General features: G+C 54.8%; 3 protein-coding genes across 3 annotated transcripts; all 3 read right to left on the bottom strand.

Annotated features, from left to right (window-relative positions):
- Positions 1–9,659: 9,659 nt before the first annotated feature.
- LOC125158674 (keratin, type I cytoskeletal 13) lies at positions 9,660–13,987 on the bottom strand. The gene is made up of 8 exons (XM_047845998.1): positions 13,505–13,987; positions 11,963–12,045; positions 11,635–11,791; positions 11,296–11,457; positions 11,082–11,207; positions 10,765–10,985; positions 10,085–10,110; positions 9,660–9,730 (listed from the first exon to the last, which is right to left on the bottom strand). The coding sequence occupies exons 1-8, from the start codon at positions 13,985–13,987 to the stop codon at positions 9,660–9,662; spliced, it is 1,329 nt and encodes a 442-aa protein (XP_047701954.1).
- Positions 13,988–21,999: 8,012 nt separating this feature from the next.
- LOC125158673 (keratin, type I cytoskeletal 15) lies at positions 22,000–30,638 on the bottom strand. The gene is made up of 9 exons (XM_047845997.1): positions 29,797–30,638; positions 25,727–26,936; positions 24,763–24,845; positions 24,466–24,622; positions 23,820–23,981; positions 23,608–23,733; positions 23,192–23,412; positions 22,857–22,882; positions 22,000–22,315 (listed from the first exon to the last, which is right to left on the bottom strand). The coding sequence occupies exons 2-9, from the start codon at positions 26,264–26,266 to the stop codon at positions 22,224–22,226; spliced, it is 1,407 nt and encodes a 468-aa protein (XP_047701953.1). The 5' UTR covers positions 26,267–26,936; positions 29,797–30,638; the 3' UTR covers positions 22,000–22,223.
- Positions 30,639–31,321: 683 nt separating this feature from the next.
- Positions 31,322–35,184, bottom strand: KRT19 (keratin 19). Its single transcript, XM_047846009.1, has 6 exons — positions 34,694–35,184; positions 32,908–32,990; positions 32,542–32,698; positions 32,076–32,237; positions 31,836–31,961; positions 31,322–31,705 (listed from the first exon to the last, which is right to left on the bottom strand). Exons 1-6 carry the CDS (start codon positions 35,108–35,110, stop codon positions 31,451–31,453), a joined length of 1,200 nt encoding a protein of 399 aa, XP_047701965.1. The 5' UTR covers positions 35,111–35,184; the 3' UTR covers positions 31,322–31,450.
- Positions 35,185–62,725: the final 27,541 nt, after the last annotated feature.

Here is a 62,725-nt window from a genome sequence, read left to right as displayed (position 1 = left end):
TGCTCTCTCTGCGTGCCTTCCCCGGAGCAGCCCAGTCTGTCCGCTTGTCACCCCCTGTCCACTTCCCCGGCCTCACAGGTGCTCCCCTGCGCCTGGGCCCCTGGGACGGCTAAAAGGGAAGGACAATTCCCGGAGCTGCTGTGTTCAGGACCCGTAGTCACTTCATTTACACCACACAACAATCCTGGGAGGCAGCCGGTCCTGTCTCCATGGCACCGATGGTGACATGGCAGCGAGTGACAGAGCTTGGAACGGAGACCAGGTCTCCCAGACCCCAAATCCTGTACTCCTGTGTTCCCGCCGCTTCTCTCACACAACCAAGGTCAAGTGCAGGCACCCAGAATCCGGGACCCAGAGACCTAGGTCCAAATGATGGCTCTGCGGATAATCGGTCCTGCGATGTGAGCACATGACTGTGGTGTACTTCAGTGTCCTCATCAGGACAGTGCAGGTCATCAGCCTGCCCTGCCTGCTTCCCACAGATATGAGAAGAGTCGAGAACAGAGGTAAGGGTATTTTGAAAACCCCTGTGCGCTCTAGAAACACTGCTTACACAGGACAGTCTTTGATGATGGTTTGTGGCTGTGGCCGGCAAAGGATCGCGCGTGTGAGCCCTCCAAGGGGCTGCCCTGGAGGGCAGTGTCCTTTGTGACCCGCAGGTCTCTGAACCTGGGAGAGTAGAATCAGGACCCTGGGCAGCCTCCACCGTCCCCCTAGGCCCTGAGAGACGGCTCAGTGCAGATGACAGGAGATGGTCAATGCAGACGCGTTGGACAGGGAAGGAAAAAATGAGAATAAACAAAGCACCGCCAGATAATTAAGCAAGCTGGGAGGAGCACCTGAGAATTTAACCACCAAAAGTAAACTCCGTCTGCCGCCTCACAAAGTGGGATTTCCCAAGGCTCAGGCGACCCGCTCACTCTTCTCCCACACAGACTTGGTTTGCAAGGCTGGCGTTTATGGAAGCATTTATGTGATACTGAAGTTGTAATTTAGCAACCTCTTAAAACGCTTTATAAGCTTCTCTCCGAAATTACTCAGGAGGGTTGGCTGTGATGCCCATGCCTCACCCACTTTGGCAGACACCTCGACAGGGTGCCTGACAGTGCCCCCCCCCCACCGGGAGCGGAAAGGGGGACATTAGGCCCCCAGAGCTCTGGATTCCACGGAACCAGGTCCTCACAGCAGCCCCGTCTTCCAGCAGAGGCTAGGATGGGGCTGTCCCTGGGGTTTCTCAACCTCAGCACTGACATCGTAGACTACATAATTCCTTATGGGCGGGGAGGCTTCCGGTACATCGTAAAATGTCAGCAGCGTCCCTGGATTCTATCACCAGATGCCAGTAGCAACCCCCTCCCCCAGTTGTGGCAATCTGAGATATCCCCAGACACTGCCAAATATCCCCTGGGAGGCCAAACCCCCTCCCCAGTTGACAACCACTGACCATCAGGACAGGGGCTCTGAACAGACCTCCCATAAATGCCCCCCTCTGATTTCTAGGACAACTCACGCAGTCTGGCTGTCACTGTGGGGCCCACTCAGGCAAGTCCCTAAAGCACCCATGCTTCAACTTACCTTATGTGGGACACAGCGTGCTCTTCCAAGGGCAGCCCTTCCAAGGCCTGGCACGGCTCTTCTCCGGGGCCTCTGGCTGCCAAGCATCTGAAGTTTCTGGGTTTTTTCACCCCTCCGCTGAACGATCCATATCTGAAGATGATTCCAGGTTTCCTTCAGGGCAACCGAGTGGGCAGGTGTCTGATGCTCTGTTCCCATCGCTCCCAGCCTGTGCATCAGGGTGGCCACCAAGGGCCAGAGTCCAGGCAGGTGTCTCCCAGGCTATGAGGAGAGGCACGTACCTCTCCTGAAGCGGGTGACAAGCGGGTCAGAGAAGGGCTTTTGGTCGCGCTTGGTCCTCTGTCTTTCTCCATGTTGCAAACTGCAAGGCCACCCCTCGGAGGGAAGTGTGGAGGGGGCTTCACGGGAGGAATTGCTCTGCTCTCTTCCACCTAGAAGCCGGGCCATGACAGGATGGAAGTGAGGCCCATGCGGAACAGATGCACTGCCTGCATCAGGGAAGAGAACCCAGGACTCACAGAGCCACTCGTCTCCCAACACAGCCCCAGGGATCTGCCCACCCCACTCCCCGTGGCGCCCCAGCCTTAGAGAAAATCCCCCCTGTTCGGCATCAAGTAAACCAGGAGTGCCCATTCATCAGGTTTTATTTCAAAATAGAGTCCATTTCAAGACCATTCTTTCTAACATTAATCTAAAGGAGCGCCTGGGTGGCTCAGTCGGTTAAGCGTCTGACTCTTGGTTTCAGCTCAGGTCATGATCTCGTGGTTCATGAGCTCAAGCCCTATATTGGGCTCTGCATTGATGGTGTGGAGCCTGCTTGGTATTCTCTCTCTCCTTCTCTCTGCCCTTCCCCTGCTCCTGCTCTCTTGCTTTCTCTCTCTCTCCTCAAAATAAATAAATAAACTTTACAAAAATAAATAAATACAATACAATACAATACAATACAATACAATACACTGGGCTAAGTAAGGGTCAGGGGCCTGGACTCCAAGCCAAGCTCTGCCCCAAACTTCCCAAGTGACCCCCGTCCATTCCGGGCCCCAGAGCCCCAACCTGAACAGGAAGTGCCCAGACAAGGCAAGCTTGAGGCCCTCTTCCATCTCAGACATTATAGGATTTGAGGCCTAGGCATTTCCTGTGGAGGGGGCCAGGAGTCACCTGCACGTGTCCGTGACTCATTCACCACCGCCCACAGCCACCATCCTGCTTCTTTGCCACTAGCCTGGAGGATAAAAGAATGGAGAGGAGTTACAGAGATTCCAGCTTATGACATGATTGAGTTTTCTTGTTGTTTTTTTGTTTTTGTTTTTGCAAACCCTCTTGGACCTCAGGCCACCCTTTGCTTCCACGCCTCCACCAGAGCAAAGGCATGGGCTTCCTCGGGGCCTGCCCTGGTAGGCAGAGGCCACACGAACCCACCTCCTGGGGCTGTTCCCCAGAAGCCCCCATTTGGAGGTACAGAGTCACCAGGATGTTGAGCCGGCACCCCAGCACGTCCAGGCTGAAATGACATCTCTGGCCAACTGAGCCAGGGACACGGCTTTGCCAAAGAAGGGGCTCAGAGGGTCTCAGGCTGGCCCACAGGGGCCTGGGGTCTGAACTCAGGCAGACCTGGGTAGTTGAAGCTACTCAGCCACTCTGAGCCTCAGTTTTTCCAGGAGGAACCACAGTCACAGGATTGTGAGAAGTAAACATGCTTGATGAACAGGAACTGGTGTCACAGATTTGAGAGATCAAAACTGTTCTTAGAACCCATATAGCCTAAGCTCCAACCAAATGCTGTATCCAGGGGCTCAAATCACTCACCCTGGTTTCATGGGATGCAGCCCAGCTGTGCAAGAAAGACAGCTGATCAAAGAGCAGCAGGAGCCCCCTAGACCAGGACCCTCTGGCCTCTGACGAGAAGCTAGCACCTTCCAAAAGCTACCCCACTTCCTGCCAGCACCGGTGCTGGCTTTAGGGCTACAGAGCTGACAGGATGCTCTCTGCCCACCATGGCCCCAGCTTCAGGGTCAAGGGGAGGAGGGGAGGTGCTGCTGTAGGAACATAAAATGTCCTGGCTTTTCCCAAGCCCACCTTGGAAGGCCACCAAGTTCAAAATCAACCACTGGGTTTGTGGATCCTTTTTTGGTTGAAGAAGAAGAAGAAGGAGGGGTATCTATTCTCAAATGAGCTTCCATCTGAAAGCCAAGGTTCTCCGTGGGCGAAGACCCAAGAAATCAAGCATGAGTCTGCTGCCCAGCTGATCATTCCCTTCAACATAGAAGGGACTGGGAACGGCCTGTCACAGTGGGCCCGAGGAGGAAAGCAGGGTCCCTCTTTTCCTGTTTCTCGGTGCTGGTGCTATAGTTAGAAGCCAGCCTCCGCCATCACATGGAGCCCCAAAGTCATTGGAGGAAGCAGACCATGGACCATGGGGAAGCCAGGTCTCCACAAAAGGGCACAAAAGGAAAAAGGTCACTCAAGAAATACAATCTCTCTCTGTCTCTGTCTCTGTCTCTGTCTCTCTCTCTCTCTCTCGGCTTAAGCTTGAGCTTCCTGGTTTTCCTGGTACCTGTTTGATCTTTGACACCCATACACACGGGTCCTGCAGAATTTCTCACTCTAAGAGGCACCTAGGACATGCTGATCCAAAGTCTTCACCTTTTAGGCCCCACCCACCCACCCAGAAACGGGGACACCCACACTGACCTCCATTTCTTCCCCCCACACAACTGCTTTTTCAATTTACTCCAGCGGCAAAGCACCCGGGATTCCCGGCCCCTCCCAGAAATTTCTGTGCCAAATAACCACATCAAAACCCCAGGCCAACTCTGCTGCCAGCTGTGAGATTCTAGTACAGACGTGCAGTAACAGGTACACGAAGTTGACGGAAGCGTTATGGGAGGGGGGGAATCTTTCAATTAAGACATTTTGAGCCACCAATTCGATTTATCCAAAGAATCAGAGAAACGTTGCGCCTTTTTTAGTCTTGACTGGAAGAGACTCAGAGCTGTTCCCAGACCGGCTAAGGGCAGGGCTGCCAGATTTTATTAGCAAACAAAACTGCATACGATATTGGGACATACTTGTATTTGAAATCATTCACTGTCTGTCTGTGGTTCCACATTAACTGGGCAAGGCTGCCATCCGGCCCTAGCCAGGCTCAGGACAGTCTGGACACACACTGATTGAACAAGGGGGGGGTTGTCTCTCCCCACTCCCCGGCTGCCCCTCCATAGGACCAGGAGCCCATGCCCTGGGACCTCAGGAGAGCTAACGAGTAGGCCACGGCTCCGGGAAGTGGCTCCTCCTGAGGACCCAGGCCTCTACCGGGCTCCCGGGGACATGGCTTCCCAGCATGCTGCTCCTTGTATGGCCCCGAATCCCCACTGGGCCTGGGCCCCACCCAGATCAGGACTTGCAACCCCCACCTCACCAGCTCCAGAACTCCCTCAGAACTCTCATTCCCCCCAAAACACAAAGGTACTTCCTCTCCCCCTCGGGTGTCATTTGGCAATCGCCCGGGGCTTCTGGATTCTGCTCCAAACTACCCTTGCTTTGGGGGAGGCCCAGAGAGCCACCCCGACCCCAGTCCGCGGCCATACCTCTCCACAGTTCTCTGTCACCAGGCTCTGTTCCTGCATCCCAGGACCCACTTCCCTCACCTACAGCCAGCTCTTCCTGCACAGCTGCGTCGGCTGACAGCTCCCATCTGGAAGAGTCCAGGGCCTCCTGCTCGGATCCACTCAGCCCCTAACTCCCCCCACCCAGCTTTTATGGAAAATTCCAGAGCTGTCACTGCTTTCCCTCAAGTGCCTGGAGAACCTGTGGTTTGTGGGAGACGCGGAGCCAGGCCCAGTGGGAGAAAGAAGCGGTACCTCAGCCTCCCGCGTCCACTGGATTCAGGTACCACTTAACTGAACTACAAAGCAAATTTCCCAAACGCCCTGTTTAATTGAGTTCCATCGTCCACATTTACAGGGCCTGGTGTGCACTCGGTCTCAGTACTTCCTACTGACAACAGCGTGTCTGCAAAGCACTGTGGGCTCCAGATTGTAATTAACTCGGCTTTATACTGTGGATTCCGCTTGCAAACTAGGCTGAGATCCTTGGTTGAAAGAAGCCACAGAGTCATCACGGCCGTTCATAAAAATGGGCCAGAAGAGTGAATACCAGCTCTTGGCCAACTCCCCCGCCCCCCTCCCCACCCGCAACAGGAGCCTGTGTGGGTCTGAGGACCCACCCAGCAACCTGATCCTTCCCAAACTCTGCAGAATGGAGTCTGATGTGTGCTCGGCTCGTGCTGGACCCCCCAGAGGAGCTGCTCAAAGGCGTGCCACTCGCATACCCTGCCCCACTCCAGCCACTTAGCCCCAGGAACACCATCCAATAGGAGGCAGGTCCCCAGGCAGCCCCGAGATGCACGCTGACCCAGGCAGCGAGAGAGGAAGGGCCCCAGCGGCTGACTCGGGAAAGCCGGAACAGCGCATCATCACACGCCATTGACCACAGCCTTCGCGTGACATCCCTCCCTTCTCTTCCCTCAAGCTCCCCTTAGGAGGGACCGTGAGCCTCCCCTTCCCAGAAAGCCCCAGGCACCTTCATCTCACACTCTGAGTCTTTTGTGGACCCTCAAAGGTTACCACCCAAAACAGAAAGACAACAGGCACCCGAGGAGTCTCGGGGCTCAGCCGTGCCCCGTTCACCAGGGCGCCCAGCTGCCCAACACGAGGCCGGGGACTGGCCAAGACCTGGTGTGGACACCGGACCCAGGTAGGATCAGGTCTAGGGCTCTGTCCCTCCGCCCTGGGTCCCAGCAGGTGGCCGAGAGGAACTGATTTGCTTTCTGGGGTGAGCCTGCCCCCTGCAGGGCCCAGACAGGACATGCACCCCCATCAGGGAGGGCAGAAGTTGACTGCCCCGTCCATGGGGCGGAGCCTGAAAGAGAGGGAGGCACCTTTGCCGAGGGTGAGGAGGAAGAGGGCACAGAGGCAGCACAGAAATTAGCCAACTTTGTGCAGCACCTACCGTATGGAGGTGCTGGCCTCGGGAGCCTGACTAGCTCTGAGGCACGGGACGCCACAGGAGCATCGCATGGTTGACGCCTCTATCCCCTAAGCATTGGGGCTTAGAAGAGAGCCTCGTTTCTTTCCCTAGAGGCCCGGAGCCGAACGCTTGACTTTGACAAAAGGCCAACCACAGTCTCGGAAAGCACATTGGAACATGGATGCCAGCTCTGTCGATAGGCAGGTCACTTCAGCAGCCTGGGCCTCAGTCTTTAGACGTGTAAAATGGGCACGCATGGGATTGTGACACGACGCATGGGATTGTGACAAAAATGAAATAATGCAAAGGAGCTCTGTAAAGAGTCAGGCACTAGACACACTGTCGCTTTCCCCTTTGTTTTTACCCCGTCTGATTTGGCACCTCTGGCATTCACATGTGATTAGCCACACGCTCGTGACCGCAGCCCTGGGAAGCAGGGGTGTGGGCCTGGGGTGGGCGTGGGCACCTAGCGAACTGGGGGAGGGAAATACCAACCCTGCAGGCCTCCCTCAAAGCTGCCCTCCCTCAAATGGCCGCCCCCTACAGATGACAGGGGGAAAAAACTGAGTCCTGGATGGAAAGGGCGGATTCCCAGCCCGCACACCACACTACCGAGGTGACCACCTTCTCCCGGTTCAGGAAGGCTCCTGGGTTGGCTTTGACGGCCCCTCCTGGGCTTCCCTCTCTGGCTTCCCTGGGACTCCCGACAGGGCCACAGAGGCCCTTGTGTGAGTCCGGCTTCGATGGCCTCCCTGACGCCTGGGTGAAAGGGTCCCCGACCGGAGCCCCCACCAGGCCCAGGGTCCAGCTCATTTCGTGGCTCCACGTGGACCACACGGACCTGGGCATGTGAGCTAGAATTAAGTCCAGCCCGTTCTGCAGTGGTGGGGGGAGAGGGGAGGAATCTGGAATGCTCTGGCTTAGTCAGCTGGGTGGGCCGCATGTGAGTGATGTTTGTAGGACTAAGCCAGCCACCTGAGCCCACAGCAGTGCCCCAGCGGTAGGTAGGCTGGTCCAGGGAGAGAAAGGCAGCCCCACCCTCCCAAGCACGTGGTCAACACCGGGCTAGGCAGGCGCAGACACACACACACCTAAATGCACCCCACACTGTCCGGGTGCCACAGGGGAGGGGGTGTGCATCTCAGTCTGAATGGTGAATAAAAACCCGGTAGTCTCAGGACACGCGGGTGGCTCAGTTTAGTTAAGTGTCTGACTTCGGCTCAGGTCACGATCTCGCGGTTTGCGGGGTCGAGCCCCACAGAGGGCTCTCTGCTGTCGGCGTGGAGCCTGCTTCGGATCGTCTGCCCCCCCTTCCCCTCTTTCTCTGCCCCTCCCCCGCTGCAAAAATAAATAAACGCAGAAAAGAAACACCTGGTAGCTTCCAATAACACAAATGTGGGGACGCAGAGGGAAAGCGAGGAGGAAGGTCACCACAGACTGAGGTCATTCATTGAACAAGGGCCCAAGGCTCCCAGTCACATGACTGGGTCACCAAGACCAGTTTGCAATAACAGGACCTCAAGGTGTGAGAGGGGGCGATTGTAGAATTCAGGGCCAGAGACAGGCAGGAAGAGGCCAGACAGTAGCAGCCTCTGCCAGGGAGGAGTCCAGGTTTTCTTCAGTGGCCAGGGGAGCCACGGAAGCATCACTAGGCCAGGAGGAAGACTTCCCATTCCCAGGAATCATCCCCAATTGAGTGTGGAGCAAGGATGCAGGGCAAGCTCAAACTGGAGGCAGGGAGGCCAGGGAGGCCGGCTGTGAGGACATCACAAGCTACCAGCATCCACAGGATGGACTTGGGAGGGCAGTCAGGGAGAGAGCAGGCCAAGGTGACTCCTGGGCTCCTGACTTGGGCCTCCGGAGCCTCTGGGATGGGGGACCAGGATGGCACAGATCTGGGAGCATGAAGGGTGCTCCTTCGGACAGTGGTTTAGAGGACGCAGCGGGCATGAGGGTCTGGACTAGAGGAGAGGGGCTTCACTGGAGTGCCATCAGAACGTATTGGCAATCGTGACCGTGGACATGTCCCAGATGAGCCAAGGGGAGGGTTGGAAGAATAAAGAGAAGCATGCTCATGCCAGAATCCAAAGGACCAGACTCCACGTAAGGAGCGCGCCCAGCAAGAGGAGGCTGCAAATCAGAGCTGTGACATGGAGAGAGGTGGGGACACAGGAGTGCAGAGGGGAACTGGGGAGGAAAGTCAGCTCAGATTGAGGTCACCCATTGAGTCATGCGGCCAATTCATTGAGCGGGTTGGCATGGCAGGACCTTGGAGTGGGTAGAGGGGAACTGCAGGTCCGGATGTCCATCATCTTAAAAGGAAACGCCTTGCAGAAAGGGGGGAGGCAGCAGGTTGGGCTTGGGGTAACTGTCCTGGGTCTCCTCCCCAAACCAGCCCCAGTGTCTCCTGCCCCTTCTGTTTCTCTGCAAGGGAACACTGGCCCTCGAAGCCCTCCCCAGAGCCCTCTGGACCTCTTTCCCGAATCTCCCCATCCCCTGACTCTATTAGTGTCCGGTTGCCACCTTCTAGCCTATAGGGTGTTGAACTGGCTCACGTGGCCTCGCGTGTCTCCAGTTTGTTGCATTTGTCCGTGTTTGCTGAGCACCGTGGCCCATGAGCCACCCATTTCCCCCGTGTCTGTGCCCTGATGGTTGGCCCAGGTGCCTCGTGTCCTGCCCAGCTGGGAGCTGCCTGGGCCAGGCCTTGTTGGGGTAAGCCACTTGGCCCAACGGTACCCGCCCACCTGTCACCCCAAATCAGGGCCTCGGCAGGTCCTGCCCTCAGAAATCAGGCCAGAGTCAAAAATACATATGCAGAAAGGCAGGAAACTTTATTGAATCGTCTTTTCTTTTTAGCAGAGAAGCTGAGAAATCAGAGTAACCAGATAAGGGAGAAGGGGAGGTGCCCAGGGAGAGAAGCGCAGAGCGCCCGCCCTCGGGAGAGCCCCGGGGGGCCGGTGTCCTGAGCGTCCTGCAGTCCCTCCCTCTCTCCTGCAGGGACCTGTCATCTCTCTCCTCTGGGTGCTGAAGACAGAGGGAGAGGAGGCCAGGTGGATTTAAGGCTTACGGGTGTCGGAAATGCGGCGACTGGGAGGGGAGACAGTGGTGCCAGTGACGCTGGTGCTTCCTGAGAAACAGAGGGGGCAAGAGACACTCAGGCTGGAGAAGACCCACCTCAGCAGGTCAGGGCCCCCCAGGAGGGCCCCAAGCCCCCTCACTGGTCAGGCTGGGCGTTAGCTGATAGGGACTCTTATGTTATTGTCCCCCAAGGTGGGGAAGCCTCCAAAGCCTCCCAGTGGCTCCATGGGGCAGAGCCAGCTATTCTGAAAAGAAACAGACGAGCAAATGACCACGTCCACCATAACCCCCTCCCTCCGTCCACTGGGGAGTCTGGCACTGCCTCCACCCGCCCCCCCCCCCCCCCCAGCCCAGGGCAGCGAGCAGGAGCCGACTCGCTTCTCCCACCGGGTTGTTTCCTTACCTCCTGAGGAGGGTAAGCCAGCCATCCTGGGAGAGAGAAGAGGAGCAGCGTGAGCACAAATCACCCAAGGACAGCTGCTCGCTCATCTGCCCTTGGATCGAGCGACTCAGATCACTGAGAGGCCCCCAAGCTGGGCTTCCTTACCAACTGTGCCCCAGCCCAAGGGCTGCCACAGGTAACTGGCAAGCCTATGCGACCTCAGGAGGACATAGTACCGGCCCCAAATCCAGGACATCTGCCAGATCTTTTGTCCTCCCTCTGGTTCCTTCGAAACCTACACCCTACTCCCGCTGAGCCCACAAGGACAGCCTGGTCCCTGCAAATGGTCTGAAGGCAGTGAAATCGCCATTTTTATCGCTTTGTTTAGCCGACCTGAACCCCAGGCAATATTCTTCTGATATGAGCCATTCTGTCCATGGCCCCTATTCCTGCCAGTCTAATCCAAAGGCCCAAATTGGAAAGCTTAAAGGTATTGACCCTGCAGGCCACTGAGGAAATCCCCCCGCAGTCTGATTCAAGAAAACAGGAAGCCCTGGTCCTGGATCTCCATCCAGTCAGTTTAAGCTCAGAAGGTCCCCTTCCATATGGAACATGAGGACCTGATCCTTAAAGCCTTGCCTGTTCCAATGTCCAAGGGTCCTGTGGTCGCTTGCCCAAGAGAGAGGCTTGAGAGGGCCTACCTGGCGTCCTGGCCCTCCAGCAGGCTGCGGTAGGTGGCGATCTCCTGCTCCAGCCGCGTCTTGATGTCCAGCAGCATCCTGTACTCCTGGTTCTGGCACTCCATCTCGCTGCGGAGCTCGCTCAGCTGGGCCTCGATGCCGCCGATGAGCCCCTGGATCTGCTGCAGCTGCATGGCATAGCGGCACTCCATCTCCGCCAGCGAGCTCTCCAGCCCGGCTTTCTGGGGGGGGAGGGGGTAACAGAGAAGTGAGAAGGGGAGCCAGGCCAGGCAGAGGCCTAGAGGTGCTGGCTGCTGGGCAGGAGGCAGCAGGTGTACCATGCTGAGCTGGGACTGCAGCTCAATCTCCAGGCCCTGGAGGGTGCGTCTGAGCTCTGTGATCTCTGTCTTGCTGGTCTGGATCATGGCGGTGCTAGAAGACACCTCCTTGTTCAGCTCTGCACTCTGAAATCCGAGCAGGAAGAAGGTTACGGAGGAGCCCAGTGGAAGGCCCTGGAATCCCTGGGCGCCACGGGGTGAGAGGGCCGGGTACCTTGCTGTGGAACCATTCCTCGGCGTCCCGGCGGTTCTTCTCGGCCATGGCCTCGTACTGTTCCCTCATCTCGGCCAGCACGCGGGTCAGGTCCACGCCCGGGGCCGCGTCCATCTCCACGTTGACCTGGCCAGCCAGCTGGCTGCTGAACTCCTTCATCTCCTGTAGGGATGGAAAAGGAAGGTGTGTGAAGCTCCTGACCTCCCTCTCCTTGGCTCTGAGTGCTACCAACGTGTTCTAGGAAGCACCTCCAGGTCCCCACCACGGAGGGCTAAGTCTGGCTGCTCCCCTTTCTCAGTGGAGGCCATTGAGCCATGGCAGGCCCCTGCCGGCCCTCACCTCCTCGTGGTTCTTCTTCAGGAAGGCCAGCTCCTCATTCAGGCTCTCGATCTGCATCTCCAGGTCGGTCTTGGTCAGGGTCAGCTCGTCCAGCACCCTGCGCAGGCCGTTGATGTCGGCCTCCACGCTCTGGCGCAGAGCCAGCTCGTTCTCATACCTAAACGATTTTTTTTTAATATAAAAAGCAACACAGAAGTTAGACACTCCCCTAATTCTGTCCTGGACTCTGCTACTTCTCCAAGACCTTCACCCCTGGGATGCTCCGATCTCACTGTTCAGATGAGCATTTGTGTCAAATAAAAGACAGTTTGGAAAGGCCAGGACTCACTTGAGCCTAAAGTCGTCCGCAGCCAGCCTGGCATTGTCAATCTCCAGAACGACCCGGTTGTTGTCGATGGTGGCCGCCAGGATCTGCAAAATACAGGAGGCAATCACCGGAGGGTCCACGAGTTTGGGGAGGAGGAAGAGACAGCGTGGGCAGGACGGTTGTCATCATCTGACTGCCTCTGTACTGTCCCTGCGAGCCAGAATAAGGCACTTCTCTCCTCTTCTTGTAAAGGGAGGGGTGGGGCAAGTCCTTCCATTTGCCCAGTCACTCTGGCATTCTACGCCTGGTCATGGTGGGGAAGATAGGGATGCACATTTCAGGGGAATGACCCTGCCGAGAACATCTTTGGTTCATCATGTCTCAATGGCCCCAGACTAGCAAACCCACCATTGTGCGAGCAGGTGACCTTAAGGTCAGGAGGGGATCAGCCTGGCTCCAGACAGCTCATAGTAACTTCGTTGGAGCTGGCCTCCGGGCTGAGCAGAGAAAAGATCTAACAAATACTCCCAACCGTTTGAATTTCTTGTCTAAACTTCCATATTCTGAAGCAGGCCGCTAGAGGAGAGGGTGGGGGTGGGTTAAATGGGGGACAGGCATTAAGGAGGGCACTTTTCCAGGTGAGCACTGGGTGTCATATGTAAGAGATGAATCACTGGGTTCTACTCCTGAAGCCAAGACTACACTGTATGTTAACTAACTTGAATTTAAATTAAAAAAGCAAATTCCACCGCACATAGCTGGGACATAGCCCAGGCAGGTGGATTTCTGTTCTAGCAAGCTGGGTCCCAGCGTGATGGACAGTCCTCGATGAAGGAATCTCAGTTTAATGCTGGCTGAGCCTCTTCTCCATCTTTCCCACCTGGCCGTAGCTAATTGAGTGTAACAGTTTAAATGGGGCCCTTACAACATCAACCAGTATTCCAAGACCAGTGAATGGACACGTATCCCTCTCACTGAGGATTGGAGTCATTCTTAGCGGCTTTTAAAACTGTCATGGTTGGGGCGCCTGGGGGGCTCAGTCTGTTGAGCGTCCGGCTTCGGCTCAGGTCATGAGCTCACGGTTTGTGAGTTCAAGCCCCGCGTCAGGCTCTGTGCTGACAACTCAGAGCCTGGAGCCTGTTTCAGATTCTGTGTCTCCCTCTCTCTCTGCTCCTCCCCCGCTCTTGCTCTGTCTCTCTCTCTCTCTCCCTCGAAAATAAATAAACATTAAAAAAAAATTTTTTTTAAACTGTCATGGTTTCCAAACAACTCAGTGGGTTAGAATTATAGGGATCCAGTCACTAATAACAAAGCAGTAAATGTTGACAGTAAAAAGTGGTAAAAATGTTGACATGAGTGGTAATAACAGTAAAAATGGATAGTAGGAGAAAACGCGTTTGGGGAGCAGTGGCCTAAGGAAGGTTATCAGGAATAGAGACACTTGCTGGTGAAAGACTAGAATTTTCCCCTGCAGGGGGGGTGAGGGTTCTACCATACTGCATTTCCTGGCCTTTGCGGCTCTGGCCTGCACAGAAGAACCCTTGCCAACATCCAAGGACTCACCTTGTCCCGCAGGTCCTCGATGGTCTTGTAGTAGTGGCTATAGTCCCGCTCCGGGCTGCTGGGGCTCTGCTTCTGGTACCAGTCCCGGATCTTCACCTCCAGGTCGGCGTTGGCCTCCTCCAGGGCGCGCACCTTGTCCAGGTAGGAGGCCAGCCGGTCGTTGAGGTTCTGCATGGTGAGCTTCTCGTTGCCGGAGAGGAGGCCGCCATCGCCGCCACCAAAGTCACCAAAGCCAGCGCCAAAACCCCCACCAAAGCCACCTCCAAGGCCACCTCCAAAGCCCCCTCCGAAGCCTCCGCCAAAACCACTACCAGCCCCTGCACCGAAGCCGCAGCTCATGCCGCCCCCGTAGCCCCCAGCTGATCCCCCAGAGACAAAGCGTGATGAGCAGGTAGAGATACTGCGGCCTCCTCCCAGCTGGCAAGAGCCACCCCCGAATCCACCTCCATAGCTGGCGGAGGAGCTCTGTATGCGGCAGCTCATGGTGAGAGCAAGATGGGGAGTAGGTGAGGACAGCAGCTGGGCTTGGCCTGGGCCGAAGACGGTGGCTCTTCCCTGGAGTGGGGGCCTTTTATACCGCCTTCTACGAGGTTGGACAATTGCCCCATCTTCTCTCCTCCCTTCCCCACCCTCTGACTGATGCCAACTGTACTGTTTCCCACAAGCCAGTTACCTCTGCTCTCCAAGGTGGGTTGTGCCTTTGGGGGTGGCTTTAAGCCTTAACAAAAGGGATGATTCAGAGGGAACGGTGTTCTGCCCGAGACTACCTTTTTGACAGCTGAATTCAACTTCACCTCTGTACTGTGGGAGCTCCCTCCACGGGCTCTCAGCTCCACCCAGTACTAGAATGGGGACAGAGCTGCAAGGTGGCCCTGTGCTTCACGAGGTCACAGCAGCCCTCCACTCCCTTCTTTCTGTCTCCAAAACTTCAGACTGGAATGTTCTGCCCCCTGTTTAGCATTTCATCGACTCCAGGGCTCCCAGAGACTCTGATGACAAACTGCTCGGTCTTGTAGAATCGACTACCTTGAAAGTGTTTAAACTGGGGGGAAAAAAATAGTTCCCAAGACCATCAAAACCCAGGGAGACTGAGGTACAGAATGAGGAAGGAAGCAACCCTGAACATCATAACAGCTAACACACTCAGACCCCTCACCATGGGTGGGCACGGGACTAAGTACACTCACTTGTCATTCGATCTTTGCAACAGCCCGATGACGTGGGTCCTACTCGTAACCCCATTTTACACATGGGGAAACCGAGGCTTGAGGGTAGTCAGGCCTGGGACCCAAGTCTGGTTCAGTCTGACACTAAAACTCCCTTTTTAGGTATATTATTCATACGGTAAATTGTACAAATCATTTGTGTCCAACTTAATGCATTTTTTAAATGTGTATTTATTTTGGGGAGAGAGCACAAGTCAGGGAGAGGCAGAGAGAAAGGGGGACAGAGAATGCAGAGAATGCAAAGCTGGCCCAATATAGGGCTTGAACTCACGAGCTGTGAGATCACGACCTGAGCCGAAGTCAGATGCTCAACTGACTGAGCCACCCAGGTGCCCCCAGCTTAATGCATTTTTACCTATGTATGAAGTTTACCCATCACCTAGAACATTTCTGGACTCCATAAAGCTCCCCATAACTTTTCCCAGTCAGCTACCGGTGCCCTATATCCCTAAGAAGACCACAATTCCCTCTACTGTCACCCTAGATGAATCCGCAGATCTCAGCCAGGGACTCTTTTGCTCCCTAGAGAACATTTGACAATGTCTGGAGACATTGGTTGTCACAACAGGGGGTTGCTGCTGCTGTCTAGAGGACAGAGACCAGGGATGCTGCTAAATATCCTACCACGCACAGGACAGCCCACAATAAAGAATTCTCCAGCCCAGAAGGTCGATAGTGTCGAGGCTGAGGAGCCCTGGATCAGCCTGACCCATGTGTTCAATCATGCCATCATCCCAGCTGCCTTAGAGGCACAGTCAAGTCCAGAAAGGGAGTCTTATAATGCCTGACAGGGCTCTCTCCAGCCCTCCGGTCACATGACACCTGTCTCAGCTTGTGAGCATTTGACCAAGAGGCCCCATAAGAGGATGTAACCCAGGGTCTGGGGCCAGGGTCTCCTCCAAGGAGCCTAGGACGCAGCTAAAATTCGGAGACTGCTTAGTAACCCTGCCCGAGGAGCCCTCAGGCTGGAATAAAAGGGCTTAGCAGTGGTCTCTCGGAGCCCAAGGTAGGAGAAGTTTCTAGGGCTAAAATGGAGGACTGTGGGCTCAGGCTCCAACTCCCACTCACCAAGGAGGCCAGGATTGTCATGAATGGCCTCTCAGGGGGAGCCTGCTGGCCCACAGCAGCCAGGAGGTCTGGGCTAGACCAAGGGCTCGGGTGGGGTGACACAGGTTTGTGGTTCTCCCCAAAACCCCTTCGCTGATTCAGCAACCCGGACCAGGAAAGAGGACTGTGAGTCAGCGCTTTCCTGCCCTTTGTTTTCTGTGAGTAGGGAAGCTGGGCCTGTGTTTCACCCAGCGAGTGTCAGCACCAGGGAGAGAGCCAGGGCAGGCTTGGGGTCTCCCAGGGGAGACAAAGGCTGGGGCAGGGGTAGTTCAGGCTGACCTCTGACCCTGTCCAGCCCTCCTGCCCAAAACTGATAGCTCAGCACTCTTGCCCTCTCTCTCTCTCTCTCTGAAAAGCTGTGATTCAGCCCAAAGTAGGACCTCTCAAGGCTGTCTCTCTCTTCTCTCTCTCGGGGAGAGGATCAAAACTGACAAAAAGGTGATTAATGAAACCTGCCAGGCCTGGAGTGACGATCCTCCCCCCGGGGCTGACAGCAGATTCAGGCCAACGCCTCTTAGAGGAACAATACCACAGATCCTCCAAAGTCCCAGTAGTACAAACATAGGGTGGCCATGACATGCCTCCCCTCGCAGGGTCAGGGCACAGCCCCTCCCCACCACTCCCCTCCTGAGCAGTACTTATGGTGCCTGACGCAGGAATGCCTTCCTCTGACCCATGGTGAACCCCAGGGCCCTCCTGGAAGAAGCTGGGCAGAGACCCATCCTGGGGCCCCAGTTTCGCTTCTACTGGCCCTGGTCCAAATGAGGAAGGACAGAGTGTGGGAGCTGAGGCACTGCTCACACATCTTGAGCTTCCCTCTTTGCTTTCTGACAAAATCACACCAAATTCAGCAAGGGCGGGGGGCGGGGGGAACGCTGCATTTACAAGCACCCCCTGCAATCAAGGCTTTGCTTCACACATTGTCACTGAGTCCGCACAACAACGGGGGAGGGTTTTTACTGGCCCCATTTTACAGATGAGGCAAGTGAGGTGAAGGGAGGCCAAGCTACTTGCGCGAGGTCGCTATGAAGTCAAGATTTAAACCTCGTCTCTGGCTCGCTCTCTCTACCCCAAATGATGGTGCCGCTGAGCCTTGCTGTGAACTCAGTGTGTGATCTCTGAGTGTTCCATTCCATACTTACCAAAGATAATAAAATAACACTAGCTAACATTTCGTAAACACTCTCCGTGCATAACTCGCAAACAACTCTACTGTTTTTTTCACACCCTTTTTCTCAGATGAGGAAACTGAGGTCCAGAAAGCTTAAATTCATTGTGAACCTCTGTCTCCAGGGTCTGCACCCTTCACTACTGCCTGCTCAATCCCTTTCAGGCCAGTGTCAATGCCACCCCACCCAAGCACGGGCGTCCTCTGTCGCTCTCTGCATTCCCAGGCTCCCTGTCACCGCAGGCCCAGCTGGCGGATGGTCCTCTTTTCCCACAGTGGCTGGACCTCTGCAGCTGATGGCCTGATGGGTCGGCCTGTCTACTGTCTGTCCTAGCGTGAGCTCTGAAGCTTGGGGGCTTGCGAGGATAGTCAGTGCAGAATGTCAAAGCCGGAATTGTCATGGGAACTTTCCCGCCCAATGCCCTCATTTCTCACATGTGAGGAAACCAAGACCCAGAATGCCAAGGCCCAAGGCGGTGGGAAGCAAGGAGAAATGCCTGGGTTTCCAGCTCCAGCACCAACTCACTGTGGACTTTGCACTGAATTGCGTTGCCTTCAGCAACGGCTTTCTGAGTCTCTGGTTCTCAAAGATCTGTCCAGAGGTGCCAGATGGTTCGCCTGCACAGCTGAGGCTTACATCCTGTCCCCCAGCTCCTAATCCAGACTTCCTCGCTTGGCTCTTGGATCAGGCTCCTCCCTCCTTCCCTCTTTCCCTGGACCGCAAGGGGCCTGGACCCCAGGATGCCCGACCCACCTCTCACAGTGGAAGAGCCTTTCATGAAAAGCAGACCTTCCCCAGACGGTGGTCATCCGCCTTGCCCTCAGAGACACCTGCTTCACATAGCAGGACTCAGGAGCCTTCTCCGGCCAGCCTCAATGCACCAGGTCCTTACATGGCTATGGTACCCGGCTCTCTAGAATCCCTCTTCTACTGCCGTGCTTCCCAGGAACCAGTGAGGTCGGCAAAGCCTTTGAATTAGATGGAACGGAGTTTCAACCTACATCTGCCATCGACTGGCTGTGTGACCTTGGGAAAGTTACTCAACCTGTCAGTGCTTTGGTGGCCACAACTGAAAAACAGGCATTTGATGAGTGAGAAGCACCTGACCTAGGGAAGCACTTGGCAGGCAGAGCCCCTCCTTCTTACAAATGAGGAAATTCCAGCTCATCTGTGCATCCTGACCTGTCCTGGGCCTCCATTCTGTGCCAGCCTGCTCTGCCTCCCTCTCTGGTCCCTGCAGCCAGCACGGTGCCCACAACAATCAGACGAGTGACAGCTGGTGGTGTTCCTACTTTATTTCCCCGACTCGGTTTTACATTCCCTGAGGAGAAGTTCTTTTTTTTCACATTTTATTTTATTTTATTTTATTGAAGTTTATTTTTATTTATTTTGAGGGAGAGAGAGAGAGAGCAAGCAGGGGAGGGACAGAGAGAGAGGGAGAGAATCCCAGCAGGCTCCATGCTGTCAGCACAGAGCCCAGTGTGGGGCTCGAACTCAGGAACGATGAGATCATGACCTGAGCTGAAGTCAAGAGTTGGACACTTAACTGCCTGAGCCACCCAGGCACCCTGAGAAGGTCTTTATAAACCTCCAAGGCATTCCCTCCTGGCAGAGAGAAGCTCTCAAACACCCAAGAAGCGGTGTTTTGTTTGTTTGTTGTTTGTTTGTTTGTTTGTTTCGTCTGCTGGCTTTACTTTTTTTTTAATGTTTATTTTTGAGAGATAAAGACAGAGTGTGAGCGGGGCAGGGGCAGAAAGAGAGCGAGAGAGACAGTCAGAAACAGGCTCCAGGCTCCGAGCTGTCAGCACAGAGCCTGACATGGGGCTTGAACTCACGAGCCATGAGACCATGACCTGAGCCGAAGTCGGATGCTTAACCGACTGAGCCAGCCAGACACCCCTGTCTGCTGGCTTTAGATGAGAATGAATGGCAACCAGGAGTATTATCCGATGGGGTCATCCCTGCTACAGATCTCATGGGAGAAGCTGCCAGCTGTCCGTGGAGGGGCAGGTGACCACCAGGGACATACTCGCCCAAGATTCTGGTGAATGTCCGGAGCCATGTCTAAAACGGGAAAAAGCAAAGGAGGAGCAAAGTCATGCATTCATTCAACAAATATTTATGTAGCTCCCACTCTGAGGACTCAGCAGTGCAAGGAGGAGACACAGCCCCAGGGCCATCGATGTCACAGTCCAGGATCCCCTCCGAGGTCCCAGGACACAGATCAAGTCATAGAGAACCTTGAAATCGTCTGGTCCAGCCAGACTCCTCAATTTAAAGATGAGGACGCTGAGACCCACAGAGGGACAGGGACCAACCAAAGTCCTCAGGGAGATGGGCAGTGCCCCGTGCCTACCCTGGGAAGCCCAGCCTGTGCAGAGGACACACCCAAGGCCCTAATCCCTCGTCCCATAGCTACCCTCTCCCTAGGGTAGAAGGGAGGCCTGCTGTCTGCCTCCCACACTGGCTGGAAACCAAGCCCGACCTCAGCCCAGGGGCAGGCAGAAGGCGGGCCATCTCTGCCCAGAGACTACTTAAAGGGCTCGGCAGGGCACCAGTTTTCCCTGGGTGTGAGCATCTCACTCCAGGGTCAGGCAGGAAACAGGACTTGGCAGATCCAAGGCCCTCTCTGTCAGCTCCCTCCAGCCCCAGGATCCCAGGAGAGTGGAAGGGGCCCTCCAAGGAAACGGAACCAGCCTTCTCTCCCCACCAGCCCAGGGTCTGGCCCCAAGAGAAGGCCTGCTGGATAAGAGTGGAGACCCACCTTTTGCCTCTCTGCACCTTTGCAGGGGGTTGTTATTTTGGCAAACTGTGGGCTGAGAAAACCCTTGCGGGTTGCTCTGAAGGCCTGAGACTTCTTGACAGAGGCCCGGAGGCTGGTGAAGCAGGAGCAGGGACCTGGATTCAGCAAGGGGCCTGGTTGTTGTCAGGACGTCAGGGAACATGACACCTGATGTTTTGGGCTTCGGTGTGAACTTAAGCCACAGCACAGGAGACCAAAGCTAGATGTGAGAGTAATCTTTCTGACGGTAACAGCTGTATGACAGTTGAACTGGCTTCCCACAGACGTTAAGAAAGGGGTTTCATAAATAAAAGAAAAAGAAGGAAGAGACAGGGAAACAAACCACAGGAGACTCTTAGAGAACAAACAGCGGGTTGATGGAGGGAGGTGGGCAGCGATGGGCTGGATGGGGGATGGGTATTAAAGGGCCCTTGTGATGGGCACTGGGTGTTGTACCTAGGTGATGCATCACTGAATTCTGCTCCTGAAAGCAGTGTTGCACTGTGTTAACTAACTAAAAGTTAAATAAAGATTTGAAAAGAAAAAATAAATAATTAGTTAATTAAATCAAATGTTAGGTCTAAAAACTGTCAGAAAAAACAAAAACAAAAAAACAAAAAAACAAAAAAAAAGAGAGGGCTTCTCTTAAGAAAGGTGTTGCCAGTTTCCATCACCCTCATGACGTCCAGAGAAGAGCAAGGGTCTGAAATCAGAGGGCTCATTCCCAGGCTCAGCCTCCCATTTCCCAGCTTGTGACTTAATTCAAGCTACTTAACTTCCCTGAGCCTCAGTTTCCTCCTCTGAAAACTGAGGATGTAGGGTCCACCCCACCTTCACGAAGCCTCCAAGAGAGTCATTGAGATGCCATCCTCTGAATGCCCCGCCCAGAGCCCTGCAGAATATAGAGGCTTCGTAAATTCTGTTTCCTTCCTCCAGCCCCAGAGAAGTCTGGCCTCCAACTGTGTACTCAGGAGACACGTTCTAGATTAAACCTCCTCCCGAAGAAACAGACGCCACCCTCTCTCCAACCAGGGTTGCTGGGCAGAGTTTCACCCAGCAAGACTCAGGGCGGCCCGCTCAGAGGGCTTAATTCTCCCCCGGATGATCTGATTCTCAGAACAGAGGCACCTCCAACCTCCTGTTCCCAGCGGGACTAAGAAACCGGCTCTCCCTCTCCCCATAGTCCTCACCAGAGCCCAGCCCAGCCACAGCACCCAGAACGCTCTGCTTCCTCATTCCTTGCCCTCTGTCTGGGACTATGAATCCCAGAGGAACCAGCCTCAGACCAGAGGCAACAAATTCAGTGTGTGTGGATGTCACTGCTGCTCTAATGAGCCCAAAGGCAGAGATGCTGGGGTCGGGGGAGCAGGAGTGAGGTTTGGACTGAGGAGGGCAATAGGGGTTGATGTTGCTTTGGATTTAAGCTTAGAGAAATCAGAGAGGGCTTCCCGGAGTTGGTGTCTTTCCCTCTGAGCACGGTAATTGCCTTATGGGAAGGAGATGGCAGCTTCAGGGGTAAGGGGGTAGATAAGGTCCCTCTTTGCAGGAGGCAGCGATGGTACCTGGCTCAGCCACTCTGGAGGTCAGGTGTGCCTGACTGGAAAAGAGGGGAGGTGCTAGGGACACATGTAGGAGGACCAGAAATAAGGAGGAAGGTCCTGGCAGTGAGCTGTGCAGGGCCAGGGCCTGGCGTCCCAGAACAAGAGCTGAACTTAAAAGTCATACAGATGTAGGGTCCAGGCCCAGCCCTGTTGCTCACCATCCATCCATGAGGCCCCTGAGGGAGTCACTCACCTCCCTGGCTTCCTCATCTCTAAGGTGGGAATCGTAAATCCTGATGGCCCACAATTGCCTTAAACAGGACGCGGGGGTGGGGTCACATAGCACAGTGCCAACCACACGGTGGTAACCAGTACGACCTATACAGTCAGTTGCTCGCTAAATAATTGTTCGATGTGACAAGTCCTCTGCCGGGTGCACCCAACTGCTCTGAGGGCAAACCCCGTCTCCTGCTTCCATGATCACTAGATGGAATGAGCCAGAACATCAAGTCACCGGAACAGTCTGAATTGGTCCTGGGTGCAGGGAAGAGGCCAAAGTAGGAGATGTCATCATGTGGGTCCTAGGCCCACAGAAGCCCCCAACAAGAAAAACTGGACATACTACCAAGAGATATTTGCAAAAGGAAAAGCAATTTTTATTGCATGGGCAGATGTGGTATGATCCAGCTCGTTACACAATACAGCTACTTCTTGCCTGTCCCTGTTCTAGAGCAGGTGGGGAGAGGGAGGGGGAGGATGCCGAGCGCCCAACAGGGAGAGCCGGACCCTCTGAAAGCAGGGACTGGGGTTTGCTCTTCTGGCCCCTCTGGGCGGTCCTCCATCCAGCCTGGGGAGGGTGGGGGTGGCCAGGGAGGTCTCTCCTGCGCCAGGCACTCAGACCTCTCTCTTGTGAGAAGAAACCACCTTCCCGTCCACTGTCTCCTCGACGTTGATGCGAACTTTGCCGCCACCACCTCCCAGGGATGCTGTAGAAAGAAGGAGCAAGCTTGAGAGTGAGGGGGGGACCCTCGCTGTTCGCCCTCCCAAGGCAGCCAGGACCTTGGCTGAGCTCGGGGAGAACCAGACAGCACCCCTGAGAATGGCCGCTGGCCAATCCCTCGAGAGTGGCCAGGAGGTCTGGCGGTGAACCACTCATCACGGAGGCAGGCAGCGGCAGTTCGCGCCCCACAGTGAGCAAGAAAGTCAGGGTGAACAGGTAGTAACTGGGGGGTTCTTCCCATAAGTGCAGGAAGGTGGGGCCTGGAGGAAGCTATGCCCTGGACAGAGCCTGCTCAACCCGGAAGGTTCTCAATAAATCTTCAGCCCTGACTCTACTGGGGCTGATGGAGGGTCCCCCGGGGAAGAGGTATCACCTGAAATGGGTGTGTTCCTGCCCCACTGGCATGTTTGGCCTCCTCCTGCTTCCACCCCATGCCAAGGGGAACGGTGGCTTCAACAGCCGCCTTGCCCGCCCGCCCGCCCCCCCCCCCCCACCCGCCCCATGCGGGAAGAGTTAAGCCTTCTTACCTTCTCTGGTGCCAAAGCCAGCCATCCTGAAAGAGAGGGGAAGCAGATGTAAGGGGAGGGCATGAGCCCAGGTCTCCCTAAGGGGGCCCCGGTGTCTGGCTAAGCAATCCTCTCCAGAGGCCCCCACCCCCCACCACCTGCACATCTGACTTCTCTAGAGGCTGGCACATCCTGAGAACCTGTTCAGACCTGCCACCCCCAAGCAGACAGATTCTGATCTACACTAACACCCCCTCCATTTCCTTTTCCCTGTCCCACTGCTGTCCCCCGAAGACTCTCCACCCCAACCCTAACCGGCCCCTCTCTCAGGCTTCCCCCTGCACCCTGGCCCCTGCCTGGTGTCCTGGCCTTCCAGCAGGCTGCGGTAGGTGGCGATCTCCTGCTCCAGCCGCGTCTTGATGTCCAGCAGCGTCCTGTACTCCTGGTCCTGGCACTCCATCTCGCTGCGGAGCTCGCTCAGCTGGGCCTCCAGGCCGCCGATGAGCCCCTGGATCTGCTGCAGCTGCGTGGCATAGCGGCACTCCGTCTCCGCCAGCGAGCTCTCCAGCCCGGCTTTCTGGAGGGGGGGTGGTCAACGGACCCCACATCAGGCCAGGAAGGAAAATGCCATGGGCATGCAGATGGGTGTTGAATGGAGTGCAGAGAACCCCCTGGGAGGAGGCTTGGGGACCCACAGACTTAATGAGCCATGGACGGTGGCAAAGGCCTGGCTGCACTGGGCTGTGGCCGGGTGGGGGGTCGGAGGCCCTACCATGCTGAGCTGGGACTGCAGCTCGATCTCCAGGCCCTGCAAAGTGCGTCTCAGGTCCGTGATCTCTGTCTTGCTGGTCTGGATCATCTCTGTGTTGGAGGCCACCTCTTTGTTCAGCTCCTCCGTCTGTAGGCCACGCACAAGACCAGTGAGGCCCACAGGAGCCCTGGGAGACGTGGGGAGCTGAAGCGGGGCCGTGAGCTCGGGCCCACCTTGCTGAAGAACCAGGCCTCGGCGTCCCGGCGGTTCTTCTCGGCCATGGCCTCGTACTGTTCCCTCATCTCAGCCAGCACACGGGTCAGGTCCACACCCGGGGCCGCGTCCATCTCCACGTTGACCTGGCCGGCCAGCTGGCTGCTGAACTCCTTCATCTCCTGCGGAGTGGGTGGGGCCCGTTTAGGGACGGAGGGCAGAAGAGGGGGCAGAGAGCGGGCTCCCACATGCCAATCCCGGCTTCATGCCTGACTCACGACATGCCCTTCGCCCTCCTGCATACCCACCCCCCAGCCTCTGTTTCCCAGTGAGCATGAAGAGGTTTGAGCACATGGGCCCCTTGGCTCTGAGGGTCTCTCTTCCTTGCTAGGTCCTACGGGAGGACTCAAGACAGCAGGGCCCTTGTCTGAGCTCATGAAACAAATCAGGACAGCGGGTCCCACTGACCACCTGGCCTGGCTATGGATACAAGAAGGAAAGGGATCTGGGTTCCCAAAGGACAGTACCCCTTGCTCTCCGTGGCGACACATCCTGTTTTTGGTGGAGGGGAGCATATCTGAACCACCAAGCCCTTCGGTCAACGATGAGGAGGTGCCCATGGTCCCACTCTGCCCCCCGCCACCAGCAGCCCCTGCCGGCCCCCACCTCCTCGTGGTTCTTCTTCAGGAAGGCCAGCTCCTCGTTCAGGCTCTCGATCTGCATCTCCAGGTCGGTCTTGGTCAGGGTCAGCTCATCCAGCACCCTGCGCAGGCCGTTGGTGTCGGCCTCCACGCTCTGGCGCAGGGCCAACTCGTTCTCATACCTGGGAAGACAGAGGGAGCCCAGAGTAAGGAAGTGGGCTGTGGGCTGTTGGAGTAGGGGTGCGGGCTGTTGGAGCTGGAAGAGGGAGAGAAAGCCAAGAAAGGGGGTGAATCTGGAGGGGAGAGAGAGGCAGGAGCATACTTGAGTCTGAAGTCATCTGCCGCCAGCCTGGCATTGTCGATCTCCAGGATGACCCGGGAGTTGTCGATCTTGGCCCCCAGGATCTGCAGGAAGCAGGGAGTTGGTATCTGGAGCACTGTTTTCTCTTCCCTACTGCTCTCCCCACCCTGCACCCCAGGTCAGACGCCTTACTGACAGTCTCCCTTCTGACACGAGCAACAGAGGCCTATAGGCTCCCCGGGGCAGAGTTCAGCCTCACCTCAAGTGCCCATACTTGGTGTGAGCCCACACCACCCTTCCTGCCTCCAGGGCATGAAAAACCAAGGAGCCAGGAGTGCCTGGACTCCCCTGTGGGAAGTGCCTGGCCAGGAGTTGGGTGCGGTAGGGTTCAGCAGCCTTCTCGGGAATATTCTGCCAGCCTCCCCTGGTCACTGGCCTCCTGCACACTTGACACAGCCATGGACCCACAGAACATTCCACAGCCAGTAGGACCCTGGAGGGCAGGGCAGGAAGGCACGCTACAGCTGAGGAAACCAGTCCAGGTAAGTAGAGAGGGTGAGTAAGTAACTGGCAGAGCACATAATGAGTTCCAGGTCTCCTAAGTCCCAATAGAGCTTTTTCGCACCAAAGACCTCCTCAAAGGGTGAGGGAGGTGGTCCTGGCATTCAAGGCTCCTGAAGCTACCCTTAACTGTTCCTGCAAAAGAAGCAAAAGAGAGCTTTATGCAGACCCCTGCTTGGTGTGTGTAACTGCCCCCACCTCGGACCCTCCTCCGACCAGAGTTCCTGAGCAGATTCTCACTGCCAAGTTGAGCGGATGTATGCTGGCCTCCGCACCTGGAAAGCATTCCCTGCTCTCCAAGTTATACACCGACAGTCGTTGCCTGGGCAGGAAAAGGATTTCCTTGAGGCAGCAAGAAAGATGATGGAGATGTATGCAGGGCGCCAGCCACCTGCTCCCCTCTCGCTGATGCTGGAGGACTCACCTTGTCCCGCAGGTCCTCGATGATCTTGTAGAAGTGGCTGTAGTCCCGCTCCGGGCTGCTGGGGCTCTGCTTCTGGTACCAGTCCCGGATCTTCACCTCCAGGTCGGCGTTGGCCTCCTCCAGGGCGCGCACCTTGTCCAGGTAGGAGGCCAGCCGGTCGTTGAGGTTCTGCATGGTGAGCTTCTCGTTGCCGGAGAGGAGGCCGCCATCGCCGCCACCAAAGTCACCAAAGCCAGCGCCAAAACCCCCACCAAAGCCACCTCCAAGGCCACCTCCTAAGCCTCCTCCGAGGCCACCTCCGAAGCCTCCGCCTAAACCACTACCAGCCCCTGCACCGAAGCCGCAGCTCATGCCGCCGCCGTAGCCCCCTCCGGACCCCGAGGAGACAAACCTAGCAGAAGAAGCCGAGATACTGCGGCCTCCACCGCCCCCGTAGAGACTCCCCCCACCAAAGCCGCCTCCCCCAGCCCAGAGGGAACCCCCTCTGGTAGAGGCACCCCCAAAGGTGGAGGAAGAAGTCTGCAGAAATGTGGTGCTCATGGCCGGGCAGCGGGTGAGTCCTCAGCAGGCTGGAGAAGTGCTGGTGGAGCCTCAGGCTTGGGCTGGAAGCAGGGCCCCAGGAATGTCTCCCCCCAGCCCGCGGCTCCTTATATACCCCTCCGAGTTGTTGTGGGACCTCGTCTCCTCCCCCAAAAGGAAGCCAACTCCTGTGTTCAAACACAGCCGCCTGCACACCTCTGCCTGGCTGGTGTGGAGTTTCTCCTTTCTTTCTTTCTTTCTTTTTTTTTTTTTTTTTTTAAATGCAACAAAAGAGATGATTCAGAATGAATGGTGTTTTGCCCCGGGGCCATGGTTTTAACACTTCGAAGGCAGGTTCATGTCTGCACTCCCGGGAGAACGTGAAGAGTTGCTGGGGAGAAAACTCCTGTCACTCCACAGCTACCAGGCCTCCGCCTACGGGTAGAGCAGCCCAGGCCAGCTCTGCCCTCCCGGAGTTTTCTCTGCTGCCTCCAGCCCAGGACCCTCACCCCAGGCGGCCAGCTCCATGCTCTCAGTTTGGGAGCCCCCTCCCTATCGCTGCTCTGTTATCCCACTCCCAGACCCCATGTGTGAGCCTGCAGGGTTGGGGGGGTGGGGGGGGGGGTAGCACTGGCCTCTGGGGATGGGTGGGCAGAGGCACACCCAGGAATGCAGGGCCCATGGGCACAGGCTGAGGACAGGAGAGGGGGTCATGAGCGCATTTCCAGCTAAGGTGATCAGAGAAGCTAACATCCGTCATTTCCCTGATACAGCAGGACTCTCCTCCTCCATCCCCTCCTCTCCTCCCCACCCCAGGCCCCCACCAGCCCCTTGCCCCACCACCCTGGCACTGTCCCAAAGACCAGGAGCCTCAGGGCTGACAGGGGGCTGATTGATAATCTGCCACCTGCCAATTGCACATGTCACTGAACCTTTGCTTGCTCCTGGGACACGTTGGGGCAAACCTCTGCAGATAAGACTGGAGCCTGGTCCGGGAAGCCCCTGCCTTCTCCAGAGAGAGGCATGTCCCTGCATAGCAAAGCCAGATTAACTCCGTTTGTCCTGTCAAGCGCTGTGGGGCCGGGGAGGGACCGACCCGGAGGGTTCTACGTGCCTGAGTGTTGGGAGGGAGGAGATTGGGAGGCCTGGCAGGCCGACTGGAAGACACCTCTTTACAGAGCAGGATGCTGAGGCCAGAGGCGGGAGCAAAACACTCAGGAAAGCCCTTTTCTCTGCCACCAACCCAGAGGCCGGCTTTCAGGGATACCTGTTACATGGGGGTAGTGCCATTTGGAGGCACGGCTTGACCCTCTAGCCCCAGCTCCAGGGCTCTTGGGTTTGGGGAGGTAAGCAAGGCTGATCTGGAGAGTCAGGACGCTACCTTTTCCAGGGTTGAAGCACACTGAGGTCAATAGAGCTCCAGAGTCCCTAAGGCCTGGGTTCAATTCCTGGCTCCGTCAATTACTGCTGTGAAACCTTGGACAGGTTCCTGTGGCAAGGGGCACTGTCAGCTTCCACCTGAGACCTGAGAGCCCCCATCCTGCCTCCTCTTGGCTCCCCATCTTCTAAGGAAGCAGATAGTGTGGCTCAGTACCCGGGATTGCCATCTGAGCTAGGGTGGTAAGAGAGACAGGCCTGGGTGGGAGGGGGTGATTGAGCTGGGCCTCTGAGCACTGGGCCCAGACAGTGCAGTATTGTCTCCTGGGCGGGAGGACATCGTCTTTCCCTCCGAAAGAAAAATAATCAAAGTCAGATCAGCCACAGCTCATTAAAGCCTCTGCAGACATCACGGCCCCAGCAATTAACACGGGAACAATTACACACCATCACTCCAGGCTGAGGGAGGGATGGGCACCTGGCCAGCCCCTCATCCGCACCCTGACTCCTCTCCAGCACCCCTCAAAAGGGGGCTTTTACACACCATCAGGCCTCTCCAGGGGCAGGAGCTGTCCCAGTCACGAATCCCTGGTTTCAGGGCAAACAGCTCCTGCAAGCTCAAGGTTGAGGCCCCTTGCTTCCTGCTCATTAGCAGCGGGTCCGGGTCCGAGAGGCCAGGCAAGGGTGGGGACCCAGCTCTACCTGGTTCCGGCCCAGGCTGCAGCCTGGGGCCCCGCCCCAGGCAGCCCACCCATGCTGTGCTAGTTTCTGTCCTTTGCCCACTGCAAACAGGCTGTCTCGGGGCCTTCTCTCCTGGACGAGCAGCCCGGCGGAAAAAGCCTTGGGCTGGACTCCACCTCTGGGTGTGACTCAACCTCGCTGAGCCTCGCTGAGCCGACTTAAAATTGGGCCATTTTTCCACTTATATGAGGTACTTAGAATAGTCAGAATCACACAAGGGGTTACTATTTAACAGACTTAGGGTTTCAGTTTTACAAGACGGACACAGGAGCATACACAATAGTGATGGTTGCATAACAGTGTGAATGTCAGTGCCACAGAACCATAGACTCTCAAATGGTTAAGAGAGTAAATTATATGTGTATTTTACCAGAACAAACAAAAAGAAATCACGGAGCCATTGGAGCCATGAACACAGAGTCCTGCTACAGGGCCACCGTTAACATTCAATGACACGTGAGGGTGTGGTCTCCATAAATCCACCCTCACCTGCCCCCCCCCTTCTCCCCCACCAGGGAGGTGTCAGGACGGAGAGAGCACACATCCTGGGGCCTGGATAATTCCTCCTCTATTAGGTATGTGGCTGACTTCAGTATGGGACTTTGGGTAATCCAGCCTCCTCTCTGAGCCTCAGTCTACCAATCAGGAAAATGGAAATAACTCCTGCCCAGTCTGACTCACAGGGATGGAGCCACATGACTGACAGGAAATGCTTTGCAAACCCAGTGGTCATAATGCAATGCCCAGCGGGGATGGAAAGACGCACCCTCTAAATCCTCTCCCCTTCTCTCTCCCTCCCCCTCCCTCTCCCCTGGTCCAGACTCTCTGTCAACACAGCACCCCTAGTTTCAGCTCCCAGACCGAGACAGAAAAGTGCCCCTGTCCCCCCCCCAACACACACACACAAAGGAAGGCTTCATTCCCGATACCCAGACCTGCAACCCAGTCACCTGACCCACCTGTGTGAGCCCAGACCCCGCCCCACACCACATTCCAGGGGCCTCTGGGGCATAGGGGAGGGTTTCAGCTGTGACAACAGAGGCTTTCAGGAACAGGGGACAGAAATCTCTGGACAGACCCAGCCTCCAAGTGAGGCCAGGCCCCTAACGTTAAGCGAGGTGGAGGGGGTGGGGGCGTGGGGAGTAGTCATAGATGCTGGAGGCCAGGGCAGAACAGCTAGGGAGGTGGCAGAGGGGCTCCAGACCCCGAGAGAGATCTGAGCTCTGGGGTCCCCATTTCTGACTTACAGCAAGCTAACAAACCCCTCTAAGACCCACAGAAAACTAGAAAGACCACCACCTCAGGATCAACAGCACAGGGTATGCCTGGATCCCAGGCTCCTTAGCACAGTGTGGGACACACACAGCAGACAAGTGTCCAGTTCAGTCCCCTACAGGAGCCCTTCTGGGGGCAGGGGGTAGAGTGCTCCTCACCTGACTCCTTTGCAGAGCGGACCTGCCGTCAGGCAGATCCCTGGGACCTAACAGACCCACTCAGGCTGAACCTCCCAGCCAAGGGGAAGTACTTATTTACCTTTAATTGGCCTCAATTCTTGGCAGCTGAACTGTAAACCACAGTGGCAAGACCACACCCCCACAAGGGCAGAGTTCTACCAGGAAGCTGGGACTTACGTTCTTTTGCTGGCCTGGGACCAGCCTCAGGCAAGCCAGGTTGGGGGTCTGTGCGGGAGGTCCAGGTCACGGCCGGGTCCCATTCCAGGCTCTGGGCCCAGGTATGAGCTGGTGGGCGTAGGGGGCTTATGTGGGGCTGCCCAGAAATGCATGAATGTGTTAGCGCACGCTCGCACACAGATGCACACCAACGGGTACACTCTCTTCAGCCTTCTCAGTGGGATGCCTGCCCCCGTTCCTGGCTTGGTGAAGAAATGTTATCAAAAGGAGCTGCCCCCAAGGGATCCCGGTCCTAGGACTTCACACGGAACAAGACCCGAAGGTACTGAGGACCCAGCACAAGGGAGCGTCAAATCCTAGGAGACTGGGGTACAAGGTGGCCCGGCGAGCTAGTAAGCAGGAAACCTAGACACTCTGTGACCTTGGACAAGTTACCTAACTTCCCCGTTTCCTGCTCTATACGACGCTACTTAACTACCTTTGAGGGTTGTTTGATTAAATGGCACATACTAAGTGCTCAAATAAACATTAATTTCCGACACACAAATACACACACCCACCCATGAGGGAGTAAAGTGGAAAGAAAACTAACTCTGGGGGCACCTGGGTGGCTCAGTAGGTTATGTGTCCGACTTCGGCTCAGGCCATGATCTCACGGTTCACAAGTTGGAACCCTGAGTCGGGCTCTGTGCTGACGGCTCAGAGCCTGGAGTCTGCTTCGGATTCTGTGTCTCCCTCTCTCTCTACCCCTCCCCCACTCGCACTCTGTCTCTCAAAAATAAACATTTAAAAAAACTAAATTTGAAAAAAAAAAAAAAAACCACTGTTTCAAATCCCACCTTTGCCACGTTGGAACAGTTACACACACAACAAACCACTTCACCTCTCTGAACCTTAGTTTATCCCTCTATAAAATGGGAACAATGCTTGCTTCACAAGTTTGTTTTTACATTTTTTTTGAGAGAGGGAGACAGAATACGAGCAGGGGAGGGGCAGAGAGAGAGGGAGACACAGAATCTGAAGCAGGCTGCTCTGAGCTGTCAGCACAGAGCCCGATGTGGGGCTTGAAGCCACGAACCGTGAGATCATGACCGGAGCCGAAGTCGGACGCTCAACCTACTGAGCCCCCATCACAGGCTTGTTTCAAGGAACAGGTTTGATAAATGAAAAGTTCCGCAAACAGGAATTACCACGACCGTAGGAGTTAGCGTGTACCCCACCCCTTCCCTCTCTTAGGACAGGGTGCACTCTGATCCAAATAAAACCTTAACAGGACCAAGTCCTGGCCCATCTCTATGGGCTGAGACAACAAACCCAACATCCTTCCTCCCTTGGGTCATAAAGCTTTATTGGCAGGTCAGGGAAAGAGCTGGGGGTAGGGCCCGTCCCTTCCCACACGCCCCTCCCCAGGGGAACCTCTCTGCGGGACAGCAGGAAGCTCAGGAGGCTGTCGGACTCAGAGAGCCTTAAAGGTGGGCAGGTTGTTGTACTGGGCGTCCTGGCCCTCCAGCAGGCTGCGGTAGGTGGCGATCTCCTGCTCCAGCCGTGACTTGATGTCCATGAGCTGCTGGTACTCCTGGTTCTGCCGCTCAGTGTCCGCACGCACGTCGCTCAGCTGGGCTTCCATACTGCTGACCAGCGCCTGGATCTGGGCCAGCTGGGCTCCAAAGCGGGCCTCTGTTTCCGCCAGCGTGCCTTCCAGGGCGGCTTTCTGAGAGCAGGGAGAGGGAACAGACTCAGCGGAGACCGGTTCCCAGAGAGGGCATGGGCACAGCCACAGCCCGGGCTGCGCAAGGCTGCGAGGGCCCCGGCGTGCATCCCACGGGGCAGGGGGCACAAACCATGCTTAGCTGCGACTGCAGCTCAATCTCCAGACCCTGGAGGGTGCGCCGCAGTTCGGTGACCTCCGTCTTGCTCATCTGCAGCTGCTCTGTGTGGCCGGCCACCTCCTGATTCAGCTCCTCCATCTGCAATAAGAGAGGAGGCAGAAGGAGTCAGCACTGAGGCAGACCTCTGTCTGAGAGCACAAAGCCCTCTCTCCCTGCCACCTCCCCAGAGGGCACCCGCTCCCCTTACCGTACCCGACTGGTGAACCAGTCTTCAGCATCCTTTCGGTTTTTCTCAGCCATGACCTCATATTGGCTTCTCACGTCACTCAGGATCTTGGCAAGGTCGATGCCCGGAGCGGAATCCACCTCCACGCTGACCTGGCCACCCACCTGGCCCCTCAGGGCACTGACTTCCTGGAAAGACACAGCAGAGATGGGCATGTCGGAGCCCAGAGCCTGCTGGGCCTGGGCCAAGTCACTCCCCCGTCCCCCAGGCGGAAAGGGCTTGATTTTCAGGTGCAGACCAGGAGCCACCACCGCAGGACAGACGAGGTGGCCTCCATCCGCTGCTGGAACCCCCGGAAGCCCTGCTCCACGCCCGGGGCCATGCCGAGGGTACAGCAAGTGCGGCCATGGTCAAGAGGATACAGGACAAAAAAGTGTCCTCAGTCCTGGAAAGCTGGAGTGGGATGGACAGGAGGCGCAGCCTGACACCCACCTCCTCGTGGTTCTTCTTCAGGAAGGCCAGCTCCTCCTTGAGCCCTTCGATCTGCATCTCCAGGTCGGTCCTGGCCAGGGTCAGCTCGTCCAGCACCCTGCGCAGGCCGTTGATGTCGGCCTCCACGCTCTGGCGCAGGGCTTGCTCCATCTCAAGCCTTTCAGAGGAAATAGGTGCAGTCAGGCCAGCATTTCCTCCGAACCCCTGCAGAGTTCCCATCTCCCCTCATGGTTCAGGAGTCCGTGGAGGTGGTGGGGCTTACTCCAGGCCAGCTGGGGTGAGCGAGGACAGAGAGCAGTCCCCCGCTGCACCCAAAGGGCCTGGCATTGCCCCCTCTGCAGCCCTCCAGGGCAAACACATACTCACTTGGTTCGGAAGTCATCGGCAGCCAGACGGGCATTGTCAATCTGCAGGACGATCCTGGAGTTCTCGACGGTGGCACCGAGAATCTGGAAGACAGAGGCAGGAGGTTGGCACCAGCTCAGCATATTGGCTCTGTCCACCCACTTTCTTCCCAGAAGACAGAGGAAAACAAATGGGTGTGCCCCTACCCACTAGAGACTCAGCTGACCATTGGCCTGCTCTCTGGGAGGTCTTGAAGTCAGTCCCTGCCCAGGAGCTAGAGCAGGAGAAACCGTGGTCAGGGACTGCTGAGCCAGGGGGTAGGGGACGGGTGTGGGAGGGCAGAGGTGAGTCTGGGAGGAAAGCATCTGAGACCTGTACTCTAAATAGTCGGGAGGCAGATGCTAATGATCTGCAAACCAGATGGCGTATTGGGTTACCTTTCTCTGAACCCCCCCGTGCAAAGCACAATCTGCTTTAGGAAAGTGAATTCCCGTGTGTTGAGCATCTATCATGTGCCAAGCACTTTGCACTTCATCTTTCATGCCAGGTCAGTGGGTATGCCTATCTTACAGAGGTGGAAATGAACTTCAGGAGTCCTTGTCCAAATTGACCCCCATCTGAGGTCCCTCTGATGTGATGGGCATATTCACATCATTGATTATGGTACTTGGGTTCATGTTTTTCAAAGAGCAGGTCATGGCTCATTAGTCACCCAGTACAGTGAGTGGTGATTGGCATAGTTTTTAATGAAACTGAACAGAATATAAAATATGAGAAGAGATGGACCACAGCAGGGTAAGAATTGTTTCAAGAAAGCTTTGCTTCCATTTTGGGTGTGTGCATCACAGAGCGAGAACGCATGGGGGTACACCCTGAAATGTATTTCTTATGGCAGGTTACAATTTTTAAAGTGTGCAAGCAGTATTCTACTTTGTTGTTTACATCTCTAGCTGTCCCCCCTCGTCTAGAAGTCTGGCCTATCTGTTCTATGCCCCTGGCACCCCGCACCATGCTGGGCACAGGGCAGGCGCTGGGCCCGCTTTGGAGACCCAGCATGTGGGACCATTAAATGTCCCACTGGCTTCTGATACATTTCTTCAAGGCAGAGGTCCCAGTTCCGCATGGCCTCGGGGCTCCCTGTAAGACCTGTGGTGCACCCCCCAACCCCAGGACTCTCCACCCACACAGAACTATTGCTGAAAAGGACCCCCGGGGCCTCTGAGTGTGTCCCGCCTTCACCAGGTCTTTAGGCCACAGCATTTGTCCCCTCCCATTCTTCCTAGAAGTTCCTCCTAAATCCGGGTGGCCCTCTTGGGCGGGGCAGGAGGGGCTCCAGCCCGAGCGTGAAGGAAAGCAGACCTGCCCCACCAGAGGAATGCAATGCAGAGGGGCCCACGCCGGGGGCAGCAGCGGATGGGTCCCTCCCAGGCCAAACTCTTGTCTGTGACTGCGGCCTCTGGCCCAGACCTCCGGACAGCCCACAGCCTTGTCCCACCTCCTCCTACTCCTTCGCACCCCCTTTTCCAGACCTCCCCACCCCCCAGCCCCGCCCCCACCGCCGCTGCACACCCCACCCCCTTCCCTTAGCCCCAGCCTCCACTTCCTGTCCCACTGTCCTGCCCCCGCTCACCTGCCCCCAGCTCTCTGCCCCACCCTGCGGCCCTCCCACGTCCTAAGGGGCCCGCTACCGCCCTGCCCTGTCGGGTGGTGGCTTCCGGTGCCCTCCGTGCCCGCCTCGGGCCTCGCCCGGCCCGCGGGGCTGGGTCTGCGCGACAGGTGCACCTCCCGAAGCTGGGCCGCCGCCCACCTTGTCCCGCAGGTCCTCGATGGTGTTGAAGTAGTGGCTGTAGTCTCGGGAGGGCCCGGGCCCCTGCTTCTGGTACCAGTCGCGGATCTTCTGCTCCAGGTCGCCGTTGGCCTCCTCCAGGGCGCGCACCTTGTCCAGGTAGGAGGCCAGCCGGTCGTTAAGGTTCTGCATGGTGAGCTTCTCGTTGCCCGAGAGGAGGCCGTCGGACCCGGCCAGGCCGCCCGCAAAGCTGCCGCCGTAGCCCCCGGAGGACGAGGACACAAAGCGGGCGGAGGACACGGACACGCCGCGGCCGCCCGAACCCCCATGGATGCTGGGCGCGCGGAAGACATTTCCCGCCGCGAAGCGCAGGGAGCCGCTGCCCGGGCCCCCGAGGGACGAGGTGGTGGCCAACTGGCGGTAAGTGTAGGAAGCCATGGGGACGCAGCGGGAATAGTTCAGTAGCCCGAGGTGTATCGCTTGGCGGGAGGAGTGGCGAGGGCCTCACCTGGCGCCTTTTATGCCCTGGGCGGGCGGGGGCAGGGAGAGGGGGAGGGGGGAGGGCGTCAGGGCGGATATCTGAGCCCCGAGGAATTTGCAAGCTCCTGAGTGCAAATACGGGCACTCTCCCCATTGGTCGATTCCTGGCGGCTCTGCCTCCAGCTCTTCCCTCCCAGGGGCCTGAGACAGTCTTCACCCCCACCCCCACCCTCCCCCCTCGAAGTGCCCCACCCTGCCCACTCCAGAGTCCCGACGGAGCACCTCCTGTCACACTCCTTCCCTTCTTCACCCCATCACACACAAGGACACCCTCCCAGTCACATTCTGGGCGTCCCCGATTAAGATTTCCCCAGGTTTGACACCCCCTCCAGGAATTAAGTCCTTCCGACAGTAGACTCCTACACCCAGTCCTCCCCCTCCCCCCATCACTCAGAGGCCCCCTCTGGAATTATGTTCTGAAGCCCCTTCCTTGGGGGTCTAAGTTAACCCTTCCTTCCAGTACATTCAGGAGATTCCTACACCCCACTTGGAATTACAGCCCCGTGGGGATCACCCACACCCTGACTCCCTCTCTTTCCCAGAGAGGAGGGGACTGTTGCTGCTGGCCTGCTGAGACAAAGCTGCCGGCCCCGCTGGAGCCATACAAATCCCGGGGCTGGGGCTGGGGCTGGGGCTGGGGCTGGGGCTGGGGCTGGGCGGGGGATGGGGAGGGCGGAGAGCAGGCTCCTGAGAACAGCTGCTGGCTGCTGGGAGGCTTCTGCAGCTGGGCTATATGGGGCTTCTTGGGAACCCCAGGCTCAAGCCTGACCCCACCTGGGGCAGACCCCCTGGAGGCCTCTTACCACCCACCCCCTCCAGGACAGCCCCCACCCTCCGCCTGCAAATCATGCATTCATTCAACACAGATTTCCTGAAATCCATGATGAAGAATCTGAGCCTGAAGGAAGCAAATAACTTGCCCATGAGACATGTAGCACCTGCCACCCAGAGACAGAAACGGGGTGGAATCCCTCCCTCCGTGTGAGCATCTGGAAGGAGGGTATCAGGCTGAATCCCGGAGCCTCAGACATGGACGAATGGCTGAACTGCCAGGCTCTCCGGAGGTTCTCATGGCCGGAGTGAAGAGCTTGGATCATAGGGGAAGGAACCCTCGTCTCCACACACAGCCCCCAGCCCTGCTCTTCACCCCTCTTCATCCCGCTCAACAATTCCACCTTTTCTTCATCGCCTGGGAAGGCAGGGCCCCCTGCCAGACACTGCCTGCGCCTCACCCCAGTTCCTGTCCACAAGGACCTCACCCCTCCTCAGAAATGTCTCCATGGTTCCTTAGGTCAGAGCGGTCACTCAGTCACAGGACCGAGGCCCTAAGCCCTTCTGAGATGCTGTTAGGGAGATGGGCCAGTCACTTCCCATCAACGTGCCTCAGTTTCCCCCATGAAATCTCAGTCCTCCTTTCTACATATCATCACCTGGGTCCCCTGTGGCTAAAGGAAGGCCTCTGAAACCAGTCCCCAACAAACTGCCTTCCAGCCACCAACTTATAGCCAGGAGCAGGGGACAAGAAACAGCCTACACACACCCCTAACCCACCAGCAAGAGCCCTGAGCCACTCAGGAAGGCCAGCCTGAGGCTGTTTAAACTAGTGAATCAGACCTGTAAGTGGGTCTGGGGTGCCCAAAGGTGAAAAGAAGACGGGTGTGACCCAAGGCAGGCCATGAAAGCAGGGTGTGGCGGGGCCTTCACAAAGGTTGTAGCCGCCAGGGCTGGACTGAGGTGAGTCACTCTTTATTTGACCCAGAGAAGGAGGCCTGCTCTTCGTGGTTGCTAGGAACACCAAGCCCGAGCTGGAATCTCTGTTCTTCTGGCTTGATAGGAGGCTTTGGGAAGGGGTTTTGTGTTAGGAAACAAAAGAATAGGACCAAAGCCCCCCACCCCCAAATATTAAGGGGTTGTGAGCTCCCAAAACTCCAGAGGAGCTTAGAGTGCCCCGTGCAAGCCGCATGGCCATAATCATAACAACTGACTGAGGGGAGTACAGCCTACATCTTTTCAGGTCTGATTGGATCCTCACAGCAGCCCAGCCCATTTTACAGAGGAGAAAACAGAGGCTCCAAGAGGGGCAATCACTTGGCAGGTCCACAGCCAGCTGTGTCAGAGCCTGGCTTCCAGCCTCTCACCCCTCAGCCCGGTTGCCGGGGCTCTGGGGTGGGACAAGGGCTTCGCTCTCCCTTCCAACGAAGCCGCAGCTCCAGAACAACTCCTTTGGGTCCCATTTCCAAAATCTTATGCCAACCCCAAGGGCAGTAAACCCCAGGCTGAAATGCAAGGGGGGGTCAGGAAGAATCCCCTTCCCCTGCTCCCCAGCCAGAACAGTGCCCAACACCTTCCACCCTGAGCTGCGTGGCTTTGGACCAGTTCTCTGGTACATCAAGAACTCAGGAGCTAACAACCTGTACGGACTGCTGTCCCCAGAGATGTAACTGAGGGGTCAAGCTGCTGTTCCCATTCAGTAACGAACTGCCCACAGCCCTGAGTCTCTGATCGGCCCCTGGCTGCTGGAGGGCAAAACCTGACGGAGGAGCTCCCTTCCCAAGCCCTGGTCCCCACGCCAAGGTTCCCTCGCCTCCAGGGGAGGGGCACACAGCGTCAGGAGTGGGAAGGGAATGTTAAAGCATGAAAGAATCCCAGACCGGATCCTGCCCAACCTCCCCCACCTCATGTCTACAAAGCCCCAGCACCATGACATCCCTTTGGGAAAAGGGGACCCACTGACAAACATCAGAAATACTGCTTGTCCCCACTCCCTCTTAGAGAGTGACAATGCGTGGTACCAAAGGCTCTGATGACCTTAGTCCGTCATTTGTAAAATACAGATAATAATAGTAACCTCGTTTATGGGGTTGTTTTGAGGGTTAAATGAGACGGTCCTTGTAAGGGTGTCTGACAAATAGTAAGCACTCAAAAAAATGTTATTATATAATTTAATTATGAACTAGTAATATCACAATATTCAACAATCGTTATATAATAAATAGTGTATGTGTTGTTATATTATCATTTACTTGTAACAATATATTGATAGGATTATATAATGATACTTATAATGATATATATTATTATGTATTATAAGTATTATTATTTAACTTTGTCCAACCAGAATTTACCAAATATACTGGACCATGGAATCTTTTCTCAAGTGACACCTATGAATTAATAATCCAAATGTCACAAGAAAAGCTGATCCGGCCTGAGGATCAGCTGAGGCTCAAAGAGGTTAAAAACTTGACCAAGGTCCTACAGGTAAGTAGTGGGCCTCGGGGGGCATCTGGGTGGTTCAGTCGATTAAGCGTCTGACTTCGGCTCAGGTCGTGATCTCACGGTTTGGGGTTCGAGCTCCGCGTTGGGCTCTGTGCTGACAGCTCAGAGCCTGGAGCCTGCTTCCGATTCTGTGTCTCCCTTTCTGTCCCTCCCCCGCTCATGCTCTGTCACTCTCTCTCTCAAAAATAAATAAACATTTTTTAAAAAGATGGCTATTTCTCTGTATGCATATGAATATGCATGTAAGCACACAGGTGTGGGAGGACGTGCTCCAGACCGAAGACAAGGATTTCCTTGGAGAGAAGCTGAGTGAAGGCAACCCATACTTATCTCTGCTGTTGTAATTTTTTTTAATTTTTAATGTTTATTTATTTTTGAGAGACAGAACACGAGCGGGGGAGGTCAGAGAAGGAGACACAGAATCCGAAGCAGGCTCCAGGCTCTGAGCTGTCAGCACAGAACCCGACGCAGGGCTCGAACCCATAAGGTGTGAGGTCATGATCTGAGTTGAAGTCGGACGCCCAACTGACTGAGCCACCCAGGCGCCCCATCTGCTGTTCTAATTTTTACAAGGATGTATTTACGTGTAACTTGTTTCATGTTACGCATTAATAGGCAATAATTTTTTTTAAGTTTATTTATTTTGAGAGAGAGAGAGAGAGAGAGAGAAAGAGGACAAGTTGGGGAGGCACAGAGGGAGAGAGAGAATCTGAAGCAGGCTCCACACTGCCAGCACAGAGCCTGATGCAGGGGCTCAAACTCACGAACGATGAGATCATGACCTGAGCCGAAATCAAGAGGTGGACGCTTACCGACTGAGCCACCCAGGCGCCCCAGCAGGCAATAATTTCTTAAGAAACACTACATGATGGGCATTTAGAACTGATTTTATTTAATAGAGTAAATACCTCTTCCCCTCCATCCACACACCACTGACGTCTTTGTCTCACTCATACACTAGAGAGGAAGTTTCGGAAAGGGGAGCAGCAGATGTGGGGAAAAGACAGCCCCCCCAAAAAGCTTTCTAAATCCTGTCCCCACCCCCGGGGTCCCTTGCACAGGTTTTCCCTCTTTGTGAAGCCAGAGGGTAGAAGGGAAGATGTGGCAGAAACTTTTCAAGAGGGACTTGGAGAGAGTCTAGGTGCAGGAGGGCTCCTTCGGGCCTGATGAGGTGAAACAGGGAGGCTGGGGGAGACCCCTGCTCTAGCTCCCCAAGGACCAGAAGCTTTAGAAGCACCCAGACAAGGCCTGCCAGCATGGACACGGATGTTGACCCCAGGTAGTGCACGTGGACCGGCGGGGCCAGAGCTGGGGAGAAGCAGAGTGTACCCCACATGAGCCTACGGTCAGCAGCCACCTTGTCAGCACATGGGGGCGTCCCTCTGAGGACCTTCTGAAATAACTGGGAGGATTTCTAGAGGTGTGGGAGTGAGTAGCCACTATGTGGGCCATCTTTCTAGAACTGTTGAGCCAGTAGGCGTTTAGGCCTCAAACAGATCGGTATAATCAAGCGTGTCCGTGCTGGGAATCGTGTCTGCACAGGAGCAAGTGGGGGCAAAGGGAGAGCATTCATTTCCTCCTGGGAGCATCGAGACAGCTTTCCTAAGGGGGCACGACCCTTGAGCAAGAGGCTAAAAGACTAGTAGGTGTTTATCAGGCAGGGGGCAAGGGAACAGGGGCCTGGAAGAATGGAATCACTTTGGCCAGCTTGGAGAACCACTGGCAATTCGGTCCGGCCGGACTATGTGAGGGAGGACAGGGGTCAGGGCAGGGGTGGGAGGAAGGGGCTGTCGGCTCAGCCAACGAGATGGACTTGATCCTGAAGACAACGGGAGATTATTTTAATCAGGGATGTGATGTAGTCAAATGTATGCTTTAGAAATTGCTGCGGGTTCCAGGCGGTGGGGGGGGGGGGGGGCATGGTCTGGGGTGGGGAGACCAGTTTCGGGTCTGCTGAGATCATTACAGATAAAGAGAGCCTGAATGTAGTCCTGGGAGCCTAGGAGCAAGCCTGGGTCATGAAGGACGAAGACAAAAAATACTGGTCATGCTCTGAAGAGCTTGCTCAGGCCAGGTGGGTGGTGGCAGAGGGACCCAAGGCCAGCAGCCCAGGTCTGGCTGCCTCTGTGACTGCTCATCTCGTCACTTTCCACAAGTGGGAACCCATAAAAGGTGGGGCAGGGCAGGCCGGTCTGGATGGCCCCTGGTGTTCCTCTTCAAGTCCCCAGGGGAGGAAAAACCAGCCTGACAGGAACCAGGGCCAAAGGGGGGGGGGGGGGAGTTGCCCCTTGTCCGTCCCTGCAGTGGGGGAAGGGAGAGGGCCAGCTTCCCCCCAGGTGCCACATTCCACACTCTGGGAACACCGGATGCCTCTCCCTCCCACCCCACCCCTCCCGAGGGGCTCGGGGTACGTGACCAGGCTCAGGGTCCTGTGCACACAAGGAGGGGCCAGGCCGGCCCCTCGGCCAGGAGGCCTCTCTCTGCCTTTGCCCTGGCCCTAGACTATTCGGGCCCCACTTGAAGCCCAGTGCGGAGCCTCAGCCCGTCCCACCCGGGCCAGGACGCCGGGAGGGCCAGACCCGGGACAGACAGAAGACTGGTGCCTGCCCTGATTCCACCTGGATGGGCCTCGATCCTCAGCTCCCTTTCCAGTCAGCTGACTTCCTTCCCACCAGGGAAGCAGCGACAAAGACTCTGGAATTTGGGGCCCTTTCCATGTCAAAACTCCTCTGATCCTGTGAATCCCTAGGGGAATTCTGCCCAGCCCTTGCCAACCTCACCCCCACCACGCCCCTGCCCCCCACAAGGCTCCTGTTCAGCAGCTGAAATGCCTTCCTCAAAATCAGGTGTGGCTCCAGGACACTGGCTACCTCGGCAGTTTTCATGAACACCTACTGTGTGCCAGAGGCTGACACGTGGCCATGAGGGGCGACATCCCTGCCTCCAGGAGGGACCAGGACCTTCCGCAGACTTGAAGAATCCTCCCTCCCCACCAGCCCCCTCCCTTTCCCTAGACGCCAGGAACTGCAGTTCCTCTTTCAAGCCAAGCCCTCAGCTTGGGCATCACCTCCTCTGGGACGTCCTCCCTGATGCACTCAGACTGGGCCAGTTTTTCCCACTACTGCCCCCCACCCGTGACAACCCCCTGGACTCACCACCTTAGATGCACAGCTCTGTCTCCCCAACTGGACTTCCAAGCTCACCACCGCATCTGGTTCCAGGGTCGACTCCAGCCCCGGTGAATGTTCAATGGGTATTTGCTGGGAAAGACTAGAAGGAGAAGCCCTTTTTTTTCATTCAACCAGTAATTATGAACCACCCTCTATGTGCTAGGTACTTTTTGGACTCTGGGCTTCAGGAACAAAATGTTCAAAAAACCCCTGCCCTGCTGAGCTTTCAATCTGGGTGGGGCAGGCACAAGGTTAATTCCAGCAATGAGGGGTGCATGGGGAAGAGCTAATCAGGGAAGGGGTGAGGGGCCACCAGCGGAGAGAGGCCGGGAACAGAGGAGGTGGCACATAGAGCGATCTGAATGAAGGCAAAGGAGCCTGCAGACCCCTGGGGGAGCCAGGCGGAGGGAATTCTGCTCCCTGAGGAGGAATGAGCCAGGTGTATTCCGGGATCACCCAGCACCCCCTGGCTGGGAGGGGTGCCCCGGAGGAGGGGTGTGCAGGAGAAGAGGCCCAGAGGAGGCCAGGCGAGAGCAGGAGCAGGAGGGGATCCAGTTCTGTTCTCAGGGGCTGGGCTTTTTTTTTTTTTTTTTTTTTTTTTTTTGCTGGGAGCTTTGATCAGAGCAGCACCAGGAGCCCTGGGGCTAGTCCCTGCAGATGGATGGGGAGGGTGGGGAAGGGTGGAAGCTGGAAATCCGATGAGAGGCTCTTATGAAGCCCAGGCAGAGATGCTGAGAGCTTATTCTGGGGTCATGTGGGCCGGCGTGTGGGAAGTGGCCTGGGGACATTCTGAAAGCAAAGCCAACCCGGCCAGCTTTGGGGTCCCACCCAGTGGGGTCCCCTGAAGCAGCGGGAAGAAGAGGCATCCAGGTGACTCTTAGTTTCAGGCCTGAGCTGGCACTTGCACTGCAGTCGGAGGACTGGTCTGAGGCCATGGCTTATCCCATCCCCCTCCAGACAGACAGTGGTCACCCCAGGGTTGTCCCCAGAACTGGATAATCTGGAAGAATTAGGTTCTTTTTTTTTTTTAATGTTTATTTATTTTTGAGAGGGAGAGAGAAGAGAGCGCACGCACAAGCGGGGGAGGGGGAGAGAGAGGGAGACACAGAATCTGAAGCAGGCTCCAGGCTCCCAGCAGTCAGCACAGAGCCCAACGCGGGGCTCGAGCCCACGAACCATGAGATCATGACCCGAGCCGAAGTCGGACACCCAAGCGACTGAGCCACCCAGGCGCCCCTGGCAGAATTAGGTTCTAATTGAGTTCTACTCACCAAGTACTCACTGTGCCCCTGTCTGGCTGCACAGACACCCACCACGGGAGGGGGAAGGACAGAGGCTGTGCCCACGCAGGCCCTTCCCTCACAGGCCCACAGATGGGGTTGGGAGTCGGGGGGGGGGGGGTGACCTCTGACCTGTGGTTCTCTAAGTTTTCAACAAAGCAACAATGAACATGTATCACCTCTATTATCGGAGGTGAGGGACGTTTTTATATTTTCAATTCCAACTTGCCCCCAAGCTCTGCTGCCTTCAAGTTGGCAAGTGCGGCCCAGCAGGCTTGGGGTAGGGAAGGTTGGGTTAGCTGAGTTTCTGAAAAAGCTGCCTCCTCCCCAGACAGGAAGACAGGCAAAAAGAAGAAGGACATTCTTGGGAGCAGCTGGAATTGAGAGCTTCTCTAGAGACAGAATGCTGAGCCCTGGCCTCTCCCAGACCCTTCTGGCTCCTCCTGGATCCAGCCGGCTGCAGGGTAAACATTCATTACACAGACATGGCAAAGAACCCATAACAAGGTGGGCTGACGGAAGCTAGGGATCACAGGAGTGACTGGGGCTGGGATCTGATTCGGGAGATGCCCTATTCCCAGAGAAAGAGCAAGTGAGGCCCACCCTCTACTAGAGGCCTGGTATCTAAGGGGCATTTTGATCACTGGGCAGTTTCTGGGGAGGGAATATACACGCCGCCCAAGATACACACACACACACACACACACACACACACACATTAACAGAGGACAAAGTCGTATTGGTTCCCTTGGGCACTGCTATTCCAGGCAGGACCTATCAGATGCCAGCCCCAGCCCTCGCCAAGCTGCCCAAGCACCAGCCTGAGGCCTTCTGGCTGGGCCAGTGCCAAGCGACCCGGGAAGCAGCTCTGGAGCCACTGCCAGGAAGCCCTCCAGTCCCTGCCTGAGACCCAGCCCCCCTCCAGTGGAATGTGCTGGAGTTGGAGAGGGGGGTCCTTCCTCTGCAGGCCTCATGTGGGATTAGGACAGGGGCCTGTGGAGACCAGAACATCCACCAAAGACACCAGTCCTAGCTCAGTAAACACAAGGCAGGGCCCCTGCACACAGAAACCAAACAAACGCCTTGGGACAGAGAGATCTGTATCTGGAGTTTCTGAAGGAAGGGTTTGAGCTCAGGGAGGGGGAGGAGAAGCTTCAGGAACCCATAACTTGCCAGTTTTGCCAGGCCTGTTTTACCTTGTCCTTACCCTCATCCTGACCACTGAGAAAGCATCTACTGTGAGCCCAGAAAGACGCATCAGACGAACGCCTGCACTTTTAAGACCGGAGTGTAGAAACCCCCTCGCCCAGTTTTCCTGCCTGGCCCGCAGAGCCCTGGGCATACCCGCCGCTGAGCACCCACACTCACGCGTTCATGCACATGCACACGTGCCCCCCCACACGCACGCTCACACACTCCGCGCGCGCGTGCACACACCCTTGCGCGTTCACACATACACACGTGCACACCCTCACACGGGCACACACGCACACACACCCTTCGCACACACACACACACACACACACACACTCGCCTGCTCGCCACACTCCTGGTCATGTGTTCACGTGCTCTCACATACACTCGCACACTTACTCATACACTCACAGGCTCCTACACACGTGCGTGCACACTCACGCACACTCCTTCACCCAGAGCAGCTAGCTCCACCCTCACTGGCTTTACACACAGATTCCTGTAGGATTTTGCTCAAGCAGAAGGTCTCCCTCTTTTATTTTCATTTTTTTATGTTTATTTATTTTTGAGAGAGAGAGGAGAGGGAGGATCCCAAGCAGCCGCGCTGACGGGGTGGGGGGAGCCTCAATCTCAGGACCGTGAGACCATGACCTGTGCAGAAATCAAGAGTCTGACACTTAACCAACTGAGCCACCCAGGCGCCCCAGGTCTCCTTTTAAAGCTCGATAGCCGGTGCTTTAGCAAAACTGTGATGGGAGCGGGGACTCTACCTGCCTGAGCCACACAGCTGGTTTCCAGGCAGGCAGGTGTCCTGGATCCAGGCTGTCTGCCCCGAGGGGAAGATCTGAGCTTGCAGAGGAGAAGGAGGTAAACACCACAGGTTCCTGACAAGAGCAGGTGGCAAGCCAGGGTCAGAGGAGGGACGCAGATCGCAGATCGCAGAGGGCTGCTGGAGCTCAGGGAAGGACAGCACCCGGAGTGAGGAAGGGGGGTGAGCAGAGAGGGCCTCCTGGAGGAGGAGGGCTCTGAGAGCCCAGGGTGAGCTGCCATAAGCAGTGAAGGGAGTGGAGGACACAGAGGTGGCAGATGGGAAGAAAGTTCCAAGAAGAAAGATCACGGGGGGGGGGGGGGGGGGAAAGCCCAAATCTACTGAGTCCTTACTACAGGCCTGACTGGAAGGCCTGGAATGCACTAACGCATGTAAATCATCAAGACTCCACATTTGTGGCAAACAGCAACATCCCCCTTTCACTGACTAGGAAACTGAGGGCAACTTGCTTAAGCTTAAAGGTTGGAAAGTGGCAGAGCTGGATTTTAACCCAGGAGGTCTGGCCCTGTGGCATTCGGTCTAATCTCTTCGCCAAAGAGGCTGTGGGGGCTGCAGAGCCGGCCCGACTCAGACAAGGAAGAGCCTTGCAGACCAGGTCACTAGATTTTTTTTTTTCCTGCAGTAGCAACAATGGCTTTTGAGTCAAGAGGTGACACATGCAAAGTGTGAGATGAGTCAGACTGCCCCAAGGCTGGGAACACAAGGCTGCCGTCCCAGCTGTGTGTCCCAATACCTCCTCTATTCCTTCCCTCTGCCGCCCCCCCCCCCAATCCCGGGCCCCCCTAATCCAGGGCGCCTCCCTCAGAGCTGGTCGCGGTGCCTCTCCCAGTTCCAGGCTCATCCATCTCCAGACAGCTTCAATCGAGTCACTCTGCGCACGAACCTGCAGTGACAGCCTGTTCACGGCAGTGACTCTCAGCCCGTGGTCCTTAGACCCCCCCCCGCAGGGAAAGCATCAGCTGAGAGATTTGTTTAAAATGCTGATGCCTAGATCCCACCCCAGGGTTACTGAATCAAATCTCTGTGGGTGAGCCTGCACTTTTAATAAATCTGAATTTCCGGGGTGCCCCTCAGGTGCTTCAGGGGCTCACTACAGCTTGAGAACCACTAGTGCAAGAATGAGATGCCTAGAACCCCCATGTTAAAACCATGCAAGAGGTGTGGGAGTGACACAAACATAAATCAGCCTGAGAGCCTAGCCATAGTCAGTTTACCCGCCAGCTGTGCATAGCCAAAACTTCAGGGGTGGGGTACATAAGAGACCCAATTCCAGGCCCAGCTTTGCTACTTTCTATCTGGGTGACCTTGGGCTCAGGTGATCAAAGCCTCACCCTGCCCAGCTGCCAAATTGTCAAGAGCCATAAAGGTCTGAGATTTATTCTTTTGGCAAGCTAACAAGTTAGCCCGCCACAGTTTTATGGACGCTGGCAGAACAGACATTGTTGGATCAGAGACAAAGGACCTGATTATTCAAGGCACAGCAAGCAAGCTGGAGATGTGTGTTTGTGTTGATTCCTCTTGCCCTATCAAGTACTACGGGGTGATGCAAAGCTTGACCCAGCTGGTGCTCCATGTGCGTTGGGCTTGGAATCACAGCTGAGAAAGCCCAAGTGCTGGGAAACCAAATCTTTTATAACAAGCAGCAAGCAAAGCTGTGTGATCTTTGCTCCAGAGGGAAGTATCATCATTATTATGCAGAACAAGAAAAAATAGCCTGCCTCTGCTCAAGTGGGAGATGCTATCTCTTCCCTCCAAGGCAGCCGGCTAGTAAAGCATCCTTGAAAAGATAGACCGTAACCAGTCCAACTCAGAGCCTCTGGTTGCAAGATGTGCAGAATCAATGCAATAAATCCAAGGACAATGGGCTCCTAACATGAATGGGAATTCATCTTGCATGGAATTTATATGCTTTAAACCAGACCATGCAAGTGCAAGGCACCAGGCATATGGAGATAATTATAGAGGAGATAAGGCAAATAGACAAGTAACCAGAGTCAAAGGTGGAAAGTGATAAGCAGGAAACTTTCACCAAAGACCTTGTGGGAACAGCCATAGGGAAGATACGTGCAGGGAAGATATATCCTGGGCCAACAGCCAATATCCTTAAGATATATGAAGAGTTCCTACAAATAACTGACTAAGAGACCAATAACCCAGGAGGAAAAAAAAAAGAGCAAATAATATGAGCCAACAGTTCCCAGAAAAGAATACACAAATTACATTTAGACATAGGAAAATGTTCTGCCTTGCGCACGGTTAAGAGAAATGCAAAGTTAGACTATCATGAATCTCATTTTTCACGTGTGTCAGACTGGCAAAGATTGAAAAGGGCTGATCTCTTACCCTTTGTTGAGAACATGGGGAATCAGACACCCACGCATTGTTGCTGGTGGTAAAATCAGCGTAAACAGTATGAACAGGGATCGCCAACACCTATCACGATTTTAAATCTAATTCTTTGACCGACCAACCTCTCTGACAGGTGTTTATCTTGCTGGGGTACTTTTGCACACATGCAAAATGATGCGTGGATATTCATTGCAGTGACATTTGTAATAGCAAAGAATGGAAACACCTAATATCCATTATGTGATACTTCTATACAATAGGATTACTGTGTAACCATCAGGAAGGATGAAAAATTAAGAGGCACAGTAATGTGTATCATTTGTTACCCTTCATGCGTGTGCTCCAGGAGAGAACACAAACACATATAGGTTTGCAAATGCTGGGATATCTTTTTTTTTTTAAGTTTATTTATTTATTTATTTTGAGGGGAGGGAGGCGGGGAACGTCAGAGAGAGGAATCCCAAGCAGGCTCCTTGCGGTCAGTGCAGAGCCCAAGGTGGGGCTTGATTGCACAAACCATGAGATCATGACCTGAGCCGAGATCAAGTGTCAGTGCTTCACCGACTGAGCCAGGCAGATATCCCACAAGGATATCTTTAGAAAAGCACACCAGAATGTTACAGCACAGGATGCTGCTTGGAGCAGGAGCTGGGACACTGGATTCAAAGAAGGCAGGAAGACTACCATTTCTTTGTACAGTAAAACCTTGGTTTGCAAGCATAATTTGTTCTGGAAACACGCTTGTGAGCCAAGGCACTTGTATATCAAAGCAAATTTCCCCATAAGAAATAACGGAAACAGGGGCGCCTGGGTGGCGCAGTCGGTTAAGCATCCGACTTCAGCCAGGTCACGATCTTGCGGTCCGTGAGTTCGAGCCCCGTGTCAGGCTCTGGGCTGATGGCTCAGAGCCTGGAGCCTGTTTCCGATTCTGTGTCTCCCTCTCTCTCTGCCCCTCCCCCGTTCATGCTCTGTCTCTCTCTGTCCCAAAAATAAATAAACGTTGAAAAAAAAAAAATTTAAAAAAAAAAAAAAAAAGAAATAACGGAAACTCAGGTGATTCGTTCTACAACCCAAAAATAGTCATATAAAAATAATCACAATTCTGTAATACAATACAAAATAATAAAGAAAATACAAAATATAAACAAGTTCACCTGCACTTACCTTTGAAAACCTTTGTGGCTGGTGTGAGGGAGACAAGAGACCGGAGAGTTATTGTGGAGGACGACTTTCACTATCACTAATGGAATCACTGCTATCTATTGGCTCAGTGGAACCTTTTTCTTTTTGTGCACCTTTAACAAGAAACCCATCCAATGACATCTTTTGCCTCCTTTTGAGGGTTTCGTGGAAATGTGACATTGCATTGTCGTTAAACAGACTCATCGCCCGCACTGCTACAGCCTTATTCGGGTGGTGCTTTTCTACAAATTTTGCACCATTTCCCACATTTTACTCATCTCCCTAATCTCATTGGAAGTGAGGGATTCCTCTGCCTTTTTCTCCGCCTCCTCTGCAGACAAGATGCAGACGTAGACTTCTTGTAAAATCTTGCAATTTCGGCCACTTGCATACCTCGTTCGTACTTCTCGATGATTTCCTTCTTAACTTCCACCATAATCATCTCCTACTTCTTACCACCTTCCCTTTCAACCTTTTTCTGCATGGGGGCCATTGTATACACTCACACAGCTGTTGACTACAGTACAGTATTAATAAACTCTTCTCAGATACCATATTTCATGTTACTGGCAATCAGGCAGCAGAGGAAAGGGTCTATATCTGCAGGCAGCCTGACCTAGAATGAAGCAAAGCATTCCTAAGCTGACCCTCGGATGGAACAGCAAAGGATTGCCCACAGGTGCTTGGAAGTGACAAAAAATACTCTAGTGCCACCGTGGACACCTTCCAACGTTCTGAAAACTCACTGATTGCCACCGGATCCCGCGGCCTGAGACTGAGCATCTGAGCACAGGAGATGATCACCCATAATCCCACAGTGGGAGAGAGACAGGGACAGAGAGAGAAAAGCCATTGGCTCAGTTGTGATCATGTGACACTTGGTGTCACAGACTACTCGAATTGCAAGACATCACTCGTTTATCAAGTTCAAATTTATTAGAAATGTTTGCTCGTCTTGCGGAACATGTTAATCCCGTTTTGTGGAACAAGTTAATCCCGGTCCAAAGTTTTATTCTATCCCCTTTGTACTTTGACAGTTTCCTACTCTAGGTGTGTATTCCCTCTCCCCCAAACTATACATAAAATACATTTGTGAAACCAACCAACCAACCAAACAACCAACCAACCAACTTGAATGTTCAGATCTGCCAAGAAATTTGGATGGGCGGGAGCCCATCCTGGCCTAGCATGGCCTCAAGCCTGCGGTTCCTTCTGTATCTCAGCAGCTGCAGGTGGCCTCCCTGAGCAGTGTCCCCGCTCTGCCCAGAGCCACGCCCAGGAAGCAACATTCATTCTTTCATTCACTCATCTGGCCAGGCACATGCCCTGAGCTGGACCTCTGCTGGTGCGGGACACACAGATGACAGACACAGGCCCAGCCCCCGGCTAGACTAAGCGGCATAGTGTGGCAGTTAAGATTAATGAGTGACCACGGAGTGAGACAGTGATAAGCTTGGCCTTAGAAACGAGCCACACCTTGGTTTGGGAACCACTCATTAGCCCGGCCAGTTACTGAACCTCCCCAAGCTTCAGTTTCCTCCTCTATAAAATGACTCCCGGGCTTCATCCATGGATCCACTATTTTTTTTAAAGCTGTGTCACTCAAGGCCAGTTACTTACCTTTCCGAGCCTCAGTTTCCTCGTCTCTGAAACGGAGGAGTGAATGCGATGCGCCCACCATCCCTGCACCGGAGGGTCACTCCACAGGCACGGGTTATTACAGAAGATGCTGCGGAAGCTGCTCACTGCTTCCATGCTTGGAGGAGAGGAAGGAAGGGGGAGGCTGGTTTCCCAAGAGCTGAGGCTGAGTAGTGGGGAAAGCAGTGGGGGGCTCCTGGCAATGACCTGGGCCTAATGGGTGAGAGATGGACCAGGGAGCAGTTCAAGGTGGCTGGGGAGTCAAGCTGGAGGAAGGGATCAGAGCTGAAGGCCAGCACAGGCCAAGGAGGGGAACAAGCCCAGATCTGCCCTTCGCAGCTGGAGGAGAGGTTGGTGCCGTTTCTGACAATGTCTGCGATTCTGACGATGTCTGCGGTGGGAGTCGCATGGGCGGGAGGGGACAGGGCTCCAGGGAGGACACCACTGGGAAACAATCACAAGGGTATTCTGGCCTCTATACCTGAAAAGAACAGAGCGGCGCTAAGTCCTGGAGGGACATCCCACCCCAGCCTCACCGTCTCTCAGGGGGCAAGTCTGCCTCATGACCTTGGAGGCCAACCTGGTTTACTTAGAAACGGGGCGGGCACAGGCCTTTGAGCTCTCCCAGGTCTGTTCCCCCAAACCACACGTGCCTGCAAGCATACACCGGAGCCCTCAGGCCCTGGCCCTCCACCTGCAGGGTCCTCTCCCTCAGCCTTCACCTGTCGAAGCCCCGCCCTATCTCCAGTGCCACCTGCGGTCGGCAGAATAATGGCCCTCCAAAGATGTGCATGTCCGAATCCCCGGGACACCTGCACATGCACCTTAAGTGGCAAAAAAAAGGACTTTGTAGATGTGGTTGAGTTAAGGATCTTGTGATGGAGAGATTTATGCTGGATTATCTGAGCGGGCTTAGGGTAATCACCAGGGTCCTTATAACAGGGGGGCAAAGTGGTCAAAGTCAGAGAGAAGAGATGGGACCATGGAAACAGGGCAGAATGATGCACTTTGTTTAAAGTTTATTTATTTGCATGGAAGGGGGGCACCTGGGTGGCTCAGTCGGCTGAGCATCCGACTTTGGCTCCAATCATGGTCTCACAGTTCATAATTCCAGCCCCTGCTGTCCGGCTCTCTGCTGACAGCTCAGAGCCTGGAGCTTGCTTCGGATTCTGTGTCTCCCTCCACCTCCACTTGTGCTCTGTCTCTCTCTTTCTCTTAAAAAGGAATAAACATTTTAAAAAACTGTTTAAAGTTTATTTTTGAGAAAGAGAGAGAGAGAGCAGAGGAGAGGCAGAGAGAGGGAGCAGAGGAGAGGCAGAGAGAGGGAGAGAGAGAGAGAGAGAGAGAGAGAGAGAGAGAGAATGCCAAGCAGGCTCCACACTCAGCACGGAGCCCAACTCGGGGCTCATGAACTGTGAGATCATGACCTGAGCCCAAATCAAAAGTCAGTGGCTCAACCCAGCTGTCCCAGAATGATGCACTCTGAAGGAGGAAGAGGCCCAGAGTCAAGGCAGGCAGCAGCCTCTAAGAGCCGGAAAGGCAAGGAAACAGACTCTCCCCTAGAACGTCCAGAAGGAACACGGTTCTGCTGACACCTTGGCTTTAGCCCATAAGACCCAGTTCAGACTGCTGAGCTCTAGAACTATTAAGACACCAAGTGGGTGTTTAAACCACTAAGTCTGTGGCAGCTTGTAACAGCAGCAAAAGGAAGCTTCTTCCTTAAAGCCACTGTGCTCCCCGGCCCCGCCTACCCAACTCCCTTGCTCCTCCTGGCCTGTCTGGAGCTTGGCCTCTGCTGCGACTGTCCTCTTCCCACGGTGAGCTCAGCTGGCTCTCTTTCCTTCAGCGAGTGAGCTACTTGAGGGCAGGAGCTGGCTTATTCATCTTGGGTCCCCGTCATCCTGATCATTCCCCTGGGTCCTTCCAGATGCACTCCCCACCCGTCTGCACCCTGCTCTGAGGGAGGAAGGCTGATCAGCTACTGGGAGTGGGGGGTGGGGGGCCTCTTAAACACCGTAGGCAGCCCTCCCCCCACTGCCGTCACCAGCCCACCATCACACCGCTCTTCCTTCACCCCTTTTCGCCTGTCCCTTCAGCTTCCTGCTGCTCTTCTGACTCCCCTCCCAGCCCCCAGCTCCCATGCCCCAGGTTCGGGCCCATCCCTGCCCTTGTCCACATTTCCAAAACTTGTTTCTCTAAAGTCCATCCTGTTGACCCTGAACGTCCCCAGTATCCTGTGGACACCCTGACCCAGGCAGGGGTGGCTACAGTCTGCCGTGGGGCCTGATACACATGTGGACATCATCTCAGCCTGTCTTAGATGGCGACCCCACGGGGGCTGGGAGAGAGCCCCACCGAGCATTCTTTTCCACCCCCAGCTGCAGGGGCAGGAAGAAAGGCTTTCGCAAAGGCCGAGGGCGGTGGCGGGAGGGGGGGTAGGTGGGCAGCGAGCTGGGGGAGGAATGCATTCCGGACCTCGCCCCCAGTGAGGGGCCCCACTCCCCGCACAGGCCCACCCTGAGAATTCCCAGACCACATGTCTCCTCTGGCCTACCCCGTTCCTGGGGTGCACCAGATAGGACAGGAGCCGGCAGGGTGGGGTAGGCACAGGGCCACAGCCTCGCCTCTGCTTCAGGGCCGCCTCCCTGCCTGGTATCGTGGTGCCTGGTGCCGCCGGGCCTGGCCAACCCCCACACTCCTTCCCCCTTCACTCCACAGCAGCTGGGCTGGAGAATGACTCACCCCACATCCCTCACACCCTGCCCTGCCTCTGACCCCACCAGACCTGGCCCCTCTCAGCTCCGACTCTGCACTGGCCCCACCAGGCTGATCAATGCCTGCCCCACACTCTGCGCCCCAGAGTCAAAGGCCGTGCACCGGCCACCCCCGCCTCAGGGAGGCACAGCGGGGCTCTGACGTTCCCAGCCTGGGTCCCTAGGAAGAAGGCTATACAGAGGACCGGGCTGGCAGCATCCCGGTGTTCAACACCGGCTACCGCAGACCTGGTGTCCGGCCGTCTCTGTACATCCTTATGTCCGTTTTCTAGAGCAACCTCTGGAGGGAAATGATAACCACCATTTTACAGATGAGAAGAGGAGGGACAGAAAGGTCAGGGAGTCGTGGAGGGGACTCCAAAGCCTCCCCTACAACTGCCTTCCACAGCACCCCTTCCCATTTACCCTGAGCCAAACTCTGGGAACCCCGAGTGTGCCAGAAAGGGGGCTGGAGTTTGAATCTGAAGCTTTGCATGGAGGCCCGGCTCTGTCTTTTTAGCAGCTGGCTGGACTTGGCCAATCCCTCGGCCTCTCTGAAACTGTTCACCATCCGAGTCACAGGGACAACGATCCTGCCTGGACATTCGGAAACTCAGTAAGAAGAGGTAGCTTCTGGAAAGTGCAGTTTCCAGGGGGTTGAGAGGGCCATCAGAGGCCTGGCGTCCGAGCCACGGAAAGAGGTGGTGGTGTCCCCTTCGGAGCCAGCCACGGCTTCGGAAAAGGCAGGCCGCGGGCCACGGGGGGCGCCCCCGTTGCACGCTCCCCGCAAGCCCCCCAGGCTGGCTGGCTGCCCTTTGTCTCCAGTGTGCGGAACTAGCTCCGCCCCTACACCGGGCGCTTGGGACCCGCCAACTCGGTCCCACAGCGCCCCCTGGAGGCCTCATGGGGACGCGCTGCCCTGCCACCAGGCCGTCTCCTTCTTGCCGCCGGCCCCTTTCTGTACCCCTGCTCAATTCTGAAACGAGGAGAAGGATCAGAGGGGGCCTATGTAGGCAAGGGCGGGCGCTACACTCCAGGCTACTCCCTGGCCTTCCTATGCACAGCAAAAGGGCGCTGAGCTGGAAGTGGTACAGGAGAAAGAGCCCCAGGAGGGCTGGAAGTCCAAGGGCCTGGGTTCTAGCTGTGTGACCCTGGGCATGTGTCTTTCCTTCTCTGAGCAACAAAGGAGTGGAGGAGGCCATCCTTCTAAGGAAAGGTACCTCCCCACCCAGCTCTAAACTTGTAGTGTATCTGACACTCAGTTTCCTTGTGTGTAAGACGGCCACAAGGGGCCACTGCAGCCTCGGCTGTGAAGGAAACTGGCACCCACTTCGGCCCAGCTCAGCTACCTGCCCCCACCATGCCCGCACAGCTTCGGCCCAGCCTCCTGCCTCCCAGTACCAGATCTGCTGGAATCAGTGTAACCCGAGTGGTTAAAGATTTCCAGGAATAGAACAATCCTCTTAATTCAGTTCTGTTGGGAGTGGAATTTATTGGGACCCTTGGAGATCAGGGTGTGGAAAGCCAGGCAGAGGGGCACCTGGGTGGCTTAGTTGGTTAAGCCTCTGACTCTTGGTTTCGGCTCAGGTCATGATCTCATGGTTCGTGAGTTCAAGCCCCACATCAGGCTCGGCACTGACAGTGCAGAGCCTACTTGGGATTCTCTTTCTCTCCCTCTCTCTCTCTCTCTCTCTGCCCCGCCCTTGTTCTCTTTCTCTTTCTCTAAAAATAAAATTTAAAAAAATTTTTAAGAAGAAAGCTGGGCAGATAGGAGCATAAATCCCATGAGACCAAGAAACAGCCCTAAATCCCTTGCAAGGGGCAGAGACAGGATGTCAAAAGAAAACCCACTGGTCATGGAATCCCAGGCACATGGGCTCAAATCCAGGAGGGCAGTGAGTCTCTCCATACCTATGGGTCCGAAGACAGTCACTGAACCTCCCAGAACCACCCAGTGGGAAGGGACACTCTGGGGGATGGGGGTCTGTGTTTGGACTGAGGGGACCCTCCACCAAGTTCCCCTCTCCCCGGCAGTTGCCCCACACAATGGGAGATGTGGGCATAGGAGGAGCCTCCGACATAACTCGAGGAATTTGACACTGGAAGATTGCACAGCCTGAGCACAGAACCCTTCAGTGGGCCCACCTCTCCGGCATGGTTTTCCGTACCTTTCAGGATCCAGCCCAGCTACCTCTCCATCTTCAACCCTTAGCACTTTCTACCCACCCCCCCCCCCACTCCACTCCAGATTTGTTCTGGTTTCTTGAAAGTACCAGGCCAGCTCTTACCTGCAGGCCTCCCCATGTACCCTCCCCACCACCAGCACCTCCGCTCTGTCCTGTCCCACCTGCTCCTTAATCCTCCCCCTGGTGCTCCCTCATCCACACTGCATGCCCTGCTCTCAGCTGCCAAGCCTGTGTTCCTCCCTCATCACAGCCCTTGGATCGCCGGACCTGGATTCTATTTACCCAAATATCACAGGATATTTGCCGACTGCATGAACGGCCTGGGAAGGGGACTGAGGGCCTGGTGTGGCTTTACCGGAGACAGCCACTGTGGTCTTCCTTTATCCTTTTTTTTTTTTTTTAAGCTTATTTATTTTGAGAGAGAGAGACGGAGCACAAGCAGGGTAAGGGCAGACAGAGAGGGAGCGAGAGAATACCAGACAGGCTCCGCTCGTCAGAGCAGAGCTCAACTCAGGGCTTGAACTCACAAACCGTGAGATCATGACCTGAGCTGAAATCAAGAATGGGATGTTTAGCCCACTGAGCCACCCAGGCGTCTCTTTCTTTGCCCTTAATCCCGCAAGCGTGACTCCATCTCCTAGGATTACATCCACTCTGAATATTCCTTGTTCATTTCCATTAAGCCTTTCTTAGGTGGCCAAACTTTCCCTCTGAAAATTCCAGAGCATCTCAGACATCAGCAAGAAGAGAAAGGGAGGGAACCAAGAGAGAAGAAAAGAAGATGTGGCTTTCCTGGAGTTCGGACCCAAGAGAAAATGAGAGTAGCTTTCCCCTGGGGCAGAGGGGGGACCATGACATTGGAGAGAGAGATAGGAGGCTCCCACAGGGAGCAGAAAGCTTGGGAAATGCAGGTTTTCTTTGAAATTAATGCGTTTCAGAATCATTAACCAGTAGAGCCGGGATCCTCTGCCCCAGCCCCATTCTTGCATGTCACACTTGAACACGTGTGAACGTTCTACAAGCTCGCCCTCACCTCTCAGCAGCCCCTCATCACACTGCCCCAGGAAGCATGTTCCAGGTCCTCCATTGTGCCACGGCGCCACCTCCAGGCCTTGACTGGTGTAGGTCCTCCTGCCCAAAGCACTCACCCCGCCCCAGCACGCATGCACTCTGGTACAACACACCTCCATCAACTATAACCTGGATAAACCCAATCATCTCTCGGGTCTCAGCCCAGCCCTTCCTCCAAGGAATGTCCCCTGACTCCTAGGACTAGGTCAGGCACCCCCAGTGTGTGCCCAAGCCCCCAGATTCCCCCAGGAGGTACTCAGCACGCTGTGCCGGCACTGTGGTTTCTGGTCCTCATTGGTCTTCTCCACAAGACCCGACGAGGCAGACCCTTCATGGATCACTCTTGTGGTCCCACCACCAAGCAGCCTCCATGAGTACGTGTTGAATGAAGAGGACGATGACTTGATAAAGGGAGACAGGGGCTCCACTTGGGGCTCCCAATGAGCAGGGAGCCTGGAGGAGCCAACTTTCTCTCCACCTCCACTCCACCTTTGAGTCTGTCTCAGACTTGACCCATTCTTATGGGTTTTGTGCTCTCTTGATTCACTTCCCTGAGGTTTCCCTGTCCTGACAAAAGTTCCTTCCAACGATCCCCAACACGTGTTAGTCATGCTGAGGGGAAGGCAGGAAAAGGATCGTGTTGCACTGGCTCTGGCCTGAGTCCAAGTGAGAAAGGCATGTCCCTGAGGCTGAGGGTGCTGGTGGCAAAGGTGGATCGAGAGACTCCTGGGCAAGAGATTCCAGAACTCTCAGGAGGGTCAAAGCCATCTGATGAGGTATAAAGGTCAGAAGCAGATTCTTTGGGGAAGAGGGATCCTTAGACACCATCTGGTCCAATGCTCTCATCCCCTCCATAGCTGTTCACTCACTCATTCCTTTAACAAGCTCAGAGAGGGTGCTTGTGGGGGGGAAACTGAGGCCAGAGACCAAAGAGCTCACTCTTGCTTGTTTAAACGGTTGTCTCAAAACAGCTCTGCCCATCGAAAGCCCACCTCTGACCTTAGAAGGTGCTAACAATTGTTAGAGGCCAGTGCTGAGAGGGCAAGATTCGGAGCCAGGCCAACCTTGGTATGTGTGACTTGAGCAAGTGCCTTCCCTTCCTGAGCCTCAGTTTCCTCATTTGCAAACGGAAGCAACGGCATCTACCTCTCATGGTTGTGTCTTGAGAAACATTGGCACGCGGAACATCCCCGAACACGCCTGTCGTAGGAACCTCCCAGGCTGCCAGGGCCTGGTCAGGAGGCCATGCTTTCAAAGCCCTGGGCTCTTCCCGGCACGGACCGTACTCACCCCACCAGACCTCGATTACCAACCTGCCTGTCTGCCTCCCGCACCTGGCCGTGAGCCCCCTGGGCAGAGACACTCCATCTGTTTTCCTCACAGTTTTATTTCCTTCCAGCCCAAATACAGAATTTGTTGAATACAGATTTGTTGAATGAATGAACCATTGAATGAAACGGTCTCAGGAGGAGATGAAAATAGTTGGAGGCCCATAAGGAGGCAGCTTCGAGATTCCCATCCTCACCTTGCCTCTCCTCACTAACTCCTAACCTCAGGCCGGACCGTCTCTCCTGCCTCCTCCCTGGCGCCGGTGTTCATCGTGAGAGTCCCCAGACAGTCCCAATGGTTCCCAGTCTAGTAAGGGAACAGAGTAGGGAACGTTGTTCCTGTCCAGGCCTGAGGTGGGGGGACAGCACCGGGGCCCTGGGCCAGGAAGGCCAGCGGCCCCCACACATAGGACAGCCTTGGGGCGGGGGGCCTCGTGAGGTCAGGGAGCTGGCGAGTCATGAGCGTTGGAGTCACAAAGGTTTTCCAAGACCATCCAGCTATCACTCTTCATTCCTTCGCTCTCTTCTCTCGTTTACCCACTCCTCCTTGCGGCAAGCACAGACCCAGGGCCTTCTCGGGGAGGGGAACTGAGGTCCCAGGAAAGAATCTCCATGTGGGAGGTTGCCCATCTTCTCTGCGCTTTATGCCAGCATCGCTTCCCACACGGGGCATTTGCGACAAGCCTTACAGGCAAGCTTCTGCTTCTGCTTGTCTCTGAATTCAGGGGGAGCTCAATCATCGTGTGAGGCCAGACAGGGCAGGAAGAGCACCAGCTTCGGAGCCGGGCCAAACTGGATTTGAGTCCTAGCTCAGTCACTTACAAGCTGTGTCACCTCAGACAAGTTGCTTAACCTCTCTGAGCTAGAGTTTCTTCTTCTGTAGAATGGGCATGATAACCTCCACTTTGCTGGAACTGACGTCTAGGTTCACATCCTGGCTCTGCCGCTTAGAAGCTATGTGATCTTTTTGGCAAGCGATTTAACCCTACGGAACGGAACGTGTTTTGTCATGAGGAAGTGAAAAAATAAACAGCATCAGGAGGTTGCAGCGAGGACTAACAAAGGTCATATATATGGGAAGTGTTTGACACAGCGTCTTGTCCACAGTAAGTGCTTGATAATTGTTTGTCCCTGCCCCTTTCTCTTGTTCTTGGTCATCCGGCTCCTTTGCAAAGGAAGTCTCCGTATGGTGGCTGTGCTGCCCCGCCCCCCTCTCCACCCGCCCACCCGTATAGCCTTCCAAGCTCCCTTGCAGAAGGAACACAGCCGCATGACCAGAACCTTTCCAAACAAACCCATGGCATAAGCCCGCAGGCCGAGAGCTAATGATCTAAAGAGGGCTGTGCCCCGTGGGATCCACTCTGGCAGGAGCGGCCACAGAGACACCCAGCTTCTTGCAGCAGCCATGCCAGGGCCTTAGCGGCAGCTTCGAGTCAAACATGCCGCTGAATCGGTGCCCGCAGATGGTGCAAGAGGGAGGCTTCCTCCGGCTGCACAGCCTGCAGTCCTTGTTCCCTGGGAGTTCTTCCCTGGGACTCTGTGACCCACCTTAACAAACTGGCTTCAGAGTGTGGCTTCTGATCCGTGCAGGTAAAAACCCTGCTTGATGGGGCGCCTGGGTGGCTCAGTCGGTTGAGCGTCCGACTTCAGCTCAGGTCACGATCTCGCGGTTCGTGGGTTTGAGCCCCGCGTCTGGCTCTGTGCTGACAGCTCAGAGCCTGGAGCCTGCTTTGGATTCTGTGTCTCTCTCTCTCTCTCTCTCTCTCTCTCTCTCTCTGCTCTTCCCCTGCTTGTGCTCCCTTTCTCTCAAAAATAAGTAAATAAACTTATAAATAAATAAATAAAACCTAATCATATGCCAAATATGTTCCCTTCCCTAGGGCCTTCACACCCTCATGCACTGTGCCCAGATTGATCTCCTGCCACACACCTGCCTGTCTATCTCCCTTGCTCTGTCAGGTCATTGCTTGTATTTCACCCTGTTGACTAACCCGACCTTGGCTACCCTGTTTAACCTTGCCATCCTTCCCTCCCTACCACGCATTCCAATGCCCCCCCCCCACCATTCTCTGCTTCTCTTTGCACTTTCCACCTCAAAATATATCATAATAATTTATTGATGTGTTACATTTATTGTGTTCCCCTCCCCCTACCTACAATGTAAGCTCCAGGTAGGCAAGAATGTTTGCCTCATTGGTTCATGGAACAGTGCCTGGCAGAGAAGCAACTTAATTACATTTTTACCCCATAAAGATTGTTGAAGGAGTAACATGAGATTCAAAATAGTTATCTGACCTAGATGGGTCTGAAGGCAGTGACATCCAACTGTTATTAAAATATGGGGCTTTGGAAGCCCAAGGCATGTAGTGATGAGATAGGGGTTGTCGAGTTTTCTTCTAACTGTACCGGAGAGCTTAGAGAAGTAGCTTAGAGTAGTTTTCTCAAATTCCCAGGTCCTGGACTTTATGGACAATCAGAACACCAGGGACTTTCCATGGTTACGCTAAAAAGGTCTCTTATTTCCTGTACTTTCCAGGCGGAAGGAGTGAAGATTTCATCTCACAGTTGAATTCCCCAAATTGCCACGTTACAGCATCGGTTGAAATCACAGCCTTGCTAAGTCTCTTATGTAAAAGTTAGGCCATTGATCGGGAAACAGGAGCACTCACGGAATTGGAATGGAAATACAAGAGGATTTTGTTGGCTTAAAGTACCCCAAACTCCAAATTATCTTTACACTACACCCTACCACCCTTTACAGCCTTTATAGCCTCCAAAGTTATAAGTAAGTCAGATCTCCGGAAGAGAAGGTCAGTTATCAAGTCAAAGCTTGGAGAAAAAGGCTCATCCAAAGGCTTACCCACTGTATCAGCAGAAATGTAAACACTGGGTTTGAGAATTAATTCTAATTTTTGATCAGGCTGAATTAATCAATATGGAGGCATTCACCGGAGAGTCACTGTTCAGCTATTAGCTTGAATATCTGGGAGTGGGTCGAAATACTTGCTCAGTTGAGTGGCAGACACTGAACTCAGTGGTGGCCCATACGAAGTAAAGCTGAGCTTCCAGAAAACCCCTGTTGTAATAAGGAAGAAGGAATACAACCAGTTAGGGAAACAGAAATGTTGGAGTGGAGTTATCTCGTGGAATGCATCCAACAACTCTCCAACTATGAGAGCCCAGAAGACACTGTGTAGACTCTGGAAATTAAGAAATACCTAGACAAGGAGTACCTGGGTGGCTCACTCAGTTGACTGTCCAACTCTTGATTTCAGCTCCGGTCATGATCCCAGGGTTGTGGGTTTGAGTCCCGCATTGGGCTCTGCGATAAGCATGGAACCTGCTTAAGATTCTTTCTCTCTCCCTCTGCCCCTCTCCCTTGCTTGCTCTCTCTCTCTCCAAAATAATAATAATAATAATAATAATAATAATGCCTAGACAAGAGGGAACCCAGCATCTTTGAAAAGCGCAGCAGCAGTATTCTCTGAGGACGCAAGTAAGAGATGATACAGCTGAATGAGGATTTCTACTTCAATAACAATGGGATTCTATGTGGCAGAGGACAAGTAGGGGCATTTCAATGCTAGCAGGCTAGAACAGAAGGTAGAATGATAAAATCTCTAGGGATCCCTGATTATGGTCAGTTGCTCATGGGTTTCTAGGACCAAAATATATGCACCGCCCACCAAGGTCTTGATTCAGTCAGGATTCAGTATTAAGTAACAGAAACAAATCTCACTTTTCTCTTAACCAAAAGGAATTTAATACAGAGCATTAGGTGCTTACAAAATCATAAGAAGCTTGGAGGAACAGACTCTGGATTGGGCCCCTGGGAATAGCTCCCAGATTAACACCACAGAACCAGACTGAAAGGGAGCTCCTGGCTGCCACAATCAGAAACCTTGGGAATCTGTAAGCCAGAAATAGTTCTGTTGACTCCGGGACCGTGTCATACCCGGTAGATCTATACCAGCAAAAACACTCTCCACTCCAGACCTCTCCCCACTCGATTCATGTCCCACAGAAGTGTATGTGTTGGCAAAAACCTAAATTTCTCCTACAGCCATAGCTGTAAGGGAGTCTGGGAAAGATAGTTCTAAGATTATCGGCCTTTAGAGTACAGGAATGCTTACTAGAAGTATGTGGGACTGATATCAGCAAGTGGGTCTTCCATACCTGCCCCACTTCCCTACCCCACACTCCAAAAAGAAACCTTTAGGTCAAGAATAGGCCTGTCTTAAGCCCCATAATGGAGAATGACAGAATCATTGAATTCCTAAATCAGAACTATCTCATAGATGCAGAGAACTCTGAATAAAAGGAAGTCTGGGTACCCTGGAGGAAGGACTCTGCCATAAATTATAAGCACATACTGTATGTCTACCTCCTAAGCTTCTCCATAGGAACCTGTGGGCATTTACAAGAGTAGCTATGTCCTGGGGGGAGAAAAGTGCCCAGACTTTCATGGATTATTGGACACTGGCTCCACACTAACTCTAATCCCTGAAAATTGGAGGTTAGCAGCACAACACTGTGGTTCAAGACTGGAAGCTTATGCGTGTTTATGTTATATCTGTCATTTTGATCACTATTCTTTTCCAGGTACATCCAAAAACTACATTTCCCAGCCTCCTTTGCCATTGAAATGAGGTTCTGCACCATGTGATCCTTAACTTAGAAGGGAGATATATGAAGAAATGGGCTCCACTTGGGACATCCAGTTTGCTGGCTCGATGGCAGAGACAGCCTGGTTCTGAAGCTCTAGCTGTGGATGCTGTTTCTTAATTCAGCAGGCCACATCCTGACTTGGAAACTCCCTACTCATGCCAGAGGCAACAATGCCCTTGGCAGACCCATTCTGCTGTGTCATTTTGGGAGGCATTAGAAACTCAGCCCCAATTTTGTTTCCTAATTGTCTCCTGATGATTCTTCAAAGTATCAGGAGCTCTTTTAAATCCCTTACTTGTTAAAATAGGCAAAGTTGCTTTTGTTGGTTGCACCTGAGAACCTGACCAATACAGAGGATCAGATAGCAAGTTAAGGGGTTTTTTAGGTTTATTTATTTATTTTGAGAGAAAAGGAGAGAGGGGGTGGTGCACGAGCAGGGGAGGGGCAGAGAGAGAGGGAGAGAGAGAATCCCAAGCAGGCTCTGCACTGTCAGCATGGAGCCTGACGCGGGGCTCAAACCCACAAACTGTGAGATCACTATCTGAGCCAAAATCAAGATCAGATGCTTAACCAACTGAGCCACACA

This window comes from Prionailurus viverrinus, unplaced genomic scaffold, assembly GCF_022837055.1.
Source record: "Prionailurus viverrinus isolate Anna unplaced genomic scaffold, UM_Priviv_1.0 scaffold_35, whole genome shotgun sequence".
Lineage (NCBI taxonomy): Eukaryota > Metazoa > Chordata > Mammalia > Carnivora > Felidae > Prionailurus > Prionailurus viverrinus.
Note: the sequence above shows the minus strand (reverse complement) of the source record. Positions and strands in the feature narration are given on the sequence as shown.

Excerpts from the sequence above, each read along its gene's own strand:
- LOC125158674 (XM_047845998.1), bottom strand. The coding sequence starts at position 13,987 with ATGAGCTGCCGCATACAGAGCTCCTCCGCCAGCTATGGAGGTGGATTC. Across the intron at positions 11,792-11,962 it reads GCGGACGACTTTAGGCTCAA|GTATGAGAACGAGCTGGCTC; the intron begins GTGAGTCCTGGC and ends AAAATCGTTTAG. Across the intron at positions 11,208-11,295 it reads AGGAATGGTTCCACAGCAAG|AGTGCAGAGCTGAACAAGGA; the intron begins GTACCCGGCCCT and ends CTCGGATTTCAG.
- LOC125158673 (XM_047845997.1), bottom strand. The coding sequence starts at position 26,266 with ATGAGCACCACATTTCTGCAGACTTCTTCCTCCACCTTTGGGGGTGCC. Across the intron at positions 23,734-23,819 it reads AGGCCTGGTTCTTCAGCAAG|ACGGAGGAGCTGAACAAAGA; the intron begins GTGGGCCCGAGC and ends CGTGGCCTACAG. Across the intron at positions 23,413-23,607 it reads TGCAGTCCCAGCTCAGCATG|AAAGCCGGGCTGGAGAGCTC; the intron begins GTAGGGCCTCCG and ends CCCCCCCTCCAG.
- KRT19 (XM_047846009.1), bottom strand. The coding sequence starts at position 35,110 with ATGGCTTCCTACACTTACCGCCAGTTGGCCACCACCTCGTCCCTCGGG. Across the intron at positions 32,699-32,907 it reads GCCGATGACTTCCGAACCAA|GCTTGAGATGGAGCAAGCCC; the intron begins GTGAGTATGTGT and ends TTCCTCTGAAAG. Across the intron at positions 31,706-31,835 it reads TGCAGTCGCAGCTAAGCATG|AAAGCCGCCCTGGAAGGCAC; the intron begins GTTTGTGCCCCC and ends CCCTGCTCTCAG.